Source organism: Puma concolor, chromosome D4 (assembly GCF_028749965.1).
Source record: "Puma concolor isolate L17-30 chromosome D4, mPumCon1.1.hap2, whole genome shotgun sequence".
Classification (NCBI taxonomy): domain Eukaryota; kingdom Metazoa; phylum Chordata; class Mammalia; order Carnivora; family Felidae; genus Puma; species Puma concolor.
This window is the reverse complement of record NC_141679.1, coordinates 42,372,857-42,444,945: the sequence shown is the minus strand read 5'-3', so window position 1 is coordinate 42,444,945 and position 72,089 is coordinate 42,372,857. Positions and strand designations below refer to the sequence as shown.

Here is a 72,089-nt window from a genome sequence, read left to right as displayed (position 1 = left end):
GTCATATACAAAAACCAACTCAAAATGGATTAAAGACTTGAACCGAAGACCTGAGAGTATAAAATTCCTAGAAGAAAACATAGAGGGAAACATAGAAGAAAATGTTTCTTTGACATTGATCTTAGCAATAGTGTTTTGGATTTGAAACCAAAGCAAAGGCCACAAAAGAAAAAAACAAACAAGTGGGACTATATTAAAACTAAAGAGCTTCTTCACAGCAAAAGAAACCATCAACGGGATGAAAAGGCAAACTACAGAATGTAAGAAAATACTTCTGATGAGTTAATGTTAAAAATGTATAAAGATCTTATACAACTCAATAGCAAAAAAAAAAAATATTTCCAATTAAAAAGTGGGCAGAGAAACTTAATAGACATTTTTAAAAATAAGATTATAAAATGGCCAGCAGGTACATGAAAATGTGCTCAACGTCACTAATAATCAGGGAAATGTGAATTAAAACCACAATGAAATATCACCTCATAGCTGTTAGAATGCCTACCATTAAAAACGCAACAAATAAGTGTTGGCAAGGATATGGAGAAAAGGGAATCCTCATGCACTGGTGGGAATGTAAACTGGTATTTTATGGAAAACAGAATAGATGTTCCTCAAAACATTGAAAATAGAACTATCATATGATCTAGAAATTCCACTTCTGGATATGTATCTGAAGGAAATGGAATCACTATATTGAAGAGATATTTGCACCCCATGTTCATTGCAGCATTATTTACAATAGCCAAGACATGGAAACAACCTAAGCATCCATCAATGGATAAAGAAACTGTGATAGACACACATGCAATGGAATAGTATTCAGCCATAAAAAAGAAAAAACCTTGCCATTTTTTGAAAACATAGATGGACCTTGAGGGCATTATGCTAAACAAAGTAAGTCAGGTTCAAGAAAGACAAATACTGTAATGTCACTTTTATGTGGAATCTAAAAAAAAACAAAAAAAACCCCAGGGCTGCCTGGATGGCTCAGTTGATTGAGCCTCTGACTCTTGATTTTGGCTCAGGTCATGATCTCATGGTTTATGAGATCAAGCCCTGCATTGGGCTCTGCACTGACAGCACAGTCTGCTTGGGATTCTCTCTCTCGATAAATAAACATTTTTTTAAAAACCCAAATTCATAGAAACAGAAAACAGATTGGTAGTTGCCACGGGTGGGAGTTGGAAGAATGTGTGAAGGTGGTCAGAAGTACAATCTTCCAGTTATAAGATAAATAATTTCTAAGGAGGTAATGTCCATCATGGTATCTATAGTTAACAATATGGTATTGGATATTGAAAAGTTGCTAAGACACTAGATCAAAAAGTTCTTACCAGAAGAAAAAAATTTATAACTATATAAGATGTTGTATTTTTCATTAATTTTTAAATTTTAATTCCAGTACAGTTAACATACAATGCTATATTAGTTTCAGGTGTACAATACAGTGATTCAACAGTTCTACACATTACCCAGTGCTTATCAAGTTTACTCTTTAATCCCTATAACCCATTTCACCCATCCCTCCACCCACCTCCCCTCTAGTAACCCTGTTTGTTCTCTATAGTTCAGAGTCTGTTTCTTGGCTTATCTCTTGCTTTTTCCTTTGCTCATTTGTTTCCTTTCTTAAATTCCACGTATGAGTGAAATCATATAGTATTTGGCTGTTTCTTTAAGTAAACTCTACCTTCAATGTGAGGCTCAAACTCATGACCCCAAGATCACGAGTCATATGCTCTACCAACTGAGCCAGCCAGGTGCCCCTCTAATTTCACTTAGCATTATACTCTCCAGCTACATACAAGCTATTTCAAATGGCAAGGTTTCATTCTTTTTTTAATGGCTGAAAACTCCATTGTGTGTGTGTGTGTGTATATGTATATATACATATATGTATGTATATATATGTATATATATGTATGTTTATATATGTACACATATATGTGTATATATGTATACACACACACACACACACACACACACACACACACACACACACCACATCTTCTTTATTTTGGTTTGTTTCAAGTTCTTAAATTCCAGTTAGTTAACATACAGTCTAATATTAGTTTCAACACTTTCATATATCACCCTGTTCTCATCACAGTTAGTGCACTCCTTAATCCTCATTACCTATTTCACCCATCCCACCACACGCCTCCCTTCTGGTAACCATCAGTTTGTTCTTTATTGGCTGGTTTCTTGGTTTGCCTCTTCCCTCTTGTTTCCCCATATGCTCATTTGTTTCTTAAATTCCACATATAAGTGAAATCATATAGTGTTTGTCTTTCTCTGACTTATTTCTCTTAGCAAAATACTCGTTGGTTCTGTTGTTGCAAATAGGAAGATTTCATTCTTTTTTGTGGTGGAATAATATTCCATTGTATGTATATACACCAGATCTTCTGTATCCATTCATTAATTGATGGACACTTGGACTATTTACAGAATTTGGCTATTGTAAAAAATGTTGTTGTAAATAATGTTGTTGTAAACATCAGAATGCATGTATCCCTTTGAATTAGTATTTTTGTATTCTTTGGGTAAATACCTAGTAGTGCCACTGCTGGATCATAAAGTAGTACTATTTTTAACTTTTTGAAGAACCTCCATGCTGTTTCCACAGTGGCTGCACTAGTTGAATTCACCAACAGTTCATGAGGGTTCCCCTTCTACCACATCCTTGCCAACATGAATTGTTTCTGGGGTTGCTGATTTTAGCCATTCTGACAGGTGTAAGGTGATATCTCGTGGTTTTGATTTGTATTTCCCTGATAAGTAATGGTGAGCATCTTTTCATGTGTCTATTAACACGTGTGTTAATAGGTGTTCTTTAGAGAAATGTCTATTCGTGTCTTCTGCACATTTTAAATTGGATTATTCATTTCTGAAGTGTTGAGTTTTATAAGTTCTTTATATATTTTGGATACTAACCTTTTATAGGATAGGTCATTTGCAAATATCTTCTCCCATTCCATAGGCTACCTTTAAGTTTAGTTGGTTGTTTCCTTTGCTGTGTAGAAGCTTTTTTATTTTTATATAGTCCCAATAGTTTATTTTTGCTTTTGTTTCCCTTGCCTCAGGAGACCTAAAACTAGAAAAGAGTTACTATGGCTAATGTCAGAGAAATTACTGCCTGTGCTTTCTACAAGGACTTTTATGGCTTAAGGTCTCACATTTACGTCTTTAATCTGCTTTCAACTTATTTTAGTTTATAGTGAAAGAGAATGGTCGTTTTCCCAAAACCATTTATTGAAGATATCATCTTTTTCCTATTAGATATTCTTTCTTACTTTATGGAAGATTAATTGACCATATAATTATGGGTTCATCTTTGGATTTTCAATTGTTCCATTGATCTATGTATCTATTTTCTATGCCAGTACCATACTATTTTGATTACTACGGCTCTGTAATATAACTTTAAGTCTAAAATTGTGAGGCCTCCAGCTTTGCTTTTTTAAATGTTTATTTATGAGAGTGCATGTGTGCGCGTGCACACACGCGCGCGCACACACGCACAGGGAAGGGGCAGAGAGAGAGAGAGAATCCCAAGCAGGCTCCGTGCTGTCAGCACAGAGCTCTACGTGGGGCTTGATCTCACAAACTGTGAGATCATGATCTGAGCCAAAATCAAGAGCCAGGATGCTTAACTGACTGAGCCACAAGGCACTGCTTGCTTTTCTTTTTCAAGACTGCTTTGGCTATTTAAGGTCTTTTGTGGTTCCATACAAATTTTAGGATTGTTTGTTCTAGTTCTGTGAAAAATGCTGTTAGAATTTTCACAGGGATTGTATTAATTCTGTAGATTTCTTTGAGTAGTATAGACATTTTAACTATATTTGTTCTTCCAATCCATGAGCATGGAATGTTTTTTCCATTTTTTTGCATCTTCTTGAATTTCTTTCATCAATATTCTATAGTTTTCAGAGTATGTGCTTTTCCATGAGGTGATTTTTTAAACTAATTTTGTTGTGGTAATCATTTTGAAATATATACATATATCAAATCATTACATTGCACATCTTAAGCTAATGCTATATGTCAAGTATATTTCAATGAAAGTGGACTGGAAAAAAAAGATAATAGTGCCAAAGATTCTATATCCATCTCAAGGATGCTCCTAAAAGAGTGAAATAAGAAAATGGGAGGGAAGAAATAATGCAGAAGAGTAGTAAACGATGATGGCAAATAATAAATGATCATTTCCCTGAATTGAAGGAAAGATGGAGAATTCCCACTGCCAATCCAGGCCTAGCTCCTAACATCCCTAGATACTAACTGCCAGACTTTCTGAACTCCAAGCATAAAGAGAAAACCAGGAGAGATTCCTACCTAAAATTTTAAACTATTCCCATTCAGAAACATAGTTCTAAGAAATCCTCTATGATTTTAAGGCTTCTCATCAATTAAACACTGAAGGAAATTTTTAGGAACTAAGAAACTTTGTTTTGAAGCAATACTTATGTGAAGTTGATAATTTATTGAGAAACAGAGAAGCCATAGATGAAGAATGGAACAAACAAACAGGGAAGAGAAGGGAAGACATAGCCTAATCTGCCTCTCTTGTATAATTTGAGGACTTCTTCTAAGATCCTTTAGGCGTCCCTCAGGAATATCCCTTCAGTGAATGAAACTCACTAATCATTATAAGTCATTTTGTGTTCAACATTGCCAATTCCCAATGTTTGCTTTTTGAAATATAAATACTTTACTGTATTCCTGGCAGGATTAGCTGATTAAAACCCTTACACCTTAGTTAAATGAGTGTCTTCACACCTCACTAAACATTTCAATCACCATGGGAGCTTTAAAAAGATACTCAAGTTCACAGGACCTCCAATAGACATAGAGGATGAACCATCGTAATAAAGCAGAAAAACACTAGAACCAAAGAACCTTGGTTAAAATTACCCTTCTGCACTAATTGGAGTAACTCACTTAAGCTTCTTGAGCCTTAATCTGCTTTCCTTCAAAAACAGAATAATATCCACTTACAGAAATCTGGAGGACCAAATGAAATGAGATGTACAATACTCGGTAGAGGTAAAATATTAGTAGTTCAACTGATGATAGTAAACTGCTTACTAATTTTATTTGGGGCCAAGGCCAAAGGCTTTAATATTTGTCTTCTAAATAACAGTATCCTAACTACTCAGCCAGGATTCCCAAAATACTGTCATCAATCCTCGTGCTAACCGCTCCTTAAATAACTGCTAAGTCTTATTCTGCTAAAAGTTGTAGCTGCTTAAAGTGGTAAGTCTCTCTGTGCCAAGGTGTCATGGTTACGAAGAGATTCAACCCCAGGCTCCTACTGCCTGCTACTTTTGAAGTTCTTCCAGAGAAAGAAAACCACACCCAAGTAAGAGTGCTCTAATATAGTTACACCCTGGGAATAAACCAGCTGAATCTGGGGTAAGGCACAGTAGGAAGAATAAATTAAAAAAAAAAATTGAGAATGCATTAGATGCAAAGCAACAAAATACTTCATGTATCTTTATTTGGCTGTGTTCTCCCAACTTCATCTTCCAAATCTGGCCATTGATTTTTTATTCTTCTAGGCTAGTATTATGACCAAACTGGATAAGCCAAATTAAACATTTCATAGGAATGATATTGAATAGGAGGTGTTTAAAATGAATTCAAGGTAGTCTTATATTTTCTACATTAGCACTTGGCTCTTCTGATTTTCCATTTCTCTTCATGGGCATTTCATTTTGTTCTAGAATGCAGATCTGATTTTTTAGTGCCCAAACATTATTCTTTTAAATAGCACTAATCCATTAACAGAGTTTCTTCTATTTTTTTAAAATGCTAATCATTTTGGATGGATAGCTTTTTGTTTTGCTTTATTTTGTTTTGTCTGTTTGTTTTTGAGAGAGAGGGGCAGAGAGAGGGGGACAGAGGATTCAAAACAGGCTCTGGGTTAAAAGCAGAGAGCCTGATGTGGCACAGATCATGATCTGAACCCAAGTCAGATGCTCAATCGACTGAGCTACCCAGGCGCCCTGAGGGGCAATGATTTTAAATGGCAATTTATTTTTTTCTGAGAAAAATCTTTGAAAATCTTCTAAACAGGGGGGCTTGGGTGGCTCAGTCAGCTGAGTGACTGACTTCGGCTCAGGTCATGATCTCACAGTTTGTGAGTTCAAACCCCACATCAGGCTTGCTGCTGTCAGCACAGAGTCTGCTTCGATCCTTGGTCCTCTTCTCCCTGTTCCCTCCCCCGACTTGTGCTCCCTCTCTCTCTCTCAAAAATAAATAAAAATATCAAAAAATTAAAATAAAATCTTCTAAACATACACTTTATTAAATGTATAAAAAACATGCTCTGTTTTTTTTATCTTTTCCTCTCCACAAATGCAACAGTGACTTAAAATTATATACTTAAAAAAACTATTCTGGGGCCACGTGGGTGGTACAGTGGGTTGAGCATCCAGTGTTTGTTTTTGGCTCAGGTCATGATCTCACAGTACCCGGGATCGGGCCCCACACTGTGCTCTGTGCTGACAGCATGGAGCCAGCTTGGGATTCTCTCTTTCTCTCTCTCTGCTCCTCCCCCACTCACTCGTGTGCTGCCTCTCTCAAAATGAATAAACAAACATTAAAAAAAACCATTCTGTAAATACTTCCCTGAAGTACAGCTTCTTATACAACATTAGTTATATAACCAGAAGATACTCTTCACAGAAAAGGAGATGTTTCAGTTTAGTGTAGAAGGACCATCTGTATCATCAGGTAGATAGATTGGGGAAAGTGTATTCCTGATGGAGGGAACAGTATCTGCAAAGAAACCATGAAACTATGAGTCATGTTTGGAGGACTGCCAGGAATAGAAAGTGTATGTTTGCATGTGCGTGGCAGGGGCGGGGGGGGGGGGGGTGCTATGGTGGGAGGTGAGGTCTTCGCCAGTGAAGTGTAGTAGGGTGAGAAGAGGGAACTAACAGTAGAGGCTATACAAATAACATATAGAGTTAGGTGGAAGAACAGGACCTGGTAAAACACACTGAGGGAAAAACAGTAGTTAAAGATGTAGCATTTGGGATTTTTATTTTGGTTTTTTATCTCTGTTAGTTCATCTTTACTGACTTTTGGACATTGTTATTTTGTGTTACTTTTTTAGAATACCCCATAAGGTCCTGCTGATTGAAATTTTTGTTTTTTCCTTAGTATTCTTGCCAGGGTCTCAACCTTTGTGGATGTGTACACTATGTTCAGCAACCTGAAGAAACTTGAAACCTGAAGATTCAATCCAAATGCCGTCAATTTACATTAGTGACCAAGTCTTTGGCTTTAGTGATGTTTGGTTTTCCTCCTAGAGCTCTGCCTACTCATTTTTTCTGCAAATGAAAAAAAAAACTTTTTTAGTTTATTTTTTGGAAGAGAGAGAGAGAGGGCAGGGAAAAGGCAGAGAGAGGGAAAAAGGGAGAGAGAGAACCCGAAGCAGGCTCTGTAGTCAGTGCAGAGCCTGATACAGGCCTTGAACCCACAAAAAGTCAGATTGTGACATGAGCAGAAACCAAGAGTTGGATGCTTAATGGACTGAGCCACCCAGGTACCTCATTTTTCTGCAATTTTTTAAGTTTAAATTTTATATTTTTATATTTTAACTTTTATTGTGGTAAAATATACATAACATAAAATTTACCATCTCAACTGATTTTTTTTTAATGTTTATTTAGAGAAAGAGAGAACATGCATGTGTGCATGAGCAGGGGAGGGGCGCAGAGAGAGAGAGAGAGAGAGAGAGAGAGAGAGAGAGGATCTCAAACAGGCTCTGTGCTGAATGTGCAGAAGATGGGGGGCTAGATCTCACAAACTGTGAGATCATGGCCTGAGCCCAAATCAAGAGCCAGATGCTTAACTGCCTGAACCACTCACCCAGGTACATCTTAGTTATTTTTTTTTAAAAAAAAAATTTTTTTTCAACGTTTATTTATTTTGGGGACAGAGAGAGACAGAGCATGAACGGGGGAGGGGCAGAGAGAGAGGGAGACACAGAATCGGAAACAGGCTCCAGGCTCCGAGCCATCAGCCCAGAGCCCGACGCGGGGCTCGAACTCACGGAGCGCGAGATCGTGACCTGGCTGAAGTCGGACGCTCAACCGACTGCGCCACCCAGGCGCCCCCATCTTAGTTATTTTTAAGTGTACAGTTCAGGAGTGTTAAATATATCACATTGTTATGTAACCGTCACCACCATCCATCTCTATAATACTTTTCATCTTGCAAAAGAGAAGCTCTATATACCCATTAAACAATTCCTCATTCCTCTGTCTTCCCGGACTCGGGCAACTACTATTCTACTTTGTGTCCCTGTGAATTTGACTACTCTAAGTACCTTATATAAGCGGAATCATAGAATATTTGTCTTTTTGTGACTGGCTTGTTCCCCTTAGCAGAATGTGCTCAAGAGTCATCCACATTGTCACATTTGTCAGAATTTCCTTCTTTTTTAAAAGCTGGATAATATTCCATTCCACTTTATGCCATATTTTGCTTATCCATTTAATCAATGATAGACACTTGGGTTGTTTCCACCTTTGGGCTATTGCAAATAATGCTGCTAATGAACATTAGCAAGTATTCTTTGATATCTTGCTTTCAGTTGTTTTTAATATATACCCAAAAGTGGCATTGCTGGATTATATGGTAATTCTATCCTTACTCTTTTGAGGAACTGCTAGCTACCGTAGAACTGGAATTCTAATATACCGCTGTTGGAAATGTAAAATGGTGCAACCAGTTTGGAAAAGATTTTGGCAGTTTCCCCAAAAGTTAACATATCCCTACCACAGGACACAGCCATTCTGCTCTCCCAAAAGATATGAAAGCATTGCTCCTATGAATTTCTTAACAGTCAAAATCTGGAAAAAACAAACAAACCAATATCCATCAACATCTGGATAAACAAGTGGACGAACAAACTGTGGTACGTTTACAGAATGGAATAGTACTCGGCATTATAAGGGAATAAAACATCAATGGGTAAATTACAAAATGTATGCTAAAAGAAACCAGAATTTTAAAAGAGTACATATGACTCTGCTTATAAAAAATATAATAAATTAAAACTAATGTATAATAATAGAAAGCTTATCAATAAGTGGTGAAGGGGGGATGGGGAAGAGTCAGAGGGAGGGATTATAATGATGCATGGGGAAACTTTTAGGGGCACTAGATATGGTTATTACCTTGATATAGACATGGTATCATGGCTGTCTACATATGCCAATGTCAACAATTTGTATACTTTAAGTATGTGCAGTTTACTGCATGTCAGTTATATCTCAATAAAGCTGCTAAACATTTTGTAGTCACAGTAAATAACAGTATAAAATAATTAAGCAATAAAATGTAATATAGACACACATGGAGTTCATATATTTTGGTAAATAGTGTAAATATGAATGTCGTTTAAGGTCTTCCTACTTATGAAATCATAACCTTAACATCTCCTTTTACTAGAGTTGGAATGAGTATTGGGGCTGTAGAGCAGGATATGTAAATAACTGTCTCCTCAGAGGGAGGGCTAAGATAAATTAAATAATCTGCCCAAGGTCAATAGCTAATCAGTTTGATTATGCGTTTGAATTCAGGCTGCACCACACTGGTTAGCACTCATCTGCCCCTCCAGATTCACCTTCCATCTTCTCTACCCTGCCCTAAGCCTTGGGAGGCTAACCTGTAAGGACTCCTGCATTTGTCTGGATTTACCACTGGCTTCCATTGGGTTTGGCCAGTGGGAACACCAGCAGAAGATGACTGGAGGGTGGGGGGTGGGGGGTGGGGGGGGAGAGTGAGGTCAATGTAGTCCTTCTCAACACTTCTTCCCTCTTCCCTGGGTGATTCCCTTGGCATCACCCGAAGCTCACTGTACCTGTCCACTGTATCTCCTGTCACCTGAGGTACTCTTCACACAATTACTTCCTTTCAGGTTCCAGCAGCCACTCCTTCCCCTTACCTGTTCAGGATAGAGGTACTTAACCAGTTATTAACAGCCCTGACATTCTGCACTATTTCTTGCGGTTTCCTTACAATCTGCAAACACTTTTATAAGCAGTCCCTATATTAAACTTTCCTCAAGTTTCCCAAATTGAGTATACTACCTGTTTCCTATTAGGACCCTGATCAGTACAATAATAACAAAGTTTGATGAAGAGGCATCATTTCTGCCCAGTAAGGGCAAGGTAAGTTTGTGCCAGAATGTCTATATAGAAAGGAGTAGAAAGCTGGTTGGAGAGATATAGTGGTTTAGGGGAACTTTTTGTTTATTTTTAATTTTGTGTTTAATTAAACTATATCCCCAACATGGGGCTTGAACTCACAACCCCAAGATCGAGACTGGCATGCTCTGCTGACTGAGCCAGCCAGGTGCCCCATGGGAGTTTTTTTGTTTAATTTTTGTTTTACAGGGGAACTATTTTGAAACTGCATTTGCAGAGCAAGCAGTATTTTTCCTCGAATTAAATGCTGATTTGATGGATGCTTGTAGGGCTTAACCCAACTATGAGCTAAGATTCTCTGATGGCAAAGCAGCCCACCAGCTTACACTCCTTGGTTCCATTTGATCCTCAAGAGTGACAGACAAAGCCTCAATGTTTGAGATCAGCATTATAGCACTATTAATTCCACTTACAAAGAACATATACAAGTACTTCTTATGACTACTTTGCCGTTGAGCCCACGAAAACTCACCTTTCCCTACTTATGTCTCCTGAAACAAGTGCACCTCTAGGAAGTTAGGATATGTTGCATAATGATTGGTGATAAACAGTCTATAAAGTCTCCCTGTTTTCTCGAGAGAGGTGCAAGATCAATCAAAAACTTTATTCATGAACATTTGGTTCTGCCAGAGGTCACCATGAAGTGAATTTCCCCCCTTTAATTCCACATTCCTTCCACTCATGGACTGTGCCCCAAAGGCACAGGAAATACTCAAGGGTTTTTGGCACAGTCTAGTTTTCATCAGTGCTTGAAAGAAATGTCCTGACACAATTCAAAAAAGCCAGGGATTTCTATACCTCATGCTTAGAATGTCATCAACAAGTATTTGCGGGTGCCAAAAAGTACACGTTGGAGGTGTGCTTACCTCTCCCACTGATCAGCTCACGTGATTATGTGAGTACAAATATCTCATTCCTCTTCCTACTACATATGGGTTCACACCTACAGCAAATACAGAAAAAGAGCCGGCCACAAGTTTTTATAACACAGGCCTCTCCTTCATATTCTTTCCCCACCTTCCACACTCGTGGAACTCATTCAGAGGGCATTGGTGCATCTGGAAATGTAGCTTATTCTCGTCTGCAAGATTCTTACCCTGAGGGAAATCATGGTCACCAGCAATGAACCGGCACCCATAGATTTTAAGTTCTGCCTACATTTAGCATATTCACGCCAGAAAGCCAAGGCAAAGTTACATTTAGGTAGCCTGAACTTCAGAAGAGGAGGGAAGATCAAATACCTTTTGTTCCCCAGAGGCTGACTACTCTAAACAGCGTGTTGAGGCAATCACAAGCCACAACTCTGTGTCTTCAACTGATGCCAGGAATGGAAAGGAAACTTACACACACACAAACATGCACACACACCTGGACTGTGTCCTAGCAGCTACAGGGGTAGTTGGCTCTAGAGAAGACATTTGATTCATGTTGTCTTCTATTCACTAGTTTTGCTTCTAGTATTTTCCTTATAGATACCACATTCTATATGCCTCTGTGCATGTCGTGTGCTCCAGTCAAATCCACTGGTGTCCATGACTATAGTAATCTGTTCCATAGTATTTGTCTACATCTCTCTTCTGGTTTTTGTAGAAATTACTCCATTGTTTCATTAACTGGACAATCTGGATCTTATCTTTGGAGGAAGAATTTGGAACTTAACGACTGCGCCTTTTAATGAAAAGATTAACAACGCTTCAGAGCTGAACAGCCCTGTATTTGTTTAAAATGGGTCTTGCATTTTGCTCTTCTGAGGAGTAACATACAATACCGAGTCTTGTCCCAGATTTATATACCATTCCAATCCCCTTGCCCATGTTCTAAATAAAGGCTGTGTGACTATATGTTTGAAATAGAAATAACTCCAGTGTGCTATGGCTTTGTTTATAAAAACGAGTTGCTAGACGTTTTCTTGGATCTTTGCGAGAAGTGACATCCTATACTGATGCCCTTTCTGTAATCACAACACTAACCACTTCCAGCCCCTGGTATTGTGTTGCAGGATTTTGATGATGTTTAGTTTTACACTTATTAAAGAACCACGTCCCGCTTGATTATCCTTTTTCCTGCACTGCTGGCAGAGCACATACCATCTTAAGTCTATACGGGATTACACACACTTCCACTGATTTTGCTGAGCGTCGGTGATGCAGCTTGGCCAGGAATCCTCAGTCAGTCCTCTTCCTAATTTGGTACGACTGGCAGGCAGTCTGTCCCTGACAACACCATGACACCCCAGTCACTCCCTCTGGTTGCTCACTGGGGGAGGGAACACCAGGGACCCAGTCTTGTTGCTGAGGAAATGAAGCACATTCATTTACCCTGCTGCTTCACACAGACAAGAAAGGCCAAAACAAACAGTGACCCAGCATGCTGAACGCTGCTGAAACATCCGAGACATTCTTCCAGTCTGGGACTCCTGCCCTGTGAGACCCAAATTTACAAGGATGGCTTTCTCCCTCCCTTTTTCCCCCATTCCTCTTTTGCTCTCAAATGCGCCGGTTATCAATATGAGCACTTCAGAAGGAAGACATTTTAAATCATGAGATTTCAAAAATTGAAGGTTACGTCAGAGGTCATTTAGTACTGGTTTTCAAATGGTTCTGAAGAACCCCATGATCTCCCAAATGCACTCAGGGTTACTGCCGACCTCCCCACCCCACAAGCACACACCTAAGGGAAGGACAGAAAGGAGTGGAGTTCCAGGACTCCACGCCCCCCATCCCCTTTAGCAGCAGCACCCCTTTGATCTGGTTTTGTATATCAAAGGTCCTCCTAAGATTTCCTTTACAAAAAAGGATTGCATATTTTTTAAAAAGCAGTTTGGGAACCACTGGGTTGGGGAAGGGACTGGTCCCAAAATCCCAGTCAACTGGATTAGGACCCAGAGTCCCAGCTTCTCAACCCCATAGTTTTCCCAGCCCCACCCTCACTCCCCTGGAGCAGTTAGAATAATCAAATACCACCTGAATCTGCCTCTAAAGTTTGAGAAGCCATTTTCCCTCATGGGTTTTATAATAACTCTTACCCGGCCAAGTAAAGACACCCAGTGAAGGGGTGTCCTCACTATGTTAGGGAGGGAGCATCGGGTCACGGTGGCCAATTCCTTACCTCTAGATATTTGGCCCTGGGTTACAAAAGATTAATTTAGAGCTAAGCAAGTTTGAAACTGGGCTGTATCAAGGGTCCGTGAGTGTGCTTTCGGATCCCTTCATCAAACTTCGCCCACAACACCAATACGAGGTGACAGAGAACACCTCTTCTGGTTCCAACTTCCTCTAAGGCAGAGTCTGAGGGCCAGGACTTCTGCCACCCCGCTTCCAGGGAGAGCCAGGCTAGTGGGAACTTGCTGCCACACTCTCTCTGCCCCCTTTGAACCCTTGCTTTCCTTCCTCCCAGACTGGGGTTACTTGGTTACCTACCTGTGGTGCAGCTTTCAGCTCCCCTTTCCACCACAGCAGGAAAGAAAAAGCTTTCTTGGCTCCCTCATAAATATTCATGACCTGCGGTGCTGCTTCCTCAAGTCCCTTCCCAGGTGAAAATGATACCTTTGAAAATGATTATGGCCATGATTTGCCTCACAAGCAGTCAGGCTTCCTCCCCCAGTTGGGATCTAGGAGATCTTCGTTCAGCAAAAGTGTCGGCTTACCTGTGAATTGGAAAGATCAGGATTCCTGCCAGGGTGCAGGCAAAGAGTCCTTCCCTCCTTGGGAGGGGATTAATTCTAGAGGGGAGCCCTGGAAACTCAAAATAATCCCATCAAGACTCACCTGTTCCCCCTTTCCTGAGGGAACCAGGAAGAACAGTGCTCTTAAAGAGAACACAGAACTTTTTTTCCTTGCTCTACTCTCTGCTTCCAACCTGAGGGAAGGGAAGTCAAATAAAAATGGGGATGGGGATCCCTCTGCAAAGTGATTCCCCAATTCCAGGCTGCCTGGCAGAAAGTCAAATCCTCTACAACTGGAGCCCCAGGGGAGCATTGTGGTCCCAAGTAGTAGAGAAAAGGCTGGACACTGATGAAGGGTGGAGGACCCGGTGAGCTGAAAGGTGGGGCCTTCAGATAGCCCCAGAGAAAATATCCTGCAGCCATCTGCTTGCATGGAACTTTAAGAGACATTTCGAGGCAATCATCTTTTTGAGGGGGATGAATACACTCCGCCTGAATTATCTGGGTGATGGAGTGAGGTTTTACATAAAGGACTCTTAAATACAGAGAACAAAACTGAGGGTTGCTGGAGGGGCTGTGGCTGGGGAGGATGGGCTAAATGGGTGATGGGTATTAAGGAGGACACTTGTTGGGATGAGCACTGTGTGTTATTATGTTAAGTGATGAATCACTGAATTCTATTCCTGAAACTAATACTACACTGTATGTTAACTAACTTGAATTTAAATGAATTTTTAAAAAGGGAGGTTTTGCCTTTGAAATCTGTGGCTCCCAGTTCCTGACTAAAATTGTTACCCTTCGTGTTTGAATGGTGTAGGGGATGATGCAGTCTGGGCCCGGATCCTCTTTGTCTTTCCATTTCTCACTTTGGAATTCTCTCTCCCTTCCCCTTTTGCCATAAATAACCTTCTTACCTTAATGCCCTATGTTCAAGCCGCCAAACTGGAGTTTAAGAGGTTTACTGCTCCCCTTACTTTCCATTTGGGGATCTTAAGATGATTCTTCAGATGAAAAATTATTTTCTTTGTGCTTTCATTTGGACAAAGATAGAGTTCAAGCCTCTGTTAATGGCCCAACAAAGTGGTTGGGCGATGATTGGTTTCCTGGCATCCAGGTGCAGGACATTCAGAGACTTGCCCTTAATTCTTCCACAATCATGGGGCCGGGTCAGGTGATAAGGCTGAAGGGCTGTCATTTTCAGCATCTATCTAGCCATTCATGGCTTCCAGACATCCATTCTTTTGTTACCTTTGTTACCTGTCCTGCCACTATGAGTCATCACACTTTTAGAGAAAAGCGTATTTCCTGAAGACATTAAATTGATTATAGCATTTTTGTCTGGTCCTTTGTTTCAGAGCTTTCTGTGTAGTTTCCATTCAAAATGCTCTTTAGCCTGTCATGCTGTCAAATGGTGGGTATGGATAAAGACATGTGTTTGCATTTGGGTGTCAGCTCCTGACATTTGTATTTATTTGTACATATGTATTTTGTTTGTTCAAATAAATGTTTCATCAGATGTAGAGTACAGTAGGGAGATTCAGGGAAGGAGCCAGTACAATGCAACAGCAAGTGAAATATTTCTCAATAAGACTTGGAATTCTGACTTCTGGTTAATTGTAAAGATGATCTGGAGGAAGAACTAGCACATCAGGGAGCTAAGGTTTGTATTTATCTTTTAATGTTATTGTTATATTATACAGTTTACTGCATGAATAATGGAAACGCTAGTAATAACAATTTAGGGACCGTTCAACTGTTGTGTGCACTGTATTTCATTGATACTTTTTGGAACTGTGCAGAACCACAATGATTCCCTATTTAATGAACATGCAGTGGTAAATTAAAAAATGAAGGTTTTTTTTCCAAATGGATAAAACTTGTTTTTAATTCATCCCACTTAAAAGCACTCCATCATCTGTTCACTAAAAATCACTCAATAGTCCTAAAAAGAAACTTTTTTTTCATATTGTCTTTCTACTATTTTTTTTAACACTGCAAATTTAATACGGCATTACTAGGAAGAAAAAAATACCTTGCAAACTGAAATGATACTAATTGAACCTGAATGGATATAGACTATTGTGTTTATCTGAATGTTTGGCTATATATTTAAGGTATATTTGAAAAGTAAAAAGCTAAGAATTCGACATAATAGTTTTCACAGGTACAAGGGATAATCGTGGTCAATGAAGGATTAATATTTTCATATTCTATAAAGAGAACTTTTCATGTTTGCCTATCTTATACTTGGTTTAATAAAGAAATCATTATACTGAAATTATTTCGTTGAGAGTATGCTCATTCATTTTTGCATTTCCAGTGTCTACAACATAGTAGTTGCTCAAGGAACATTTATTGAATGATTTCAGTGAATACCACTTTGCCCTTAAATACCCCTCTCTCTCCAATTTTGAGGCAAAACAGGAAGAGGAGAGAAATGACTTAAAATAGATAAAATGTACTAAAACCCTACTTTTCCCCAGGCACTTGATATCTGTGATATCACTAAATATTCCCCTAAACCTGTAAGATTGGTATCCCTATTTCAATTTTGCAGAATGTGAAACTGATGTTCAGCAAGGGGATGACAGACACATTATAATAGGACACATATATAATAAATGATACAGCTGGAATTGAATCCAGTTGTGATTCTAAAACATGTGGGTTGTTTTTGATTTTACCACTTTTTGACTCATAAATCCAACAATTATTTTTGAACACATAGGATGTGCCAGGCACTGTTCTAGACACCAGACACAAGAGTAAATTTTAAAAGATAGTTTCTGGCAAAAAAAAAAAGGATAAAGTTTCTATCCTTGTAGAGCTTATGTTGTAGAGACAAAGGATAAACAAATCTACAGCACAACACTGGTCCAAATAATACTGAAAAATAGTTATTTGGGTACATCACTAAAACAGATTTAGTCTGCTTTCTAAAACTCAGAAAACAGGAGATGTGAAAGCAGTGTGGGGAGAGCAGAGTAATTTCAGAGCATGATTTCCGAGAGGCACAGTCAGAAACGCAGGGCCTGGATATGCCATTGTAAACACTTTGTTTCTCATTAGGGAAGATGGGAAGCTGAAGAGTGATATGCCCCACTTCACATTTAAAGATTTTCAAAAAATTTTTTTAAGTTTATTTATTTATTTTGAGAGAGAGAGAGCAGGTGGAGTAGGGGCAGAGAGAGAGAGGAGAGAGAGCGAATCCCAAGCAGGCTCTGCACTGTCAGCGCAGAGGCCGAAGAAACAGGGCTCGAATTCACAAACCGTGAGATCATGACCTGAGCCGAAATCAAGAGTCCAGCACTTAACTGACTGCCACCAGGAGCCCCACATTTAAAGATTTTTAAAAGGGGGAAGGGAACAAGAAAGATGACCAAGTTGGAGGCCCTTCCCTTGTAAGAATCCAGGCAAGAGGTGGCGGTGCCAGAGACCCGGGTGATAGCAGGAGTTGTATAGCGAGATTGTTGGATTCTAGACAAAATTTGTGGAGGGACTGATTAGATAAGGGGTGCTTTTGGAGTTGCTGTGGTTACTCCCTATCCTGCTGGATCAGAATCATGTTATTTTGGTAGTTTCCTCATCTGTAAAATGGGAATGATTTTAGAGAACCCATCCTGACAAATGTCCTTGGCATCACACAGAGTACACAGTAAGCATTCAATAAACATTATTCCTAGAGATTAGCAAAGCTAATTGGACAGGGAGCATTGGCAGCTCTCTAAGCATGCAACCTGGAGCAGGTCACAAAGGCAGCCCAGGTTTGGGACTGGCTCAGAGACGGTGGGCTGAGAGGGCCCGTGAAGCTGGTGATGAGCACCCCTGCACCTGCTGTGGGGAATGTAAGAGTGAAGAGAGGAAAGGGAAAGTGTGTGAAAGACAGGATTCTCCAAAGAACAAGTGTATGATGTTAGTTCTTGACCTTGAGTGCTGTGCAGATACAGCTTACATATCAAAGATTACTGGGGAAACTCTACAACATACCTAATGATTCTGAGAGGGAGACATTTTCAAATGGTGAAGTTTTAGATGGCTAAGTTATGGGATGCAGGAAATGAAAGAGGATAGGAAAAAAAAGAGGGATATGGGTCCCCCTATAAATTTAACTGTGGTTATGGAACACTTTTTACAGATGATTGACCCCCATCCTCACAATTAGGGGAGTTTTTATTAAAACTCCAGGATTGTTTTGGTGAAATATCTGCTTTCCTATTCACCCTGCAGGAATTCTTATTCAATAATAAGGTAATCTTCAACAACGATTGAAAACCTCTGTTGATGGGCACCTGTGTGGCTCAATCCATTAAGCGTCCGACTTTGGCTCAGGTCATGATCTCACAGTTCGTGGGTTCGAGCCTTGCATCAGGTTCTACACTGACAGCACGAAGCCTGTTTTGGATCCTCTGCCTCTCTCTCTCTGCTTCTCCCCAGCATGCACCCTCTGTCTCTCAAAAATAAACAACTATTGAAAAAAAAATTTTTTTAAAGAAACTCCTGTTGATAGAATTAGTTCTGACTTTAATTTTGATTCTGTTTTAACTAATTTTTGTTAGCTAGACTTTTAAAAATTACAAAATTAATACATGTTCACACTAAACAATTCAAAAATTGTACAAAGAAATGACAGTAGAAGGTAAATGTGTTCTCCATCCTGCAATCCCCCATGTTTCTCACCCCAGAGGTACCGCTCTCACTGGTTTGTTGTGAATCATACCAGGAATGCTCTATGTATATACAAGCACACACATACACGTACATAATTTAAATGTTTTTATCCGAGCAGGAGGGAACAATTTGGCAATCAACTCTACTCACTTAACAACATACAGGAGGTTGTATTAGCATAAGCACAATTGAAAAATAGGCCTCTTAAAACTGAGGCCAAAATACAATAGTTAGTAGTGAGAAAATGATTTTATTGGGCCTTGATCTTTAAAGGAACACTAAAATTTATGAAAATACTTTTCACATTTTTAACAAAATTTAGATTATGATTGCAACCTTGTAGTATTTCTTAGAAGGAGAAAAAAATCAAGTGTGAGGGGTGAGAAGTTGGAGCCTTTCCTCCTTCCAAATTGTATGCTAGCTCAGTAGAATATCTTTCCACCCACATTTAATTTTCACAGCATTATCTTAAGGACAGTCATTTGTATGAAATTATTTCTGGGCTTTATCAGTTTTCCCAAGGATCTCAGGTACAAATCCTTTGACGTTCAAATTATGTTCTTCTGAAGTGTCTATCTTGTCATCATTGTTATTCTTTTGTCTTGTTGATGAGTCTGATTATCAGATCAACATTTGGCACTGGTATGATGTGAGCTGTTCTCATTATCTGAAGGCAGAGATAGCAAGGTAGGATATTTGAGTGGCCAGTTACTTAGTGAATATTTTCATGTTATCATGGCTTTTACTTTACAATCTTGTTACTACAAGGATATGCAGGTAATGATTAAAGATAATTCCCTCTAGTCTTGGGCACCCAGAGCTAACAATCTTTTTAATGGGCTACATACATTTCCTACTTGCCATTCTAGGGATATGCCATCATTTATTTAACCAATGCATTATTGACAGACAGGAAATATGTTAAGGTTTTTAAAGTACAAACAATGCTAAAATGAACATTCATACACACACATATATTTGTACACAGGAAAAACATTTTAGAAGTGGAATTGCCAAGTCAAAGGGTACTAGTACATGTCACATTTTGATAGACTCTAGCAAATTGCCCTTTAAATGGCTTCACCAGTTTATCCTCACACTATCAATGTATGAAATGGCCTATTGATCACACCCTTTTCAACACTGAGTATTACAACTTTCTAATTTTTGCCAATCTGATGTGAAAAAATAATCCTATTGTTTTTATTCTCATTTCTTTAACTGTAGTTGATGTTAAACCTGTCTTTTATTCTTTGCTCTTTTGCCATTGGTATTTCTTTTTCTATAAACTTCCTATTCATATCCTTTATCTGGCTTTATAATTGAGTTATTCATCTTTTTCATATTCACATATAACATCTTTTTCCATATTAAAAAATAGCCCTTTGCTATATGGGATGCATGTACTTTTCCTCAATCTGTCATTTGTCCTTGACTTTGTTTTCTGTGTTGTCATATAAACATTAAATTTTTATACAGTTCATGTTAGCAGCCTCTTCCCCACTGTAAAATTGTTTTTTAATTCTACTGTGTCTTCTTCTTGAACCTTTGTATTTCATCTGTAAGCATGTTAAATATACTTGAAATAAGAGATTTTTAAAAAATAACTTTTTATTTCATTTGCAGGTTTGGTCATCACTTTTTCCCTGTACGAGATAAGTGTAATAAATGGTGTAAACACCATTGATTCCCTCTCTTCTGCTAACATGGAGAACATATGTGCCCACTAAACTTGTCTGATTACAAATTATGACTGAAGGAATGAGGGAAGGGTTTTTGTATATACAAGTCACCAGATGTTTTATAATGATTCTGTTAATATGAGCCTCAGGATTAGACTAGAACCAGTGTTACAGGTCAAGACTGAAGCTCATTGACCAAGCTATGCGGGAAAGTTTGTGCAGCGCCTGCTGGCACAATACATAAATATCCAGATTTATTGCTCTCTGTCTCCAGCACCGAATTTGCCCACAGATTTATGAAAGGGAAAACATGAAATTGAGATTTGTAAATATTTGAAGTTTACTTCTGAGATCTAAAAAGGCAGTAAGAAGGCTAGTAATAAATTCAAAATAGAGGTTGGGGAATGCAGTAAGTTTGCAATTATAGGAATATAACTTAAGGAAGGAATCACAAACAATAAAATTTAATAATTTCACCCTTGGTTCATAAAACACTGAGCTCCAACTGACATAAATTATTAGCCTGAGGTAAAAAGGAGGTAAGTGAATATGGATTGTCACAGAGGAAATCGTTGGTAGATTTGGCAACCAGAGTTAGAATCTCTAATTCTTCTGGCAGTTTGATTCTCCTTGCAAGTCAGTAAAGGCCAAAAGCCTTTAAGAGGTTTCACCAATATGCATGATGCGCATTGTCTTTTGCCCTATTTGTAACTACTGACATCTTGGAAGTCTCTGCAGGAAGGCATTTCAGCAGCTTGATTAGTTTTCCATATTTTATTAATCAAGAGTCCAGTTCCTTCAGCAATCAAGTTCTGTGGCTTGTATGATTGTGAGCCTGTGTCAATTTTCAGGGCTAATATTAGGCTTGATTTAAGAAAAGCAGTTAAACCAGTGATGAGAATCTGTGCCAGTTTCCCCGTGCCTTGGTTTCCTCATCTTTAAAATGGGGTTATTGACCCAGTGAAGAAATGGGCAGAAAACATGAATAGACACTTCTCTAAAGAAGACATCCGGATGGCCAACAGGCACATGAAAAGATGTTCAACGTCGCTCCTTATCAGGGAAATACAAATCAAAACCACACTCAGATATCACCTCACGCCAGTCAGAGTGGCCAAAATGAACAAATCAGGAGACTATAGATGCTGGAGAGGATGTGGAGAAACGGGAACCCTCTTGCACTGTTGGTGAGAATGCAAATTGGTGCAGCCGCTCTGGAAAGCAGTGTGGAGGTTCCTCAGAAAATTAAAAATAGACCTACCCTATGACCCAGCAATAGCACTGCTAGGAATTTATCCAAGGGATACAGGAGTACTGATGCATAGGGGCACTTGTACCCCAATGTTTATAGCAGCACTCTAAACAATAGCCAAATTATGGAAAGAGCCTAAAGGTCCATCAACTGATGAATGGATGAAGAAATTGTGGTTTATATACACAATGGAATACTACATGGCAATGAGAAAAAATGAAATATGGCCTTTTGTAGCAACGTGGATGGAACTGGAGACTGTGATGCCAAGTGAAATAAGCCATACAGAGAAAGACAGATACCATATGGTTTCGCTCTTATGTGGATCCTGAGAAACTTAACAGAAACCCATGGGGGAGGGGAAGGAAAAAAAAAAAAAAAGAGGTTAGAGTGGGAGAGAGCCAAAGCATAAGAGACTGTTAAAAACTGAGAACAAACTGAGGGTTGATGGGGGGTGGGAGGGAGGGGAGGGTGGGTGATGGGTATTGAGGAGGGCACCTTTTGGGATGAGCACTGGGTGTTGTATGGAAACCAATTTGACAATAAATTTCATATATTAAAAAAAGTAAAAAATAAAAAATAAAATGGGGTTATTGATAAATTCCAGTGGCAGATTCCACTGTGTGTACTTAATGCTAAACCTTACTACAGTCTTATTAACATGCCAAGGTCACTCTTAGCTAGTATTGGGCCTTCCTAAGATTTATGAAAATGCAACCCAATGGGCAGATGACCTACCAAGTGGTACCCCTTCCTCTGGACGGATACGGTTGGGTCACATCTTGATGTGTGGGCTGTACAGAGTATGGGCTGGATTCCAGCCTCTGCTGGCTACCTTTACACAGGGAGGTCCTGAAAGGAACCCAGGGTTTTTGTTTAATTGGCAGAGATTCCTTGATCTCAAGGAAAGTAGACCAGAGTCTGGCCTAGAGATAAGCATGGTTAACCAATAAGATGAAAATGAAAGTCAGCTAGGGTCTTCCTTGATAAGGGAAAGACCCAGGAGGAGAAACCTTGTGTCCTGGTTCTACCTGTGAATTGTAATCATGTGATGGCACAATGCTCCAGTGGTCAGTGCTCTCGTGGTCATTATATAGTTATGAATGGAAGACCAAGAGACTTGACCTAAAGCCCTAACACCAATGAGTTACCAAAACAATACTAGAATTCTCCTACTTCTGGACTTCAATATGAGAAAAATCCCATTTGTTTAGGCCACTGTTAGTTGGGTTTTGTGTGGCTTGAAGCTGAAAGCTTTCCTAATGGATAAAGAACCACAAGGGCTGGTGTGAGGATAAAATGAGATGGTATAATTAACCCTGTTAGTCAGGAACATAGAAAGGACTCAGTAATTGATGACTGCGAATGGTGGTCATGATGGCAATAATTGTGGTCATATTAAGCAGGATAAAAGAAAGAGCTTGGGACTAAGCTAAACTACCTCAGTATGAGTTTCTTTGTGTCTTTGGCAAATTACATATCCTAGGGCTCAATTTACATCTATCTCTGTAAAAAAGAGTTAATAATAATACTTGTCTCACAAGGTAGTTGTAAAGACCCAAAGGGAAGGTATGTGAAAAGCATTTTATAAACTGTGAATATGATATAGAGGTTACTTGTTATTGTCATAGTATCTTAGGCCTCAGTTCAAAGACAGGATAAAAATTGCCCTCAAATTAGAGATAAAAGCAATAATAAATGGCTAAGTCTGATTTTAGTCAAGGGTATTGAGTAATAAGAATTAAAAATAACTTTCAATCTGTTTTAGCCATAAGCGGATCTCATTTTCATACCTGGAAATCTAAAAAAAAGGCAATAAAACCACCTTATCTAGAGTGGGAAGGATGAGTTATTTTCCCCCCACAGCTTCAGTGCACTATTAAAGAAATCTTGACAATGAAAAAGAATGAGGAAATTTTAAACTGGAAGGTGACACAGCAGAGAATAGAATACAGAAATGAAGGTCAGGTTTTGGGGGGAATAAGGTGTTTCATGGGGTGCTCAGCAGAGAAGGTGGCCTCAGAAAGGATCCAGAAATAGCAGTAAATTACAGTTATTTCCTTTTTGGTCTTCTCTGGCTCTAGCTTTGGTGGGCACTTCCAATGGAGATCTAATTAAGGAGTTATACATCCCAAGGATACAAGATGGGGGCTTGCTTAGGCCCAGTCAGGAAATAAGGGTGCTATTTAATGGGTCTGCCTCTGCTCCACAGTGTCCTTAAACATAAACACACACAACCTTCAAGGTCCTAATCATGATGTGTAATAATTAGAGTTTGCATCTGGTATTTCACCATTCAAACCTCTACACTAGGGCATTAATAAAACTTTGATTAATTTGATTAATTTGATTAAGAAAATATCTCCATGCTTGGGTTTGGTATGAGTCTTTCTTTTACCATCCTAATTCCAAATAATTCAGTAACTCTGTGTCTCAAATGCTCTAGATCCCACATAGACTTGCTTATTTCCTTGTAACACAGCGGAGCCATGTACTACTGAGAAGTTTCTAACATACTAAAAGTTTATACTTTAAAAAATAAACTTCATCAATGGAAAATATTCATTTTATTTCTGTTCTGACTTGCAAAGTTGGAGATTTACGTAAATCCAGGTGGTAGACTTTTCCTATAACGTGTGTTCTGCAGAAACAAGCCCCTGTAATGGTCTGAAAACCAAGTAGGGTTTGTTGATGATCCCAGCCTTTCGTAGGAAAGAAACACCTCTGGGTGAGTACTAATATCAGATCATCTTTGTCCATTAATCAAAAACAAATTATTCTCTGGTTAATTTCTGAGCTACATTTCTACCACTACAGGTTTGCTTTTTAATTATTTCATGCCGTTTCAATGTAGGCAACAAAAGCAGACAGTTTCAAGTGCTGTTCCTGGCACTATTAATGAGTTAAACATTTAATTCGGAAGAGACTGTCCCTTTGCTCATCAGGCTCTGTTAATATTAGTTTATTAGTTTGTGTACATGCTGAGCTGCTGAGCTAAAGATACCCTCATTTACAATGACTGAAATAAGCAAGATGTTTGTCTCTCTCACATTACAGTCCAGAGGTAGATGGGGAGCCCTGTGCTGGTAGGTGGCTCTGACATTATCAACTTGTGACTTCCACTTATGGGTCCAAAGTGATTGCCATAGTCCTTCCCACCTCACAGCCAGAGAAAAGACCTACTGATTTTAAAAGCAAGATTTGTAAGTGGCTCCCATCACTCTCCCAGTCACGCCACTGGCCAAACCATAGTTTCACTTAGCTAGAAGGGAGGTAAGTAAATGTGGAGCTGAGAACTCACCAACTTGCCTAGCTAAGATTCTGTTGTTATGGAAGAGGGAAAGAATGAATGTTGAGGAATAACAGAAGTCTGTTACACTGAAGCTTCTGAAATTTTGGTGTACATATAAATTACCTGGGAACCTTGTTGAAATGCTGACTCATTAAGTCTGGGGTGGAATTTGAGACATTATGTTATCAAACAAGCTTCTAATTCTTGCTTGATGTCAGTGCTGCTGGTCTGTAGACCACAGTGAGCAAGGAACTAGAAGACTTTCAATTACAGGAAACAGGGATTCCTTTAGGATCACTTGTTTCCAGGAAGGTTGTGAAAAATCAAGGCAGCTCTAGTTATCACAACCCTCTCTTAAGCAATGGAATATTTATCTTTGTGTGAATGTACCACTTTTCTCTCATACCGAACTGGATAATTCTCTACATATTCTCTAGCCCAAAATCTGACAAAAACATTTGTTGCTTCAGTTAGACTGAGGACCTTCCCCAATCAAGTGCCATGATTTCATGGGTCACTTGGCAGTCTGTAAATGGGATAAGCTTTGTTTTAATCAGTAGCCACATTAACATGAACAGCCTGACTTGGCTTCTCTGACCAAATGTGTAGGCAATACAGCTTAAATTATAGGGGAAGCCATATAGAAAACCATACATAGTTTCTTTGTTTGCATATTATAGTAAACCACAGAAACTTAACACTTTGTGTATGAAAAACTGAGAAATATCAAGGCAACACAGATTGGTGCTTGGATATGATGGCATATAGTTATTACAGTTGGTAAAGTCACTGTTTTTTACTTACAGAAAAAATAGATGCACATTCTTTATACTGAAAAGCACAAGAAAAACTCATAATTTTAATTTTAGTTTAATTCATATTTTTCCAAGTTAACTTTAAAATTAAGCAAGATAAGGAGTACCAAGTTATAGAAAGAACAAAAAAGAATAGTTTAAATAGAAAAATACACTGTCAGGGAGTCTGGGTGGCTCAGTCAGTTAAGGGTTGGAGTACAGTTCAGGTCATAATCTCACAATTCATGGGTTCAAGCCTCACATGGAGCTCTGCACTAAAAGCTTGGATTCTGATTCAGATTCTGTGTCTCTCTCACTCTCTGCCCCTCCCCATGATCTCACAGCTATGAGTTCAAGCCCCACATTGGGCTCTGTGCTGACAGCTCAAAGCCTGGAGCCTGCTTCGGATTCTGTGTCTCCCTCTCTCTCTACCACTCTCTCGCTCTTGCTCTCTCTCTCTAAAAGAAACATTAAACATTTTTTTAAAGAAAAGATACACTGTTTACACTTTATATAATTAACCATGTTTTGCTCTCCAATCTCAATGTGTTCTTAATGCCATATTGGGATGACTTTTATACTTCACTATAACCCACTTTAATTAGTAGATCTGATTCTTTTTTGATTCTCAGACCATCTGACACTCATCTTGGCTTTTAGAGATCTCCTCTCTCCACAGAAGTCCTCCTATTTTTTTTTTTTTTTTTTTTTGGTTCTGTCTTTCCTTTGCCCTCTAACTATACACAAGCATGATTAGATGCAGCTGTTTTTAATTAACCCCTTCAGCTGTCCTCCAGATGAATGACTCAATATGACTTGGCAAATTGATGGTTTCTAAGGAGTAACACATATTTATATCACACCAATATGTTTAATAATGTTAACCCATCTTACACCAGCAGAGCAACAACAACCCATCCTACTCATAAAATCCAGTTCAGGTGACTTACTAGGTTGGAATGACTTCTCAGTGAGCTGAAGTCTTGCAATAGGAATTTAGGGTTCTGATGGGTCTTTTTTTCTCTTTTGCGTGGGAATTAGGCAAGGACAGCAAGATCTGAATGGGCCCCTTCTGATGACTATAGGGCACAGGGAAAGGGTACTTCTTAGATTGGCCAGGTATTGTGAATGTGAAGGACGTAAAATGTTGAATGGTAGAAGGGTGAATCAAGGCATAAATCAGAAGACCAGGCAGAACAGAAGACAAGCTGTGGAAGCCAAAACTGGAAGGCAGGAAGCCAAAGATTGTGAAGCAGTAAAATGAACCAGAAGCAGCTGTAAGGAAGTCCTGGAATAAAGATGGAATTTGCCCATCCACCCCACCACCCTGGGAGAATTTTTAAGTCTTTCTCTTGCCAACTTGGACAAGTATGTATGGAGGCTTGTTGAAAAGAGTATAGAATAGGTGGGATCAAAATAAGTCTATTCCTTAAAGAGGCCAGGCCAACACCAGATAAACCCTAGAAATTATTAAGTTTGCATAATTTCCTTTAATCCTAGGGTCACCTGGTCTGGGTCTGGGAGTAGTCCTTTATTCATTCTGCAAAAACTTATTGAGTAGAAGTGAAATAGTACAAATAGGAATTAGACATACTTCTTGCCCTCAGAGACCTTATATTCTTGTTGGCTTGAGAGAAGCGTCTAAATATAATATGACACAAAACATACATCTCATACTTTGAAAAGGGCAGTCAGGCTCCACAGACGAGAAAGGAAAGGGACCTGCCCTCAAGGAGTTATAATATGGTAAAAGGAGAGAGGCATGAATATAAAAGGAGAAAATATGAAAAAAACCCCTCACATACATTCTGTGAAAGCAGTCTATACAGAGTCTAAGGGGGCAGAAGGGAAAGGGGCTAATTCTTTTGGATGGTGGAAGTGGGTGGTGAGATGTTCAGGAAATCCTTCAAAAGGAGGTAACATATACTGTAAGATATATAGGGGAATAAAAACTGACAACAGGAATAAGAAAAGCATTTAAGGCAAAGGTAGTAAAACCACAATGTCATGAAATATTATTGAAATTTGAGGGCAACTCTGTTTGTAGCTCTGTTAGGCTTGAGCTGAGGTAATGGGGATGGATGAAGATATAGGCAGGAGAGGTAGGTAGATAAGCACACATTTATGGAAATAATAATTGGCTAGGAAACTTGGGCAAAGCCAACACACACCAATCCCATAGCCAACTTGGTTTTCCACTGGATCTCTGAGAAAAAATGTTTATATTTAAACACCTATTTTATGCAAGGTCCTGATATACTATGGATGAGGGAGTAAAAATATGAATAAGACAATTTAGATCCTCACAGAGTTTACATTCTTGTATGAAACACTAATATGGATGCCAAAACTGGAAAACAATGTAGAACCTAAATATAATTTAGGTAAGAAGTAGGTGTCCTAGTACCTTAAGGGAATAAGAATTATTTTTTCCAACTTTATGGAGGTATAATTGAATATAAAAATATGCCTGAGGTGTACAATGTGATTATTTGATATATGCACTTATTGCAAAATGATTACCACAATAAGGTTAATTAACACATCTATCACCTCAGTTACCCCTTTTTATTGTGAGAACTAGTAAGATTTACTGTTAGCATCTTTCAAGTATACAATATACTATTGTTAACTATAATGATCATCCTGTGTATTAGATCCCCAGAATTTATTCATCTTATAACTGGAATTTATATTCTTTGATCATCTTGACTCATTTCCCCCCAAATTGCCCCTGCCCCTGGCAACTACCAATCTACTCTGTTTCTAGAAGTTATTCTTTTTTAGATTCCACACATAAGTGAGATAATATAGCAGTTGTCTTTGTCTCACTATTTCATTTAGTGTAACAACCCACAAGGTTCATTACTGCAAATAGAAGAATTTCCTCCTTTTTTACAGTAAAATAATATCTCACTATATGTGTGTTGGTGGGTATCACATTTTCTTTCTCTGTTCATCCATTGACAAATGCTTAGACTGTTTTCATGTCATGGATAATGTAAATAATGCTGCAATGAACATCGTGGTCCAGATATCTCTTCAAAATCATAATTTCATTTTCTTCAGATATATACCCAGAAATTGCTGGCATTGCTACATCATATGGTCATTCTCCCTTTTTTTTTTTTTTTGAGGAATCTCCCTACTGTTTTCCACAATGACTGCACCAACTTACTTTCTATCAACAGTGCATAAGAATTCCCTTTTCTATACATCTTTGCCAGCACTTGTTATCTCTTCTCTTTTTGGGATGATAGTGATTCTAACAAGTGTGAGGTGGTATGTTACTGTGGTGATATGTTACCTTGATTTGCATTTTCCTGATGATTAGTAATGCTAAGCTCCTTTTCACCTACCTGTTGGCCATCTGTATATTTTCTTCAGAAAAATGTCTGTTCAGGTTCTCTGCCCATTTTTCAGTTGAATTATATGGTTTTATTGCTACTGAGTTGTAGGAATTGTTGGATATTAACCCCCTACCAGATAGATAGTTGGCAAATATTTTCTTCCAATCACATAGGTTGCCGTTTCATTTTGTTGATTGTTTCTTTTGCTATACAGAAGCTTTTTAAGTTTGATGTAGTCCCATTTGTTTATTTTTGCTTTTGTTACCTTTGCTTTTGGTATCATATCCAAAAAGTCATTGCCAAAACCAATGTCAAGGAGTTTTCCCATGTTTTACTTTAGGAGTCTTAGGGAGGGTTTTTGGTCTTACATTTAAGTGTTTAATTCATTTCAAGTAAATTTTGCACATGATACAAGAGAGGGGTCCAGTTTCATTCTTTTGCATGTGACTATTCAATTTTTCATAACACCATTTATTGAAGAGACAATCTTTTTCCCTTTGAGTATTCTTGGATCCCATGTTAAATATAAGTTGACTAGATAATAATTCTTATTGTAAAGAGTTGAGGAAGACTTCATGAAGAAGGTGACATTTAAAGCTGGTGTTTGGGGCGTGGGGAAAGGTGGGATTGCAGAAAAAGAAGTCTAGGTAGGGGGAAGAAGAGTAGGAGAGACACAGAAACATATAAGCATTTGGCATGATGACTAATGGAAAGTACTCCAATGTAGCTTTGGGGTAGATTGTATACAGGGAAATGAGTGGGAGATATAACCAGAGAAGTAAGTTGTGGTGATGCTGACATACAAATAAATTAGAGTTTATTCTATGATAATGGAAAGGGGCAGACCCAGCAGACCTAACCACTTAGACAGACGTAGAGACAGGAACAGAGAAAGAGGCAGACACTGCCCAAGTGAGCTGACATATGGAGCAAAGGGAAACCCCAGAGAGGGCCCATGGCTCATAGACCCAGGATAAAAAATAAGGCAGGGTGAATTTAGGCATGTCACTTTGTCTATAAGCAAAACACGTTTCCACAGAATGTCCTCTGAATCATCAGAACAGTCACTCCTTCTCCAGTGGGGAAGAGCTAGGGAAGAGGGTTCTTACATGATTAGATACATCCTCCTTTCTTTGGGCTGAGGCAGAGTAGAGACAGGATGCTGAAAATTCTCCTCCTTTTTCAGAGCTAACTGAATTACAGAAAATGCATCCCAGAAGGAAGGACTAATTAGAGGAGATGGGTCCATGAGATGTTTGAATGGTAGAGTTTATAGGATATGACAACAACTGGTTGTGGAGAGAAAAGGTGGGAAATAGGTTAAGGTACTATCCAGGATAACCGGGCACAGAGATACCTATAAAAAAGGGGGAGAAACAGGTGGATAACTGTGGAGGAGAAAAGATGAGTTTCCAGTGGGATTTCCTCTGAGATGTAAAGAAGGTAATTAAAAATGAGTCAATCAGGACAACAAAGTGAATTTAAGAAATTGCATTAGGAATGTTTTTATGCAAGCAAAAGAAACTCAACTTGAATTAGAATATACGGCTATTTATAGGCTCACATAACTAGGAATTTCAAGGAATCAATAGAGTTTCAGTCATAGCTGCTCCAGGCTTCAAACATATTATCAGGAATTAGCCATCACTCTCCATCTCTTGGCTCTTCTTCCCTCTGCTGGTTTCATTCCCAGGCTGATTTCCCACATGGTAGGAGGGATGACTAGGGGCAGCTCTCGGCTTACTGTTCTTATAACTGGTATCCCAGTGAGAAGAGAACATGTCTCTTTCATGAGATTTCTAGCAAACGTTCTAGAGAAAAGTCTGATTTTCCCTCTTTGGCACCTGTAATTGGCTAGGCCTGGTCATGTGCCCAGAGCTACCAAGCCGTAGAGACTGGTAGGATGAATTTTTTAAATATACGTTTTCATGTTTATTTGTTTTTGAGAAAGAGAGAGAGTGCATGAACATGTGCACGAACAGAGGAGGGGCAGAGGGGGGGTGGGGAGAGAGGATCTGAAGCAGGCTCTGTGCCCACAGCAGAGAGCCTGATGTGGGGCTTGAACACACGAACTGTGAGATCATGATCTGAGCTGAAGTCAGATGCTTAACCAACTGAGCCACCCAGGCGCTCCTGGTAGGATGAATTTTGAACTCCTTCAACTTGCTTGGGGGTGTGGGATCTTAGAGCACAGTATAGTCTAAGGATTTTAGGCATGAGTGGTGGGGTGGGGACGGCAATTGTCAGGGGAAAGCAGATTGAGACATTGGGCATTTGAGGAGAAGGTCTATGAAAGAAAGGGTAGCAGAATGGGGTCAGTCCCAAAGATAACTTCACTGACTTCATCACAGTTTTATCTGGAGTTTCTGGCCTTTGTCTTTCCAAGAGGAAACCACTGCTGTAAACAGAAAAATGCAGTATGAATAACAAATATGCAGAAAATAGAGTCAATTCACCAAAAGGTTTTGTAAAGCTAACCTCTTAATCTTTACCCATTTCTTGAGCAGGTTCTAATGATAAAGTAAGTTACAGGGCTGTGTGTACATTCAGTTACACAGACTCATTCTTCAGTGCAGTCATCTCAAATTTCAAATAAAGAATCTTTCAAATCTTTTGAAATAGATAAGGTGATGTAGAGCAGAAGTCAAGATCTGCTGTGAAAATAAAGTATAGCATGTATATTGAGCCAAGAATGTTTTGCCATCAGTCACAGAACTAGAAGTAGGAAAGGGGAGACTTAGTTTGACTTACTTACATTTTTAGACAAGGAACCACATAATTTGACAAAGGCCACAGTCACAGAGCTGGTACTAAAATTCACATCTAGTGCCTCCTACCCTGATCACGTTTCATCATTATCATCCTCCATCAGCCAAATACTGAACTTAGGAGAAAATTATCCAACCAGAAGGTCATTCTAATATGGTCCTACATTTGTTAAAGTATCCACCTAGTGGAGATTAGGTGTGGTTAAGCTAGGGTTAATCCTGGTTGCCTATGATCTCTGCTAGAAACATTTGGAAAAAAAAATCAATCCAGATTCATTTAGTCAATTAAATCAAACCTGTGCTTGATTTTGTTGTTGTTGTTTTCTATTTCATGGAATTTCTTTCATTCATCCCAGGCTCCCAAAACTCAACCCATTTTTTGCAACTGATCCCATAGGTCAGGGACCACTAGGATTGAACATCAATAGATAGAGAAACAGTCACTGCCATTGAAAATCAAGAGCCCCTGTCGAAAGAACTAAATGTCTAAATAGGAAACTGTCACAGTGGTAAAAAAGAAAGCAGGGAGAAATCCCACTAGGGGATGCAGATCAAATAAAACAGAAGAGTATTTTATTCAGGCCTATTAAAATAGACAATTAAAAACAATACAGTTGTCCCTGCAGGGAAACAACTGAGCAGTGCCTCACTTATATATGCAGAGCACAGTGAGCTTATATGGCACCTTTCAGACAGGCTCTTGCAGCACGCTACCAGCATCACTAAGTATATCAGCCTAAATCAAAGTAAAGCTTGGACTATCGTTTCCATGTAGTGTGATGCCTAGAAAAGTCCAAGTCTGGCAAGAAAGCTTCACAGTTAAGATATGAAGCAGCCAAACTATTCATTTTTGCATCATAATATGATCAAGAGAATTCCTGGGAAAGTCATGTAACAACTGTTACTTTAAGAGGTGTAGTAAGAATCATGGCATCAAAAGACACTGCCGGCTGAATGGCTACCCCTGAGCTGTCAGTTAGTATTTGGAATGATCAAGCATTATTCACTACCAATGTACCAGTCATTCATTCAGCAGTGCATTCATACAACGAATGTTTCTTGGGTATCTAGGAGCCTGACACTATTCTAGGTTTGGCATACAGTAGAGCATAATAGGCAGAGAAACTGAGACCCTTACTGAGAACGTTCTAGTGGGACTTATCTAGGCCACCCTTACCTCCTGTTTTGGTGCTTCCCTTGTCAGGACTGCCCTTAGATTTGAGCCAGGGGAGGCCTGTGCTGGGTCTCGTATATCTCTAAGACATGCACACTAACAAATATATTCAAGAACCCAGGGATGTTTTTGTCACTGGAGATCTGGCTGTCAATACTGACTCTGCTTAACCTGAAAGTATAAACAGCTGCCACCCCATCCCTCGGGATTAACACCATTCAGGCCCCGAGATATGCCTCTCCACAACTCTTTCTCTAGATCTTTATGAAACAAAGGGTGACTATCTCCACATACCAGGAAGGCTTGAGGATTATGCCATTACCAACTACAGAGAGCAAATCTATTTCAGAACATGAGAGGATCTGAAAGGTGAAAATGTTTAAAAGAAAAAGCAAAGTAATTAAATTGTCAGACCCTTCTGAGATAGCATTAATTCAATAGACTGTTGCATAAGGAAGCATCCTTTCCCATCAGTACCAGCATCGAAACACTGGCTTCCCTTTGAATGAAATTTCAAGGTACCAGAGAGTTCTGGAGATAACCACGAATGTGGCACACATTATTTGCAACAGATGCACATGGCAGTTAAATAAAGTTTCATAGAATTAAGTAGTTCAATTATACTTATATATAGGAATTGGCTTAGACATTACATGTGTGAAGTGTGATACTGACTGCCTTATTGAGCTGGACATTGAAGGCTATAAAAGCTAAAATTGAGCATAGTTTTATTTTTATAAAAGTGCTAATAAGATTTAAATAAATTTTATCTGTAAAGTACATTTGAAATAAAAATGTTAACTTAAAATTTTTAAGTTTAATATATAATTTTAAATTAAAAATCAATAGACATATGATATATGGGTCTCCATTTGTACTCTTGCCCCAGGCCCCGCAAATAACAGGGGTGAGCTTATTTCTTCCCACTACTCCCATGAATGCATACTAATGAAATAATTGTGTAAATAATCAATGTCTCAAAAGTGTTAAAAATGAGAGTGTTAAATTGAGCAATAGCTAAAATAGAGGAAAAGTGGATAGCAAAAATACTTCTGTTGAAATAATTAAAAACTAACTATTCTAAGTGCACTCTGATAGGCTCACTTCAATTTTGACCTCCACAACGTAGTTTCTATCATGTCCTTTATCTTCCAAACTCTTATCTTAAAGTCTCCTCTTTTCTTGATTTGCAAGCAGCCTGTGGAAGAGTTTTCTATTTATTTTTAGCCCAAACAGGGATTTGTTCATTTTAAGATCATAATAAACAAAAGGTCAATGAATAAGTGAATATAAAGCATTGTTCTAGCAACATATCACATGGGGACACAGACCTTGCTATCACCAGATTCTAAATAGATACATCTTCAAAAACCTTATCTCAAAATTCAAACTCAGTTTCATGGCTATAGAAAATCTTCCATTGTCACACAGATGTACTGTAGCAAGCCAGAGAGTGCAATTCACTAAAGACCATGTTAGTAAGAAAATCACAACAGCTGGTATTATTGAGAACATTAAGAATGCTTATTGGAGAAATAATACCCATATCAACTTTGAGGAGCATGAAACTGAATCTCACTAGGGCAGTTCCATTCCTTCTACTTATCTCTATCTAGGAATGAATGAATCAGAAAATTCTGCAAATGATTTATGATTTCCCTTATATCTGGAAAGGGAATATAAATGAATAAAAGGATGAGCCCAAGAGGCTATGTGGGGTAAGTGTGCACATGGCAGATGAAATGCAATTAAGAGAAACAAACACCATTATATGGATGAAGCCTCGACCTTATACACATTTCTGAAGGAGACCAGCTATGGCTTATTGTTTACTAAATGACTGCTCTCTGTAATGCAAGAATTAGCACCTAAGTGGTACACCAAGCAAGCACTAAGAGTGTGTGTCTAGCTTATGCGATACTTTTTTTAGTGAGAACTACTCCATCTATCTCTACTCACAGGCTGCTATGAACTCCTGTCACAGATAAACCAGGATGAATACTTGATCCAAATGAGACCAATCTAATTATTTTCACAGAGATCTGGAAATAGAAATGAGATACAGCAAATTCAGGAGCTTTGGGATGAGCCTTTATATCATATACCCTGAAAGCCAGAGACAGCTGACCTAGAAATGGACAGAGAGAAGCAGAGCTAAGAAGTGTAGAGCAGTCATGCCTGTATGAATGAATGCTTGGTGGCTCTCCAGGTCCTGTTTTAGTCCCTGGGCAAGCCAGCTCTCTTTGGGTACTTTCAGACACTCCCACAACCTTCTAATTAATCCCCTTTACTACTTAAGCAGTTAGTTTCTCTTACTGCCAACCAAAACAACTTAGCTAAGAAAAGGGAAGTACACATACCCTAAGCACATCTGTAATGGTACATCACCTACATGTGATGTAAAGGTTTGGGTCCACATCGCCAATGAACTTTTCAGTGAATGTGAGAGAGAAACTATAGACTTCAGAAATAATTATATTTGAAAATAAATATGAAATAATTGCTTCTTTAGTACCTAAAATCAAAGAACAGTGAAGTTTAGAGAAGAAAACTGTGTATGTTTAGTAAGTTCTGTAACACCTAGGAGACTTTAAAATACACACACACACATACACACACACACACACACACACACACACGGAAATGGGATGGAAGAGGTAAGGAACCATTCACAAGAAAAGAAATAAAACTAGAATTTAACCTTTTATGCTACTTAGACTGGCAATGTTTTGTGTATAATTCATGCAGTATCTTGCTCTAAGTTGTATGTGAATTCACTCACAAGAGAGTTGGAGATAATGTCACTGTGAATATTAAATCAACCAGCAAGAGGTGGGAAGGTGGTGATACTAAAGATAAGATCAGATACAAACCCAGTGAACTCTTAAATAAACAAGTGAGCCCAGCAGGGCCATAAACAACCACTAAAGTAAAAGGCAATAAAAGAGAAGGAAAATAAGATACTCAAATGTAATAAAGCAAGACTTACAATGACTAGTACCTAGAAGGCCATTTAAGTAATATAAGCTTCTGCAACCAGAGTGATTAAAGAATATATTTAACTCATTGTCTAAACCTTTCCTGGGATCAACCTGAACGGAATATGTCTTACATTATTATGAGTTGTCTTTCCTAGTACTTTAAGAAACAAGCACCAGAGAAGGAAAACACTGACCTGGATCTGGCAGGTTTAAAATGTACTTAAGTGGACGGTGGGTGATGAGTTGCAAGACCTTTCACCAAGAGGAGGAGTCTCTCACAGTCAAGAGAATACATGAAGAATGAACTCAATGAATACAAGAATGAACTCTAAGGTTAATGGGCAAGACACATAGCTCAGATTTGCTACATTCCACAATTAACATCCACATTGTATATTTATTTCAAGTGTCTCAGTCAGAAAATTCTTCGTATACAATCAAGATTAAATTTAAATAGGCGTTAAATCACTACCTTGTATACCTTAAACCTTCAGAATGTTACATGTCAATTACATCTCAATAAAGCTGAGAAAAAAATGAATAGGAGTAGGTACATAAATTCATCCAAGTGGGAAATGAATCCAGAATACTCATGACAAATTGTGATGGAAATATGAAACTTCTTATATATGATAAGCATCAGGTAAATGTTTACACTTCAGCTCTATTGTATGTAAAAAGACCCTACAGTATAAAAGTATGAGGCAGATATAGGTATTTATTACTCATTTAACTCTAAAGTAAGCTGGCTGCCTGGCTGGCTCAGTTGCTATAGCATGCAACTCTTGATTTCAGGGTTGTGAGTTCAAACCCCAACTTGGGCATAGAGATTACTTAAAAAATAAAGTAAAAAATTAAAAAAAATAAAACAAAATAAAATAAGCTGGATCTAGAGAATATAAAGTTAATTGCAATTGAAATTGGCCTGAAATCAATATAGGAAACCCACAAAACTTTAATTATTATAAATAAGAGATATAATCTTTTAAAACAAGTACTGGTATTGAGAACAATTATTTGATTGAGATATTACTCTATATTGTTTTTCAGGGTTGAGAAGAACCAGTTATCAATAAAATTCAATTCAACATACATTTCATGAGAGTCTACTATGAGCAAAACAATGTACTAGCTTATGCAGTGCTAGTGGAAGTATGAATTGGCACTCCCAATCTTGCAATTTAGCTCAGTAAAAGGTTTGTATATGTCTGTATCTTTGACACAGTAATTCCACTTCCAGATCTCCTATCTAAAGAAATAATCAGATGGCTTCATGGGTAACTATTTATTTTTTTATTTTTTTTAACATGTATTTATTTTTGAGACAGAGAGAGACAGAGCATGAACAGGGGAGGGGCAGAGAGAGAGGGAGACACAGAATCTGAAACAGGCTCCAGGCTCTGAGCGGTCAGCAAAGAGCCCAACGTGGGGCTAGAACTCACGGACCGTGAGATCATGACCTAAGCCAAAGTCGGACGTTTAACGGACCGAGCCACCCAGGCGCCCCATGGGTAACTATTTAAAGAAGTAATACCAATTTTTTATGAACTCTTCTGAACATTAGAATAGGAGGGAATACTTTCCAACTCACTCTACAAGGCCAGTATTATCCTGATACCAAAACCAGACAAGAGACAAAAACCAACTTCTTTTATAAATATTGATACAAAAATCCTCCACAAAATACTAGCAAACCAAATCCAATAACATATAAAAAGAATTATACACCACAACCAAGTGGGATTTATTGCAGGAATACAATGTTGGTTTAACATTCAAAAATCAATGAATGTAACACACCATATCAACAGTCTAAAAAACAAACCCACATGATCATCTCATTAAACACAGAAAAAGCATTTGACAAATTCTAAATTCTTTCGTGATAAAGACACTCAATAAACTAGGAATAGAAGAGAACTTACTCAAGATGATAAAGAGCATCTATAAAAAATCCACAACTTACATCATACTTAATGTTGAAAGACTGGATACTTTCCCTCCAATACTGGGAATAAGACAAGGATATTCACTTTTGCCAGCTTTAGTCAACATTGTACTGATGGTTCTAGCCAAGACAATTGTGCAAGAAAATGAAAATAAAACATGTACAGACTGGAAAGGAAAAAGTAAAGCTATCTCTATTTGCAGATGGCATGATTTTATATATAGAAAATCCTAAAGAATACACTAAAAACTATTAGAACTAATAAAAGTGTTCAGCAAAGTTACAGGATACAAGATCAATATGCAAAACTCAATTGTATTTCTGTACAGTTACAATAACAGTTCAAAAATGAACTTAAGAAAACAATTCTATTTATATTAGCATCACAAAGAGTAAGACAGAGAATTACAAAATTTATACTCAAAAATTAAAAAAAAAACATTGTTGGAAGAAATGAAAGATGACCTAATAAGCAGAAAAACAGTCCATGTTCATATATTGGAAGACTTAATACTATTAAGTTGGTAATATTCCCCAAATTGACCTACAGATTGAACACAATACCTACCAGAATAACAGCTGACTTCTTTGTATAAATTGCCAAGCTAATCCCGAAATTCCTATGGAAAGGCAAGAGACCTAAAATAGTCAAAACAATCTTTAAAAAGAAGAACAGAGTTGAAGAATTCACACTTTCCAATTTTAGAACTTACTACAGAGCAAAGTAATCAAGATACAGTGGTACTGACATAAGGATAAACATATAGATCAATGCAATAGAATGAGGTTTCCAGAAATAAGTCTATGTATCTATGGTCAATTGATTTTAGACAGGATGCCAAGATGACTCAATAGGGGAAGAAGAATCCTTTCAAAAATCGTACTAGAATAACTGGCTAGCCCCGTATAAAAGAATGAGTTGCCTCATATCATATAGAAAATTAACTCAAAAGGTATCAAAGACCTAAAGTAAGACTCCAAACTCTTAGATGTTCTTAAAAAAAAAAAAAAAAACTATCAAGAAGGTGAAAGACAACCTGTAGGATGGGGAAAAAAATATTTGCAAACCATATATCCAATAAGGAATTTGCATCTAGATTAAAGAACTTCTACAACTCAATGACAAAAAGACAACCCAATTTAGAAATAGGCAAAGCATCCACATTGATGTTTCTCCATATGGGCAAGAGATAACCAGAAAAGTGAATAAATTAATATACAAATATGCTCACTACAGCGATATTTACTTAATAGCCAAAAAAACCCAACCTAGATACCCCAAAATAGGGGAATGACATACAAAACACTGAAATATGATATAGCCATTAAAAAAGGTTTATGGAAAGGCAGTGTAGGAGAATAAGTGAGTATGACAGCACTGGAGACAAACTGCTTGTGTTTCAATCCCAGTTGTACTACTTACCAGATCTGTGTTCTCGGACATATAACATATCTAAGCTTCCATTTCGTCATCTGTAGTTTTACCAGGATTAAAGGTGATTATCTTTGTGAAGTATTTAGCACACTGCGTAGCACATAATGAGTACTAAACAAATGTTTGGGGAAAAAATGATTCTGGTGTGCTTTTATTAGCATATTGACATCATTAAAATATAGTATCAAGAAGCACATTATAAAAATACACATGATATTTAACAAACTTTGAATGAATGGTTAGATAGATGGGTGGGTAAACAAATGTATAGGATAGATAAATGAATGAATACAGAAATATATAATGAAATATTAGAGTAGTCCATGTCATTCTGTTAGTAGGGCAGGTCATTCTGATTTATTATTGTTTCACAGTTCATATGTTTATCTTCTGAGGATACTTCCTAAATTTACATGTTCTTTATTGTGTGTCTTGCCTGGTTTTCCTATGGGTATCGACTAAGAGGAGGCGACATTAACCAGAAACATTCATGGATTGCAGAGAATATAGGCTGTTTTATTTCTACTCAGACACTATACTTACTACCACTGCATTCTTATTATTGCTTTCCTTACTAGAGGCAGCCTGTAGTTTGTATGTACTACAAGTATATCACTTATTGAACTTACTCATTTTTTTAAAAATCCCCCCTTGTCGGCAATTAGCAATCAAATTCTTAATGAGCTTAAATCCACCTGGCTATTTTGCACCTAATAAATCAATTAATTCAATTCACATGGAGGGGATTGTATTTAGTGCCATATTTTAGTCATTACTGACCATCATTGTGTGTGTGGCTGCTGTATGTACAGTGAAGACATGATATCCAAGCAGAATTTTTATTCTCCACTGTTTTGCAGTCTGTCAGGTAAGTAGAGAGTGTGGTTAGTGTTTTTAATGGAGAACGGGATTTAGCAACAGGCCTCAGAAGACCAAAAGAGAAATTAGGAGTCTAGTGTAGGTTTTAAATAGGTTCACTGTTCAGGTTATAGCCTTCCAGATATGCCTGATGATATGCAGTATCATTCATTTCTGACTCAAACTGTATTTTTCAAGTAGAAACATCATGATATTATAATCTCTGTTGAAATAAAGGCTGCTGAATAGTGAGATAGAGTCCAGGACATTTCAAGAATGAATTCCCCATGATTATACTTTACCCCCAAGTCTCCTGGTGGGTACACAGTTATGGGAAAGAGAACAAATTCAGTCTCATTTTAAAAGCCAACTTGAAGGACTTTCAAATAGAGACAAGTTACCTTCCTTCGTTTAATATTATGTTTAGTTTCTTGAAAGAGAAATTTCTTCAGGGCAATCAATCATAGTAAAGTAGCAGTGTGAGGCGAATTTTAATGATCAAAATAAAATCTTTAAAAAATAGGTTCACTTTTGGGGCGCCTGGGTGGTGCAGTCGGTTAAGCGTCCGACTTCAGCCAGGTCACGATCTCGCGGCCCGTGAGTTCGAGCCCCGCGTCAGGCTCTGGGCTGATGGCTCGGAGCCTGGAGCCTGTAGCCTGTTTCCGATTCTGTGTCTCCCTCTCTCTCTGCCCCTCCCCCGTTCATGCTCTGTCTCTCTCTGTCCCAAAAATAAATAAAAAACGTTGAAAAAAAATTAAAAAAAAAAATAGGTTCACTTTTTATGCAAACACTATTACATATCCATCTCTTAATTATTCCAGCTATCTGACCTAGTGACATTGATGGTCTCAAAAAAAATCCTTGTGTAATCAATATATTGAAATGTATAGATATGGATTTAAACATATTGCTGCAGCTTAATAGTGTGTATTTCTTTCAGGAGTCTGAAAATACTGTTGCTTATTGAAAAAATAATATTTCATTAAACTATTCTGATTCAGCATGCCAATAAAGTACATAGGGACCTCAGCATCAGGTCTGGAAAGTAGGGGAGTGGGGGAGTGAGGCAAAGTATAGTGAATGAACACAATTTCAGAACTAACTCTTATGGAAGTACAAATCTGAGTGCCCCAAAGAATAAAAGGAAATCTCAGCGTAATCTTTTTTCTCTTTGTTAGTAGCTTTATTGACATATAATTCTCATATAAAATTCAGCCTTTTATGTATGCAATTCAGTAGGTTTTAGTATATTCATAGAATTGTGTAAACATCACCAATATTTAATTCCAGAACATTTTCATCACCCTAAAAAGAAACCTCAGATCAATTAGCAGTCACACCCCATTTCCCTCTCCCACCAGCCCTTAGCAATCACTAATCTAATTTGTGTCTCTATCTACTTGCTTATTCTGGACAATTCATACAAATGGGATCATACAGTATGTTGTGTTTTGTGACTCGCTTCTTTCACTTAGCATAATGCTTTCAAGGTCCATTCATGTTGCAGCATGTATCAATACTTCATTCCTTTTTATTGCTGAATAATATTTCATTTCATGAATTTACAACATTTTGTTTATCCATTCTGTAGCTGGTGCACATTTGGGTTGTTTCCATTTTTGAGCTATTATTAATAATGATGCCATGAATATTCATGTACAAGTTTTTATGTAGACTTAGTTTTCAATTCTCTTGGGTATATATGTAGGCATACAAAGGCCATGTCTTATGGTAAATCTATGTTTAACATTTTGAGGAAGTGCCAAAATGTTTTCTAAAATGGCTGCCCCATTTTAGAAATGTACCAGAAATTTAATGATTGTTGCAAATTCTCCATATCCTCCCCAACATCTGCTGTTTCCTTTTTTATTATAGACATCCTAGTTGGTGTGAAATTGTATCTTATTGTGTTTTAATTTGCATTTCTCTGATGACAAATGATTTTGTGTATGATTTCATGTTTATTGGCCATTTGTATATCTTCTTTGAAGAAATGTCTATTCTTTTGCCCATTTCTTGTCTGGGTTATTTTTGTTTTAACTGTTGAGCTGTAAGAGTTCTTCATATATTCTAGACATAATTCCTTTAGTAGATATGTGATTTATAAATATTTTCCTCCCTTCTGTGACTTTTCTTTTCACTTTTTTTTTGGCCTTTTCACTTTTTTGATGGTGTCCTTTGAAACACAAAGGTTTTAATTTTGATGAAGTACAATTTGTAGAATTTTTTTCTCTTATCATTTGTACTTTTGGTGTCATATCTAAGAAACCATTGCCTAAATCTAAGATCACAAAGGTTTATGTCTATATTTTCTATTAATAATTTCATAGTTTGAGCTCTTACATTTATGTCTTTGATCCACTTTGAACCAATTTTTTGTAAGTGTGAGGTAAGGGTTCAACTTCATTCATTGGTATATGGATATCCTGCTGTCCCAATACTATTTGTTGAAAAGACTATTCTTTCTCCATTGAATTGTCTTGGCACTCTCACCAAAAATCAATTCCATAAATGTAAGTTTTTTCTAGACTCTCAATTCTATTTCATTCTATTTCATCGTTTATCCTTATGCCAATACCACACTGTCTTAGTAACTACAGCTTTATAGCAAATTTTGAAATCAAGAAGTGTGAGTCTGCCAGTTTTATTAGTTGCTTTTAAAATTGTTTTGGCTAATCTGGGTCCCTTGCAATTCCATATAAATTTTAGAATCGACTTGTCAATTTTTGCCAAAAAATCTTGGTTTAATCTTAATTTATACCAACATTCAACAGTTTCTGGTCCAGTAGCCAGGACATAAGTGAGGATGTCAGCACTGGAAAAGTCAGTTTCTATATGGTCAGTCCTGGGTAGAGCTTCACTTCAGCAGCATTTGGAAGAACAAAAGCAGGCTTCAGTCCTTGAAGGGGGAAGAGAGTTGACAAGATCTGGGCAGAATACGAAGATCAGAGCCAAGGAATACAACACTCAAGGCCCAGAGATTTGCTATAAGAGCAAGTGACTCTACACCTCAGGTAACCTTAGCCGAAAGCACTGTATACCAGGCATTGTGCTGTGGAAGCATTCAATGCATAAAAGGGATTACTGTTATAATTACTCTGTCACAGAATCACTGATATAAATGAAAAGTCATATTATTAGCTTAGCCCTTCCACCAAAGCTAATTTATAATAATAACCAATATCTGAGAAGCACTTTCCAGTTTATGATACCAGTCACATACACAATCCCACAGGATCCAAAAAACAACTTTCATAGCAGATATTATATATGGGTCAGTTTGTAAACATTCACTAAATTTCTGTTTTTTATAAGACTTTATTTTTAAGTAATCTCTATACCCAACATGGGGATCAAACTCACAACTTCAAGATCAAGAGTCGCACACTGTACTGCCTGAGCCAGCCAGGTATCCCCACTGAATTTCTTAATGACTATTTTAGATACTAGCGATAAAAAAAGACAAATAAGGGAAGTCTCTTTCCTTCAAAAATCAACTTAATAATGGAGATGCAAACATAGAGTATATAATTATATCTGTCAACTAGTATGAAATGTGACAGTAATGGACGCTCCACTCAAATGTTCATGGTAATATAGAGGAAGATGCTTCTGGTCTAACTGGAGATATGTGCTATGTCACAGGAGTAGATACAGAGATCAAAGTTAAACCTATATGTAATAATATATTGTATAGTTATATACAAGGTATATAATTGTATAGTCAGTCAGGGTTCTCCAGAGAAACAGAAAAATAGAACAAATTATCTATCTATCTATCTATCTATCTATCTATCTATCTATCTATAATGAGATTTATTATAAGGAACTGGCTCACTCAACTATAGAGATTGTCTTAATGATGAATTGTTTTATGTGTGGAAGTGTAGCAAAGTGTATTATTCTTCAATACATCTATAAACTCAAGAGTAAAAATGCCCCAGTGCAAAACTCAGTACCTCAGGAAATAATTTCAACAGAGAGGAGCCTTGTCCACACAAAGCTAATAGTTGGTGTGTGGAAAATTACACTGTTGCAGTGAGAGCCTAGAAGTACTTTATCAGGCAAAGTCTCATAGATGTTGAGGAACAGAGAAGCTCACAGATCAAATTAAAATGTTCAAACCTCATATTTTATTAAATCAATTTAAAAGATACAATGAGAATCAAGGGGAAAGAACTGGGGTAGGGTAACACCCTTAGGATATAATGAAAACTTCCACTCAGAATGTAGAGAGTTGGAAAGAGCCTCATTCCCACCTTTACAACAGAAAAAAATCTGCAAAATCTGCAAAATCATGTCTTGAATGCTTCAGATAGTTATGGCTGCAGGGTAACCATCTAACCCAAAATCTAACAAAAAACAGGTATGTCCAAGAAGAGATGGGTCACAAGCACTTGCTTCCCCGGGGCAGATGTGAGATTCCATCCATGCAATCTAGTAAGAAGAACTTATTTTAGCTAAAAATTTTTTTGGACTGCTAAAGGCTGAGTTGAACTAGTATAAAATTATATAATCCCAGCATACCTGGCTGGCTCAGCTGGTAGAGCATGCGACTCTTGAACTTGAGGTCATGAATTTGAGCCCCAAGTTGTGTGTGGAACCTAATGAATGAATGAATGAATGAATGAATGAATGAATGAATGAATAAAAATATTTAAAAAATTATACAACCCCTAGGAGCCACAGAGACCAGTGGCATTTGCATACACATGTGGGCTTTTAAGAATCTCACTCAGTACCCACAGGAAAGACTGGAGGTAGGAGAGACAGAGAAAGTACAGACCTGGGAGAGGGGAATAGCAGCCACTGCTGGAAAGACACAAAAGCCAACCTAGTCCCCTTTCCCTTGAGAAATAAAAGCCCTAAGCCAATGGAAGAAGGGTAACAAACCCTGTCACCTACAGGGCACCCCAAACAAGCAAACAAATTTCTGCTCTTAGGAGAGGGGCAGGAAAATGTTTTGGTCCTTTAGTGTTGCCCTACCACTGGGTTAGGGGCAAGAGCACTGAGAAATCCCAAACCTTGTGACCCAGAAACATAGCCCCTAAGACAGAGATTGAACCTGAGGACTCAACTCCCCAACCCCCACCATCAGGCTAGCAAGCTCTGAGTAACTGGTAACAGCAGTCTACTGCTAAGGGGAGGGCAATAGCATGGAGGGAATTCCGTCTCTAAGGTGTGGGCACAAGGGGAAGACCTAAAGCTGAGGGTGGGAAAGACTCCAGCAAACCAGCCCCCAGCCTAAGTATAAGATAAACTAGAAAAATTTGAAACCCGTACTGAAGGTGCACTAAAGGTAACCACAGCAACAATAAAACACAAACCCGGCTCAACTCCCAACTAACTGTTTCAGCACCCCCACACTAAAGGGCTAGCAAAATAAGAAGCACGTCTACTTTCAGGCATGAATACTATTTCCCACACAAGATGCTCAGCTTTCAATCAAAATTTACCACAAAGAAGCAAGCAAAAACAACACTCTTGTTAAAAAACAAAGCAGTTAATAAATGCAAATATGACCCAGATATTGGAACTGTCAGACAAAGAATTTAAAATAACTACAACTAATATGTTAAAAGCTCTAGCTTGATATAAAAAAACAATCAAATGAAATGCTAGAAATGAAAAACACAGTAACAGAGATGAAGAATTCCTTTGATAGGCTTCTGAGTAGATGTGAAACAGCCAAGAAAAGAATCAGTGAACTTGAGGATAAGAGAATAGAAATTACACAAACTGAAATACAAAGAAGAAAAAAATAGAATAGACCATCCAAGAACTGTGGGTCAATATCAAATTGTATAACACACTTGTAATTTGAATCCCAGGAGAACAAGATAGAATCAGACGAAAGAAATATTTAATGATATGATGGCAAAGAATTTTCCAAAATTAATAAAATACACCAAGCTACAGATCCAAGAAGCTCAGGGAACACCAAACAAGGTAAATACAATACTGCACACACATTATATTCAAACTCTGAAAGCCAGAGATAAAGAGAAAATCTTAAAGTCAGAGCAAAAAACAACATTACATAAGAATTATATATAGTACTGTTGACCTTTGGACAACATGGGAGTTTGGGGCGCTGACCCCTCTGCGTAGTCGAAAATCCATGTATAGCTTTTGGTTCTCCCAAAACTTAGCTATTAATAGCCTATTGTTGACTAGAACTTTTATCAACAACAGAAACACATATTTTGTACGTTATTTGTGTTAAATACCGTATTTTTACAATAAAGTAAGGTAGGAACATCTGGGTGGCTCAGTTGGTTGAACATCCAACTCTTGATTTTGGCTCAGGTTATGATCCCAGGATTGTGGGATCAAGCCCATGTCAGGCTCTCTGCTGAGTGTACAGCCTGCTTAAGATTCTCTCTCTCTCTCTGGCCCGCTCCTCTGCTTGCACATGTGCTCTCTCTCTCTCTCTCTCTCTCTCTCAAATAAAAAGAAATAATAATAGAAAGTAAACTAGAGAAAAGAAAATGTTATTTTAAAAAATTATAAGGGGGGGGTGCCTGGGTGGCTCAGTCTTTTAAGTGTCCCACTCTTGATCCCAGCTCAGTTTATGACCTCATGGTTCCTGGGATTGAGCCATGTGTTGGGCTCTGTGCTGACAGTGCAGAGCCTACTTGGGATTCTCTCTCTCCCTCTCTCTCTCTCCCCCTCCCCTGCTTGTACACATGCTCGCTCTCTCTCTCAAAAATAAACGTTTAAAAATTATAAAACATTAAAAATCATAATAGAGAATACACTTATGGTACTGTACAGTTATTTATTGAAAAAAAAATCTGCATAGAAGTGGAGCCATGCAGTTCAAACCCCTGTTGTTCAACGGTCAACTGTGCAGCACATTTTTAATCAGAGTCTATGTAAGCCAGGAAGAATGAAGGGACATATTTAAAGTTTTGAATGGATGGAAGGATCACATTATATGTATCCTGGGTTATGGTGTTCATATTTCTTGTCCTTCTGCCGTATCGGCCTTCTTCACTGATGGCATAGTTTGAGGATCAGTGTCAGGTTTAAGCAAAGGGGCTTAGAAGATGGAAGGTGACTAAGACAAACACATGCCTGAGTGATGTAAGAAAAAGAATATAGCGTACCAACTAGCCTGCTGAGCAAACTTTTTTGGGCAGAGGTGACGTAGAATCAGAATGATATCATCAATAACTGGCCCGTTTAATACTGAGTGCTTCAATATTGAGTGCTAAGTATTGAATATTGAGTGCTTCACATGCCTCATATTTATTTAGCATATCATGAATATTTTATGTTTCTTGGTCCTTTTTTTAACCTTTCATGTGTGTGTGTGTGTGTGTGTGTGTGTGTGTGTGTGTATAAAACTTTTTTTGTTCTATCCTTTTTATTGTATATTCCAACTATTCAATTTTTTTTTAAAGTTTAGTTTTGAGAGCGGGGGGTGGAGAGGGAGCGGAGGAGGGGCAGAGAGAGAATTCCAAGCAGGCTGTACACTGTCAGCATGGAGCCCAATGTGGGGCTTGAACTCACAAACCATGAGAGCATCACCTGATCTAAAACCAAGAGCCGGACACTTAACCAACTGAGCCACCGAGGTGCCCCTATGGTATCTATTTTTAATATGTCTTATAGATAACTTACTATCTATACTTAACCCGTCTAATTAATTTTATCTACATCTTGCAAGCCATTTGACACACTTTGAATTTCATCCATCCCATTTGTTTTTCTTATCCTCCATAACAGAATTAAATATTATTAAATAATACTGCAAACTCAAATTATGAAAATGCTTACTCTCAAGAAAAGCTGGAGAACCCTGAACCAACAGAGACACACTCTCTGTCTCGTTATGTACTGACCATGACATCCTTGTCTTGTGTCACCTTTGTATCCATTACCATCAAGTTCCAGGACCAAATTGCTGGGTCTGGAACAACATGACCCAAGTCACTGCATTCAAATAACTCTTTCACTGATAACTCACCCCTTTGGTATAATCTGACAGCATCTCCATCCCCAACCTGGCCGTTGCCTCCTTTATCTCATATTTTGGGTAATAAACCTTGGATTTAAAACCCTAAGTGCCCCTGTTTCCCTCTTGTCTGTGTACTCCTCCAATCTCACTTACCTCATCCTCTTCCCATGGTTATATAACTACTCCTGCCACAGGGCTCGACCTTTGTATATATAGGTTTCTATTTGTCAGTAATAAGCTTTGACCAAACCTTGCCCCCAGCCTACTGTTAGCAAATGTATTGTTACTCCACCATTGTTTTGCCCATAGAAGGCAAAAGTCAGTATTTTCCTCTTTTCCACTGAGCCCAGAATTTGGCTGAAAATACTTCTTAACACCACGTTCCAGGTGGCCCATCACAGTCAATCAAAGTAGACAGTTAAGAGAACACCTAATTGCTAACTCGAATCTCTTCTTTCACTATGGATTATTCAGACATAAATTAGCTTAGCCTAATTTAACATGGCATAGCCCTAGACTTCCCCAGGTTATGGTCCAGCTTAACAACTGGTACCTGGTAACTGATTAAAAGCTGTTAAATCACTCTTAATAAATATTCACCTTGATGAATGTTGCATTGACTATCAGAGATCTGCTACAGTTCCCTCAATTTGCTGGCACTTCAATGTCTCCATTATATCCATGCTGTTCTTTTTGCCTAGAATGCCCTTTCCATCTCAGCTACATGTATCTTTCTAAAAAGAAATCTGATCACATGCCCCAGTTGCTTACAAACTTCACTGGCTCCCTGTCGATTATAGGATAAAGGATACATCTGTCAGCATGGCATAGAGGACGTTCTGTGAGCTGCCTCTGGCTTACCTCTTCATCCATCTCACATTAGACCCCTTCTTCCCTTATGCCTTACAATGTATCCATGTCAAACCATCTTCAATTTTCCAAAGTCATCATTCCTCCACACTTTTGTTCAAATTGTTCCTGCTTCATGAAATGTCCTACTAATACCATCTGCCTTGTAAAGGTCTACTTAGACATTTCAAGTCTCAGCTTAAGTATCACCCCCTCTTTGAAGATTTTTGTGACCTGAAAAATAACTAGTATAGCTGATATCTCTTCTGAGTTTTTTGAGAGACAAAAAATCCATGGGCTTCTTACATTTCTGCTCATCCTGCCAGCACAACGATTCCCTTTGTTTCAGACTATCTGTTCAAGGATGTTTGAGCAGATAGCCTTGGAAGACATTGTCTCTTCCTCCACAGCAGAGGGCAGGTTTGTTTACTGTCTAGTATAATCAAGATAATGTCTCTCTCTGGGGCAAAGGTCAGGTAGGTTTACTGACCTTTATAAAAGATTCAGATTCCCTAGGCTCAGGGTTCCTCTCCTATAATGCAGTGTACTGCATGCTTAGGCATCACTTGGCCCTATGTGCATCACCTAGTAGGAACTGGCCCTTGGGGAATGGGCAGAAATGCTAACAATCTAGCTACCACTATTTTCATGAACAATATATTCTTCTGTCTTTGATCAAGAAGACTCATGTCTTTTGCCAATATCCATGAAATTGTGTCAGGCTAACTTATTAGATTATATGTAGGGTGAGAGAGAACAGAAAAAAAATGTATTGGTCATTACCCTCGTACTCTGACACAAAACTCCTAAAACCTTTGTAATTTCCTAAGTGATAAGAGCACGAGAAGCATCTTTTTTTTATTAGAATAAAATTAGGGTACTCTGGCTATCCTTGTGGCTTCTGGTCACCAGAAAGACCAAGCCATGATTAGAAGCCTGGAATTTTCAGTCTCACCCTCCATTCTGCTGATAGGGGAGAAGGGCTAGTAAGGAATTAATTGATCATGCCTACATGAGAAACCCTCCACAAAATCCCAATAGCATGGAGTTCAGGGAGCTTTCAGGTTGGTGAATATATGTATATACCAGGAGGTGACATACTCCAACTCCTTGGGGACAGAAGTTCCTGTGCCCAGGACCCTCCTAGATTTTTCCCCTATGTATCTCTTCATTGGCTATTTATCTGTGTCCACTTATCATATCTTTTAATAAACTGGTAAACTTAAGTATTTCCCTGAATTCTGTGAGCAATTCCAGCAAATGACCAAACCAAAGGGAGAAGAGGTCCTGGGAACCTCCAATCTATAGTGAAGTCAGATAGAAGTTGTGGGTGAGCTGGAGACCTACTACTTGCAACTGGCATCTCAAGTGGGCGGTGGTCTAATGGCATTGAGCCTTAACCTGTGGGATCTGATGCTATTTCCACTTCGTGTCAAAATTCAGTTAAATTCTAGGATACCCAACTTGGATATCCACAAGTTGGATATCCAACTTGTGTTGCAGAGAACTGCTAGCTGTGGAGAAAAATCCCTACACATTTGGTGTCAGAAATGTTGTGAGAGAAAAGCAGTGTGAGATTAAAGGAGAAACACAGGAGGGAAGAACTGGGTATTTATCCAACTCACAGGGTAAAATCTCAGACCCTTCACAGTGCTTCACTTGGCCTCTGAAACACTTCTAACAACAACAACAAAATCATTGTATTGCACTTATTAGACATCTACTATGTGGTAGGTATTGTAATCTGATCCCAAGGATAGAAAGCCAAAGAGACATACTCCTACCTTCAAGGAGTTTATACTCCAGTGCAGAAACAGGACACAAACAATTAAAATTCTTCAAGACAGTTTATAAGCTGGGGCTTATAAGAACACAGAAGACAGAACATACAAGCCTGTTGAGGAAGGCTTCAGAGAGGTGGTAGAGATGAGGATTTTCTCAGGCAACAAGAGAAAGGGTATTACTGCCACAGAGAGGCAAATTCTAACTACTAGAAGTCCAAAATCTGTTCTAATTATCTGCTGGTATGTAACAAAGGATCCCAAACGTAGTAGTATAAAATAACCACCATTTTATTATGTTCATTGGCCTGTGAAATAAGAATTCAGAGAGGACAGAGCAGGAAGAACAGCTTATCTCAGCTCCATAGGTCTTGGGCTTCATCTAGAAACACTGGAGAAGCCTATAAATGTCTGTGAGTGGCTCAAATGCCAGAGGACTGGAGTCATCTGAAGGTAGCTTCACTCATGCTCTGGTGCTTGGGTCAGGATGACTCTAAGCCTGGATTCACCGGGGACTATGCATAGGAGGATCTACACATGACCTCTCCATGTGGGTTTGGATTCTCACAGTATGGGAAGGAAGCCTCTAGAGAGTGAGTATTCCAGGAAAATCTGCAGTAAGCTGCACAACTCTTATGATCTGGTTTTGGAAGCCACTTAAGCATCATTCTGCTATAATCTCTTGGTCAACATAGTCATAAGGTCACTCAGATTCAAGGAAATGAGACATGTTTATCATATCAGAATTGGGGGAATTTCAAATAACGAGGGGCTATATAACACGTTTGGAGAATTATTAATAGTTCATTACTATCAGAGGATGATGTGCCACAGGGGAATGTAGCTGAACAAGTAGGCGATGCTCTATATTATGGAGGGCATGTTGACCTTGAAACTCCTTAAGAAGAAGCTTAGATTTTTGTCATGTGTGTGATTATACTAATTATCAACATCACTATAGACAAGGAGAATCGTTTAAGAGTTTTAAGTAGTAAAATGACCTCAAGACTCTAGCACAAATACTGGCACACAGCAAGCTTTGGAATAGATATTTCTGGTTGCAAGTCATATAAAATGCAATTCAAGCTGGTTTGAACAATAAAGGTTAACTTACTGGTTCACATAACAAAACTCCCCCCCAAAAAAGATTGTAGGCATAGCTTTAATAAGTTTCTTATCACGCTAGGGCTCTGGCTTCATTTATCTGTGATTCTCTTGGCTCTGCTCCTCCCTGTGCTCACTTTATCCTCGTATTGCATTTCCTCATGGAGCAAGTACAACTATAATAATTCTAGGTCTCATATCTGCATGCCACACCCCCAAGAGGCAGAGAGAACACCCTTGATCTAACATTACAAGTAGAACTTTAGATTCTTTCTAATTGTTAGGGTTAGGTCAAATATTGCATAGGAAGCAACCTCTGTGTCAAAGGAGATGGAATGGCTTAGGTCACATGCTTCATCTGTAGAATCACAGGGACCTCAATGTGGAAATAAGAGGCTTGTGGAAAGGAGAAAGAGGGAAATGAATGTCTATGAGTAAAGAACAAGTGTACAAGTTGGCTGCTATAAAAATTTGCTAGACAGAAAAAAATTTCCAGCAGTAATGATCCGTGTGATCTAACATGATCTCTCCAGTACAAGTGTAAAGGAGGTGGATAAGACAATAAGAGTAGTGGCAAGGATATTGGTAAAAAGGATACTGCAACAGAAGTGAGGTCCAGAAAAAGGGATAGAGAGTGAGGAAGTGAGTGAGAGAGTGAGTGTGTGAGTGATTATGACACTTCTGAACTTGTCCTTCCTTGAAGATCTGAGAAGCTTTGCTGTATGCTCTTCCTCCTTAATAATTTCTGAAATTTCCCATGACCTCAGCTCTCCCTGCAGCACAACATACAACTCATTCCTATCCATCCTCTGGCTACCATTTTTCTTATGAAAACAATTTCTTCCAAGGTCACCAGCAACCTTCCGTTTGCCAAATTCAGTGGGCATTTTACAGACCTGCTCTTACAGGACTGACTGCTGTATCTGGAAAACTACTAAAAACCCTGTATGACCTGGATGTCTACAGCATCATGCTCTTCTGATTCTTAAAACCTTTCCTTTTTCATTCAGGTTTCTTTGTCCTGCCCCAGAGCCTTAATTATGAGTGTGTTTCAGAGACCTTTCCTGGGGTTTTTTTTGTTTTGTTTTTCGTTTTTTGCTTTTCAGACTCTAGCCCAGCACTATACAGGAGCCACTGACACATGTGGCTCTTGAGCATTTGAAATGTGCTGTGAGAAGAAAATATATTCTAAATTTCAAACACATAGTACAAAAAAAAAAGTAAAGTATCTCATTAATTTTTTATATTGAATACATACTGAAATGCTAACATTTTGCATATGTTGGGTTAAGTAAACTATATTATCCAATTAATTTCAACTGTTTCTCTTTTGCTTTTTAAAAATGTCATTGGTCCTTCTTTTCTTCCTTTTACTTCAGAATTTAAAATTACGTATGTATTTAAAAATACATTTCTACTGGACAGTGCTACTCTAGGCACTCTCTCTAGGTGACCTCATTCAGTATTAGAACATCTCAAACCATCTGAATCTAATCTCCCTTTTCCCCTGACCTGCTGGCTTGGTATTTCCATTTGGGTAACAGGTAATAACAGCAGACATATATATTTATGGCTTTCTATGTGCCAGACACCATTCTAAATACTTTACCTGTATCAATTCTTATATAACCTACAGCATCTCTGTGGGATTGGTATTATTATTAACCTTTTACAGATGAGAAAACTAAAGCACAGAGAAGTTAAATATGTCCAAGCTCACACATCTAGTAAGTGGTGAATACCAGACACAAGTACAGTCCCTCCAAGTCCATTCTCTCCCTGCTCTATGCTATACAACTTCTAGATAGCCGTCACAAACCCAAAACCCCACTTGTCTACACAGATGGGCCTTCTTGCCCTCTGCTTACACTTCTAGTCAGGTTTGGCCAATGGGAGATCCCAACAGATCAGAGGGACAGCTCCAAATGACATCAATGTTTAGCTCTCTTCCTTTACCTCCCTGCAGGGCTGCAACTAACCAAGCGCTTCCCTTGTTTCTTGACTGTGGTCATAGTTGTCAGATAGCCCTGTATCCAGGTTCCACTGGCCTTTCCCTCCAGGTTTTGGGTTTGTCACAGCATTCCTTCTTCCACCCCACTATTATTAGTCCCAAGGGGATACTTTATTCTTTGTGGTCTTTACACTCTGCTCATATTTTTGTAAGTAACTTAATTACTAAACCATCCTCACATTGCTCAACCTGAGTATGATTCCTGTTTCCTGTGGGGACCCTGACCAAAACCTACATGTTCCTTTTTCTGTATTCGTTAACTTAGTTGGTGGGACCATAAATACCTAGTCACCTAACCTAAAACCTGGGGGTCATATTCTGTTTTATCCTCTTTTTCCCCACACCCAGCTCCTACATCTAACTTTTACTAGGTCTTGCTAGTTTTGCTTCCTACTGGCACTGTCTTCTTTTTTTCCTTTTAATTCATTTATGTTGAGGTGGGGGAGGGGCAGAGAGAGAGGAAGAGAGAGAATCCCAAGCAGGCCCCATGCCTTCAGCACAGAGCTGGATGCAGGGCTCAAACCCAGGAACTGTGAGATTACGACCTGAGTCAAATCAAGAGTCAGACCCTCAACCAACTGAGTCACCTAGGTGCCCCTGGCACTGTCTTCTTTAGGCCCTCACCATCTCTCCCTACATCTGGGTACCAGCCCCTAATGAGTCCTATACAAACCTATCCTCAGTAGCACAGCCAAAGTGAACTCTCTAGCATGAAAATCTCAGCAGGACCACCCCCACAACCCCATCCTTGTTTGAAACGCCTCCATATCTCCATGCCTCCAATCAACTCTGCTTCCCCTCTAAAGACCACATCCCATCAGGGTCTACCTGACAGTCCATCCTCCAAAAGCTGTAGACTGCTTGTGGTTCTAAGCTCATACTGCTAACACATTGTTTCTCACCTTTGTGCCTTTTCACTTGACTTCTGCTCACCACCTCCACTATCACCCACACCTACTGCCAGCCTGGCCGACCCCTACTCATCCCACACTGCTCTGCCTAGCATGACAACATGATAACATGATAACATGATAACATAATAACATCCCTTCACGCAGGCATCCACATAGCTTATTCTGGGTAAGGATTCTCTTTCAGTGCCGTGCTGACACTCTATAGCATTTTACCATCCTGTCTTTCCATTACAGCTTTGTATGTCATTGTCCCTTGAGGGGGCAGAATCTGCCGCCTCAAAATATGCCCTTGACCATAAGGATTACTTTGAGCTAAAGACACTTGAAAAATAGCGGTACAAGAGAGATATTGACTTACCCTTTCTTCCTGAAAGCCAAAGATAAAAATCTTATATGAAAGATGCCTTCCCTATACCAAGAGGAAAGACACATTCTCATCACCAGAAATGAAGAGCTAAGGTAGAGAGAATTCTGTACAAACAGACCTTATTAAAATACCCTTTTCTTTAGTCTTTCCATATATTTTAGTTACTTTTCCACAATTGCCTCTCTTGGTCCAACCTAATATATAGGCACTTAGGTTTTGCATTTCTTTGGGTCTTCATTTCTTTATGAGAACTCCTATGTCACATAAAACTTACATTAAATGAATGTATATGCTTTTCTCTTATTAATCTTTTTGTTACAGAGCCCCAGCTGAGAATCTAATATGGGTAGAGGAGCAAATTTCCTTCCCTACACTCCCATTCACCTTCATATCCCAAGCCCAGCCTAGTGCTCAGCACCTAGTACATGTCCAAGGAATGTTTTGTTGAATGAGTATATAGAGAGTAACTGTTACATTCAACCACAGAACATGAAGTCACTTACAAAGGCATATAATTTTAACGATGTAACTCAAGACTCAACTTTTACCTCATTGTTATGCAATTCCAGGAAACTGTCCTTCCAAATCACCTAACTCACTCTGTATTTAAAGACCCAATCTCAATTTGTGTTCAGTACTTCAAGCCAATGTTTCTACACTGGGTACCTGTAGAGACATGCACTCTACCCATTAGGATATTTAGTATTTTTCTTATAATCTTTCTCCCTAAATTGTGTTTTCTGTGGGTGATTTCTTAGCTTTTTCCTGAGCAGTATGCCCTTGTATACAGAAATCCATCACTCAGTCTTCTCTTCCTTATTTCTTTTTTTTTTTTTTTTTTCAACGTTTATTTATTTTTGGGACAGAGAGAGACAGAGCATGAACGGGGGAGGGGCAGAGAGAGAGGGAGACACAGAATCGGAAACAAGCTCCAGGCTCCGAGCCATCCGCCCAGAGCCCGACGCGGGGCTCGAACCCGCGGACCGCGAGATCGTGACCTGGCTGAAGTCGGACGCCTAACCGACTGCGCCACCCAGGCGCCCCTCTTCCTTATTTCTAAAAGTGCCTAACTCTTTCACTAAATTTGAAAACTTATAGTGCTTAACTCACTGCTAATTGACCGTATTCCACACTTTCAAAGGCACCTTATTCTGTTTTCCAAAATGGCATTTAACAAGCTGACTTGACCATGAGTCCTGGTATAAAAATCACTGCAAAGGAAGGGATCATTCTCTCGGTGACAGTTTTATAGTATTCTTTTTATTTTTTAAAATTATGTTTATTTATTTTTGAGAGGCAGAGAGAGACAGAACCTGAGTGGGGGAGGGGTAGAGAGAGAGGGAGACACAGAATCCGAAGCAGGCTCCAGGCTCTAAGCTGCCAGCACAGAGCCCGATGTGGGGCTCGAACTCACAAACCACAAGATCATGACCTGAGCTGAAGATGGACGCCCCTATATAGGTGCTCCTATAACATTCTTTCTCTCCACTTCTTCCACTCTAGACTCACCCAAAGAAAACTGATCACTTTCTTTAAAAGCTTTAAATCAGAGAGATTGATTATTTATTTTTCAGGGTTCCATGTATTTTCAAATTACGACTGTTTTTTTTTTCTCCCTTTGTCTATTTTAAGGGCTCTGAGTGAAAATCTACATGGAAGGTGAGAAGGGAGAAGATGTAGTTCAAGGTTACATTTTTTTATATTCTTTACTTGTCAGTAATTAAAATCTTAGCAGATAAGTTGGGGATCTTTTAGATTTTCTTATAAAATAAAATTATTCTAACTATTTAAGCTATTTTTTCAGAATAAATCTCCTTTAGAAAATTGCAAATGTTTAATATATTTTTTAAATAACTAGAATTCCACATAGAAGACATGTACTATTCTTGTGTTTTCACCTTACCCCATTTCCTTCCTTACTTTAGTATTGTCTGGGGGTAAATCAAGTGTACAGAAGAAGAGACAAACCCCAGAGTAAGTGCTATATATCATGTCCTACCCAGGCCCTTCAGTCTCCTTCTAGGTCAGATTCTAGCTAGTCCACTAAGAAATGGTAGCTACCAAGATGATAGGCCAAATATACTCTTTCTTTGGGAAAAAAAAATCAATATTGTTATTCTACCTTACTACATTTATGTTAGAAACTATCCCATATAATTATTGACTTAAATAAAACACTTGAATGGCTTTGTACAAGGAATAACTTATAACAATTATACTCTTATACAAACTCTTGTTCCAGATAAAAAATGACTAGAGTGAATCTGACAACAAAAGTTTCAGCTATCCTTCTTGGACTCCTTAGGCAGGCATAACTTAACAGTGCGAACTCTGTGCTCACCAAGGATATGTATTCTTTAGTTACACCAAGCTAAGTCTGTTACTGCTGCATTCCTGGAGTTACAAAGGTATGTAAACGCAGAGATGGCATCATGAGCTGGTGACCTGCCATTGCATAGGGATGCTCCACTTGCAAGAGCCTTGTGTGCCCATGTGTGATCTGCTGTTGCTATCTGGCAATCCTTAATTTTTGCATAACGCACCCTAGTTTTCCATTTGCACTAGGCCCTGCAATTATGTAGCTAGTCTCGTTGGGAGGTAGGAACCATGAAGCACAATTTGGGGAAAAAAAAGACTTAATCCTCTATACGTTCTTCAATGGAATCAGGTCAACCACACTCCAGAAAGCAAAAGGATTCCCTTTCCTCACATTGGTTATTTTCTTCACCTAGATCATTTCATATGAAGATGAATACAGTATCCTGAAGAGACTAAAAAAGGATCAGAAAAAGAAATAATCAGGTGAACTTATTTTTTATTTTTTTAATTTTGAAAAATATTTACTTTAAGGGAAAGTGCAAGAAGGGGAGGGGCAAAGAGAGAGGGAGACAGATGATCCGAAGCGGTGTGCTGACAGGTTGATACGGGGCTTGAACTCCAGAACCTCGAGATCATGACCTGAGCAGAAGTCAGATGCTCAACTGATTGAGCCACCCAAGTGCCCCATGAACTTATTTTTTATATTAGAGAAAATATTATTTTGGTGAGAAAATACAGTTAGTGATTTTTTTTTAAACTATAGATCTTGGGACATTTAGATTCCATTTAAATACAATATTAAGACTAAACCACTATAGAAACTTCTAGGGGAACAACTGTATAAGATCACTTTCTTTTCAGTACTTAAATTTTGATAAAGACTTAAACTTATTTAAATTTGAGGAAAAACTTTTTTCAGAAATTTGATACTGATGAATTCATTGATTTGGTTTTTATCCCTGCTCTACTCTGAGAGGCAATAGGGCACAGTATGAAAATCAAGGTCTTAAGGAGAGATGGATTTCAAACCCAGCTGAATTCATCCTTGGGCACATTCCTTAAAGACTCTGAACTTCAGTTTCCTCAACTTTAAAACTGAGTGACTAATACTCAGCCCATAGGGTTCTTAGGATCATTAAACAACACAATGCATGGAAAATATGTGACAAAGCGGCAAAATACCAGGAATTCAGTCAGGTGCTATTGTTGTTGGTATTATTATTGTGTTTGCACTGTTATTAATATTATTCCTCTCTCCTCTTCTAGTGGAAGCCCTGTCTAAAATGACCTCATCTTTCTGTGAGCTGGATAAAGTACTTAACATCTTGGTGCTACAATATCCTCATTTATGAAATGGTCATTAACCTACAGTAGCATCTAGCAGGTACAGGCACTCAGTAAGCAATACCATGAAAGCTGGGGTTCAGGACTTTGGGAATGTGTGGCACATAAACAGAAATATACATCAATTCCTCCAAATTACTCCATATCTTTATTTTAGCGTGAATTGCATTTGAGGGTTTTCTTTTTTAGTAGGTAACTTCCCTGATCATGTATAAGAAATACTTTCATGCATTATCTCATTTTATGAGGTCATGCAGCTGGAAAATGACAGAGTCTGGAATTCTGACTATAAATTCTGTCTATCTTATTTTGTCTACTTATTCTATCAAATATTTGGAGACTCATTATAGTGCTATCTGCAGGAAAATTACTTGCACATTACTTATAATAGACAGGTAAGAGCACTCCATAGTCAAGACTTGTTCAGCGCTTAGAAACTAAGCTCCCCTCTTCCCCCAGCTGATGATGTCTGTGTGTCACAAGGTTATCAAATTGAGAAGAACAGGATCTAGATTGTGAATACAGAAGGCCATACCCAGAGTCAATAGGGACTTAGTGAAGATAAATTTTCTTGTGTCTCAGTCCCATCTTAAATCAGCTCTGAATTTACGTAATGGTGTTAGTTTAAGTTCCTAATTTCAAAAAAGCCTTATTTTTTTATTTTTTTTTTCAAACGTTTATTTATTTTTGGGACAGAGAGAGACAGAGCATGAACGGGGGAGGGGCAGAGAGAGAGGGAGACACAGAATCGGAAACAGGCTCCAGGCTCTGAGCCATCAGCCCAGAGCCTGACGCGGGGCTCGAACTCACGGACCGCGAGATCGTGACCTGGCTGAAGTCGGACGCTTAACCGACTGTGCCACCCAGGCGCCCCCAAAAAAGCCTTATTATGTCCTTATTAGCAAGCAACAAAGAAAAGCAACCCATCCTACGGTAAAAACTCTTTTCTTGTAAAATGTTCCCCATGGTAGACAGTACATGGCGGGGGGGGGGGGGGGGGGACTTGTCTACCCTCTTAAATCCTCTGTCTCCCTGTTTCAGTCCCACTCCATTTGGCCCCAGACCTCTACTTGGTATGAAACCCTGTGCTCCAATCCAAACTCACCTTCTTCAGGTGACCTTGGGGCCAGTCAGACAGGCCGCAGATCGCTCACAGGACTGCTCTCCTTTAGATGTTTAGTCTTTCTTTTGGTAATGGATGAGTGCTTACTCATCTCACACCCTTCCTGTCTCCAACAAGGCCCACTGGGAATGGGCCACACTTCAAGACAACACTCTACATTATTTTCTTGGTGGCCCTCTGGGAAAAATTAACTCTTCCCTTCAAGCCACAAAACTGTGAGAAATGGTAGAGTGAGTTCTTGGCACAGGCTTAGTATAGCTCCTCTTTCTTGCGCACGAAGTATTGGCACAATTTATGTAAGGGTGGTAATAAACATAAACCAGTCATGCGAAAGCCGTTGCCACCTATATTATAAAACCTCTGGGTTTTACCTTTTAACTCTCTGAGTTAACCCTTCTAGAAGCTTCCATATGGGATTTTTTAAATTAAGTTATAGAAATAGAGTTTTGACATCCTCTGGTATAAATGAAACAAGAAAGACATTATACTTCCCTTTTTTTATCTTGCTGCCAGCAAGCTCTAGATACAATGAGAGAACAACAGCAACTCTTGTGGCTAGCATATTTGCCTCCTCCTCTTTTCCACCTTATTAACTTTTAAAGTTGGTTCAAGTAATTTTTGAAGAAGGTAAAAATAAACCATTACATATGAATGCAAGGAAGGCTTCAGTTTTCCAAAGGCTTTCAAATATACCATCAGAAAGAAAAACATTCCTAATATCTTGCAGTATACTTGGGAAACAAAGAGGCAGACCAAACCTTTCTCATCCTCAAATCCGTAACCTGGAGTTGTGGTTCTGCAGAATTTTGTCTCAGTAGGTCTGGGAAGAGGCCTGAATATTTGCATCTCTAACAAGTTCCTAGGTGATATTGATACTGCTGATCAGGGACCAAAATTTGAGAACTATTGACCTGAAGGAGTTTCTCATCTTGTTAGAGAGACACAGGTAAAGAAGATATTGACAGAAAGTGTATTTAAATAAAGAAACAAAATAGAGGTGTCTAGGTAGCTCAGTCTGTTAAGTATCTGACTCAGTTTCAGCTAAGGTCATGATCTCACAGTTTGTGAGTTTGAGCTCCACCTCGGGCTCTGCAATCCCAACAGCCTGCTCGGGATTCTCTTTTTCCCTCTCTCTCTGCTCCTACCCCCAACTTGCTTTCTCTGTTTTTCTCTCAAAAATAAATAAATAAACTTAAAAAAAAAAAGACAAAATGAACGAGAATAGAAAGTAGGTACCAAGAAGTAACACAAATATTGGAGAAAATAAAAGTCCAAGAGCACAGGGAAACCAGAGACCTGGAGCAGCCTGCAAGGCTTTGGAAAAGGAGATGAGGCTTGACCTCAGCCTGAGATGAAAACCAGATGGGGAAGGCAGGTCAGGCAGGGGGTAGATTTGAACAAACTCAGGAAGCAGAAATGTTTACAATGTGTCTAGTGAATGGAGCCCACAGAATGTAGTATCCAAAGAGCTTAGTCAACATTTGTTGAATAATGGAGAATGAAGAGATTTGATTGGTGGAAGCAACAATTCTCCTTCAAGTAACAGTGGGAGGATCATGGAGAATGTAGTATCCAAAGAGCTTAGTCAACATTTGTTGAATAATGGAGAATGAAGAGATTTGATTGGTGGAAGCAACAATTCTCCTTCAAGTAACAGTGGGAGGATCATGGAGATGTGATCAAGGAAGGAATGAATTATGATGAGTTTTGAATATGAAATCAAGGAAATCAAGAGGTTTGATTTTAGTTTTTTAAGCAATGAGAATTCATTGACATTGTTGGGTTGACTTGAGTAAGTAGAATTTTCACAACCTGGTATAATGATATTACATACAGCATGTAGGTAGGTATTATATATGTTAATACTAATAGTAGGGTGCGTGGCTGTCTGTTGGTACAGCATGTGACTCTTGCTTTCGGGGTTCTGGGTTCAAGCCCCACGTTGGGTGTAGAGATTACTTAAAAATAAAATCTTTTTAAAAATATTAATAATTGGTTAATATTAATATATAGTATTAATTATAATATTAATATGTAGTATTGATTATATTATTAATTATAATAATTATTATAATAACTATTGAATATTAGTATGATTGATTTTTGTGGCTTACTGCCCATAAATCAATGCAAAGGAAGAGAGACTTTTCAGATGAGGAATTTAAAGGAACAGGTCAGAGACTGGTATATAGGGAGGAGAAGAGAAAGCCAATGAGTCCAGGTTTTCAAGCCTGGGTGAGAAGAACAAAGATAAATTCACTTACATAAGGAAATGTGGAGTAGGGGAGAGGTTTTGGAGAAGAGATTATGAGTTTTGTTTTAAAGCAAGATGGCAGGGGGGCGCCTGGGTGGCGCAGTCGGTTAAGCATCCGACTTCAGCCAGGTCACGATCTCGCGGTCCGGGAGTTCGAGCCCCGCGTCAGGCTCTGGGCTGATGGCTCGGAGCCTGGAGCCTGTTTCCGATTCTGTGTCTCCCTCTCTCTCTGACCCTCCCCCGTTCATGCTCTGTCTCTCTCTGTCCCAAAAAAAATAAATAAACATTGAAAAAAAAAAAAATTTAAAAAAAAAAAAAAAAAAAAAAGCAAGATGGCAGGAATGGGGGAGGGGGGTTGGAGGTGAGGTCCAGTAAGCAGTAGAGATGTCAGCTTTGGTTTAATTAGAAGATAGGGCTAGAATCATGGGAGACATTCTCACAGAGGTGACAATCTAGTCATAAGAAATGAGACAGTAACCCCCATGCCAGCCTTTCCTCCTTGGCCCCCTTTATTCCCATACATCTCCCTCCAGCACTCCTAGCTCTGGCAAGTCACAGCTTCAAGCCTTTTCCAGCCTTGCATGCTATCAAGGAGTTGCACATCAGTTGCACAGAACCACACTTGCAGGCAGGCTGGCTCCAGCCAGACTTTAACAGACTTTAACAGTCCAGAGGCCAGACTTTAACAGACTTTGCAGGGCCTGGAACTTAGCAGCCAGATCCTACAGCAACCCTGGCAGGCCTTAGCTATCAGCAGTGGACAAGACAGCAGCAAAGCCCTCTGTAACCACATCCTGGGGGCAAGTCCTGACAAGAGAGGGAAAGATCAGTCCAGGGCTGGGGCTCAGGTAGGCAACCAGCTCCTGCTAGGTTTTGAATGCAGTTGGAGGCAAATCAGGAGAAGATGTTATGGTAGCAACCCAGGCCAACAGGAATGTAAAGGCAGAGGGGAAGGTGACAGCACTGAGGATAGTTCGGGGATAAAAATCCCCAGGGGCCTTCTGGTGAGGAGGGAAGACTGAAGGGAGAATCCAGGGGAGGTGAGAATGAAGAGTTCCTTCAAGTTTAGAGAGCCGGTAGAAAAGAGAGGAACATGAGAGCTAGAAACAGTATGATTTGGCAAACTGGAAGCTCTAGGGAAAAGCTGAGGGGGTTAGTTCATCACCAGAACAAGAGGACTAAGATTATAAACAGTGACTTAGAGTAAAGTGGAAGAAAATGGGGTCCTTAGAAGAATTACAAAGTGAAACAAAAAAAAAAATGAGTATTTCTTAGATCTCGGAGTTCAAGATGATTTAGTGCATCTAAATGTGTGACAGATCACCATGCACAATTCCAGTGTGCTACTGAATCTGAATCAGCACATACCTATTGTACAAATAGCATCCCAGGTGTTCCCGATATTCAGCCAGTTTAGAGAACTGGTACAGTGGATACAGAGCAGGTAACCTGATTCAGGGAGCTGTTTGGTCTTCCTGTTCCAACAGCAGAGAAGCCTGGGAAGAAAACAGGAAAGTAGAACCATGGGGCCTTGTGGGACCAAGGTCATGAGTTGCATGATAAAAAAGGGAATGCAGAATTTTGGAAATTTATCATGTATAAAGACTGGGGATCTGGAAAGTAGCAAGGAAGCCCTGATCATTAATTCCCAAGGTAATTAGTGGTAAGATCAGGAGGAGGAAATTTGACAAAACAAAATTTGCACTTTGAAATTGCACTTTGAAAATGGCCTGAGAATGATTAGAACCGATTTGCTAATTAAACCCATGTACCTGTGGAAAGTTTCCGAGTACTAACTATGTGCCAAGTACAATGTGAGTAGTTTTATAACCTTATTTTATTTAATCATAATGAAGACAGCCTAAGGCAGATGTTATCACCATTTTCCTGGAAGCAACTTAAGCTCTAAAGAGTTAAATATCTTGTCCAGGTTCCTAATCCAAGACTGTGTTCTTTCTGTGGCATGGTCCTGCCATCACAGAATATTCTGTGTTCCTATCACTGCTCCTGAAAACCAGGCTAAAGGAGACAGACTGCCTAATAACCTTAACTCCACTTCTATAGCTTGAGGGGCTGGAGGAACCCCAAGATTGACCATAAGGGAAGGAACGATGTGATTTATCACACTTTCTTTTATGACAAAAGGATACAGTGCTTATTCCATTGAAATAAAGGGAGGAATTAAATACATGGGTTACAGTCTTGCTTTTCTTCTATACTAAGAAATATGGGGGAAAAAAAAGCAGACTTTGAACTCTTACCATGTTCTGTAAAGACATATTACTTTAAAGTCACAGTGAGTCAGCCAGAGAGAGGTCATTCTCAGCTTTTCCTGAAGCTCTGTTTTCTCAAGCATACTCCCAAATACTAGATCTTGAAAAAAAAAAGGGGGGGGTTATGATGTCCAAAGTAAACCAGCCAGAGGCAAGAGTAGCACTCAAATGTCTTCTTAATCATTACTTCTTTTCCTCCTACTTCTCAGCATGTAAACATAACTGTCAACCCACCAGGTGGGTTGTGACAAGCAATTCAATAACTTCAATAAATGTAAGGACATCAATGTCCTCATGTATTAAAATATCTAATTGTTGCCCAAAGGAACACAGCATCACAATGAAATTCTAAAAATAATACTTTTAATTTTTAAAGTTTATTTTTTGCAATATCCATATATGTGTATAAATGGATATGTATGTGCAGATATCCAAACACACACACACACACACACACACACACACACTTTTCTTCAGGTCTAACACAGAACTAGTGCTCTAAAAATGTGCTACAAACATAAGGTCACCTTTCCAACTTCAGAGGTAGTAGAGGTAGCCAGAAGGAAAAGAGAGGATCTCTTTCAAGTTTGGGTGTGACCTTGGGTCTCTATGATCTTTAAGGACCAGAACAAAGATGTGTGGAGGGCCAGGCAGCCTTGGTTGTGTTGGCAGTCGAAGTTTAGCGTGCCCTGTTTTCATCCTCCTTGGACAGGCCCAGAGTGCCAGGTGTGATTTTTTGGTTCTCTGCCCAGGTTTGCAGGAATGGTAAATGGTGCCAGTCACATTCAGTCATGGCCAGAAAGAGCATCCGGATCGTGAGCATATTGTACAGAGTCAGAGGAGGCCCCAGCCAGGCACAGAGCTTTGGAAGACAGAGAGTTCCAGGCACTCTTTTTGGGATAAGGTAGAATATCTTTAGGATTCAAAGGAAAAAACTCTTCCTTATGATTTACCCAGGCAAAGAATAAAACCATAATTTTGCACCTGAATTGCACGTGTCTTTTTCATAATGCTAAACCCCAAGAACATTCTTTGCCCTTCAGTTTTTGCACTGGTCGCCTTTAACATGGAAACATGGAAACTGGACTATTTAACTGATCTTAGTACTTCTTGAAATACTATCGTTTTGTGAAAGAAACAAATGAAAGGGAACCATTGTTCTGTAGACCATCTCATCACTAGCAATGTTGCTGTTGAAAAAATGGACTGATCCTTCCTAAAATGGGTCTTGTTCATTCAAAAACGTTTCTCCTCTTTCAAGTCTTTGGGCAATTTAAGGGGGAAAAAAGCAATAACCCATATTAAAATGATTAAGTATGAGGATGTTTGCTATTATAGAGACAATGCTTCAGAAGTAAATAAATGTAAAAGTGAAACCTTTACTCATTGTGAAAGAATAATTGTGATGTTTTGATTTTGAAAATATAGTCTGCAAATGAACTTCTCAAAATATATTCTTTAAGTCCTCAAGAATGTATGACTATGGAAAAAAAATAATTACCTTTTCAACTCGAGAGGAGAAAAACTTTTGGAACAGTTTAGGCAATGCCTATCCAATAATAAAAAAAAATGTTTCTTGGACCACAGTTCATTCTCTAAACCTTCAAAAGCCTATCATTTATCATTAATTTTGAAATAAAACAGGAAATACCTGTACTGAGAGAACCTTTGAAAACAAGCAGAATAATTGGCAAGGAATATTTTGGGAGGCACTGACAATAATGTAATGCCTGGATTAGTTTTGCAAAAAAAACTTGAAATTGTAGCTGGGAGGCATATGTAGCTAAAGATTCAGCATTCCAGTGCTGAGCATTATAACTCAGTTCTCTTGATATTCTGACATATTCTTTAACAAAAAGCACATGGAAGATGTTCCCAGAACCCAACTGCAGAGGTCCTGTGTGAATCAAACCTCCACTGCAGGGGCCAGGCTCATAGATAGAACTGGCATAAAGCAATTCAAGTATGTGGTGCCCGGCGGTTTTTGACAATGAGGGAAAACACTTCTAAAATATGTCATGTATGGCTGTGTGAGTGAGTGTATATGGGTACACATGTATGTAATCCTAGCCTGCTTCATTTAGAAAAGAACTCTGGGATGGCCAAATTTGTCTTTTAATCTGGCTTCATTCTCAAATTGCTAACATCAGTCTTTGAAAGGAAATAAAAGTTTATAGGATTATCATTGTGATATCCATCTAAAATGTCCACACTTTTCCCCAAAAAGGCCTTGGATTTTCCTACCCTGTGTGTGTGTGTGTGTGTGTGTGTGTGTGTGTGTGTGTGTGTTTAAGTAAGCACCACACCCACTGTGGGGCTCAAATTCACTACCTCAAGATCAACTGTCACATGCTCTGCTGACTGAGACAGCCAGGTTCCGCCCCTGCATTCCCTGTGTGTCTTAGAATACCTTCTCTTTGGACTCCACTCAAAATTCATTCAAATGGTATATCCTCTCTTGATATTTGCAACTAAACATGATCTCCTTCATTCTGTATCCCCCCCCCCTTTTCTTTTTTTATTTAAAAAAAAATTTTTTTTTTAACGTTTATTTATTTTTGAGACAGAGAGAGACAAAGCATGAACGGCAGAGGGTCAGAGAGAGGGAGACACAGAATCTGAAACAGGCTCCAGGCTCTGAGCTGTCAGCACAGAGCCCGACGCGGGGCTCGAACTCACGGACCGCGAGATCGTGACCTGGGCTGAAGTCGGCCGCTTAACCAACTGAGCCACCCAGGCGCCCCACCCCCTCCTTTTCTAAAGTTTATTTATTTATTTTGAGAGAGAGTGTGCGTGTGCGTGTGGGAGGTGCAGAGAGAGAGGGAGAGAGAGAATCTCAAGCAGGCTCTGTGCTGTCAGCACAGAGCCCAACTCCAGGTTCTATCTCACAAACCATGAGATCGAGACCTGAGCCAAAATCAAGAGTCAGATGCTTAACCAACTGAGACACCCAGACATCCCATTTTTTTCCCTTTATTATGACACATTTTTCTTGACCTTGAATTACGTTTATGAACTGCTACATCACTCTCCTCTTTTCCCCTTTCCTCACCCCTACAAACACTAGGTAGTAAATGTTTTTGGAAGAAAATGCATTGCTTTCACCTATATAACACTGCTTAGTACAGAGACTTTGTAAATAGCTGATACTCAAAAAATGTTTGATGTGAATTTTCATGAACTGAATTTCTGAACTTTTCAATGTTAATTGGAATGAGACAATTCACTGTTGTTGGTTCTTTGGATCTATTCAGAAAACTTTTTCTTCAAAAGCATTTAATATAAAGTACTTACTTTTTCTTTTTTTTGTTTCCATATTCATCTCCTTCTTTCCTCCCTACCTTCCTCCTTTCCTTCTTACTTCCAACAGTAATTGGCATCTGGAAATTAAATAACACAAAGAAAAGTAAGAAAATATGGATCAAAATTTAGAATTTAATATTTCTGACAAAGCTATAAAGCATATTCTAGATTAAGACAAAGACTTGTCTGATATATTTATCTTAACAAAAAAGATACTTAAAATATCCCCCCCGCAAAAATCCTATGTAGTAAGACTTTAAATTAATTCCAAGTTTTTCTTTTTTTTTTTTTTTTTAATTTTTTTTTAACGTTTATTTATTTTTGAGACAGAGAGAGACAGAGCATGAATAGGGGAGGGTCAGAGAGAGGGAGACACAGATTCTGAAACAGGCTCCAGGCTCTGAGCTGTCAGCACAGAGCCTGATGCGGGGCTCGAACTCACGGGCTATGAGATCATGACCTGAGCCGAAGTTGGCCACTTAACTGACTGAGCCACCCAGGCACCCCCCAAGTTTTTCTTTAAACTATAGAGGCCTTCTCCATACCAATGACTTTTTCATCAGGAAATAAATCATTCAAAATAGGACAGTGGCTTAACCTTAAACTACATTTTAGAAAACAGATTGGGAAAAAGGTAGTTCTGGTTTTTTTTGTTTTTTTTTTTCTTTTTAAAATTTTTCAACATTTATTTATTTTTGGGACAGAGAGAGACAGAGCATGAACGGGGGAGGGGCAGAGAGAGAGGGAGACACAGAATCGGAAACAGGCTCCAGGCTCTGAGCCATCAGCCCAGAGCCTGACGCGGGGCTCGAACTCACAGACCGCGAGATCGTGACCTGGCTGAAGTCGGACGCTTAACCGACTGCGCCACCCAGGCGCCCCAAAGGTAGTTCTGTTTTAACCCCCATCCCATCTCCACTGCCCCAGTGCTTAGCACTAAAAAGACAAGTTGCTCAACCATTCTAACCTGCCTCCAAGATTAAAAGGGAATTATTCAGTCATTTGTTCACAAATATTTACTGAACACTTACTGCATGCCAGACGGTCTAAGTGTTAAATTTAATAAAAGGGGGAAAAAAAGCATTTCAACCCCAAATGAGTATAACGTGTTCTATTTATGAAGGAAGCTGGCTTAATTTATGGCAGTGGGGAAATAGGGTTGCCAGATAAAAATGCAAGATACCTAGTGAAATCTGAATTCTGGATAAACAACGAATACATTTTTGTGTAATACATGTTCATGTGGTACCTGGGATGTACTTCGACTAAAAATTGTTTATTGTTTAACTGGAATTCAGATTTCACTGGGTATCCTGTATTTTCATTTGCTAAATCTGGCGACCTTAGAGGGAGAGGACGAGCTACGCTGCTGCCTTGTCTCTGCAGAAGCTAGCTGGTGCTGGGAGAATGAAATCCAGGACAGACCTTCAGTGAAGCACGTAGCACGTGGATGGTGAGGCTTAAAGCATGCATAAATACACAGCGAGGGCAGAGAACTGAGTGAGATGTAGGAGCTGATTATTTTGCATAATAAAATTATATGTTATTATGGGGCTGATACTGCGTAAGAAAAGGGAAAAGAATTGGGGTAAGGTAGTAGGAAGCTGGAGCCCAGGCAATAAAGCCTAGTTTTGGTTGTTCACACTTCTATGATAACTGTTCTTCATCTTCCCAAATCTATGGCAGAGTGTGCTGCAAATACACATTTATGTGTATGTAAACAGAGGAATAGGAATGTTTTAATTTTTGAGAGAGAGAGAAAGAAAGTGAGCACACTCCTTTATTGAGAGAGAGAGAGGCAGAGGCAGAGGGAGAGAGAATATTAAGTGGCCTCCATGAGTGCAGCACGGGCGTAGAATCTGACATGCACTCGATCTCATGACCTGAGCTGAAATCAAGTCAGACACTTAACCGACTGAGCCACCTAGGTGCCCAGGAATGTTTTAAACAGTAATGCTCACTTCAGTCTTCAGGGCTTTCGTTCTTTGAGGTTCCAGCCATATAGCTTTACTGCAGAAATAAATGAAGTAAACTGGGCCAATGCTTTTTGGTTCAGTTATACTTTGTTCTTGGTACCCAGCTGCAGCTACAGGATCCTTGGTCTTCTGGAGCTGGCAGGGAATCTGCGTCAGCTGTTGCCTGGGGTCCTAGGGCCAACCTAGATATTTGTAATAAGTACCCAGAAGAAAGTTACCCTTCATTTCCTAGAAGCCAATAAAGTTCTTCCGTTTAAACTTTGTGTCTGTGGATCTCACTCCAGGGGCATGTAGAAATCATTTTCTGCTGACTGCTCCCAAAGGTTGAAGCCAGCAGCCAGTGTTTTCATGCATTATCAGAGGATAGATTCCTAAAGAACCCTCACAAAAAGTTGGCCATATCTGCCTGGCATTTTTTGCTCAGGGCCCATAGTCACTAGGAAGGCTCACACTCTCCCAGCCTGCCATTCTGAAGCCTTGCTTTTACTGTGTCCCTTTCACTTTGGAATCTTCCCCCTAAGAACTGGAATCTAAAATATATTGGCTTAATCACGGTGCGACCGTTCAGCTTCTCTCTCAGACTTCTGCTCCCTTTTTGTCCCACACTCCAGCAATCTCCTTCCCTTGAGGCTCATGGCTCCCTCCCTCAGCCTTAGCTGCCAGGATATCTTGTCACCATTGAGGATTGTCCTCTCACTTGTCTCCTGGGACCTGAACACAGACCATCTAATTCCATATTTCTTTTCTGTCTTAGAACTAAGAATGGTATGCCTTAGATAAGGTGTGAGAATTGCTACCTTGCACTTTCACGAGAGAGTGGGTAGAAGAAAAAGACCATACATGATTCATGCTCACTGCTATGGCAGACAGACTCAGTGATAAACTCCATGGCTGCAGACAATCAAAATATATACCTTGCTCACATAACAGAATGGGTTGAAAGCTGGCTTTTTCTCTACATGGTAACCCTGGGACAAGGGTCCTTCCATACTGTGGCTCTACTATCTAATAGGGCTTCAGATTTATGTGCATTGAGTCTCTGATGCATTGACGGGAAAAGAAAGGATGGAGAACACAACACAACTCACACCCACGTCTTAAACATCTTGGGTGGAATCACGCTTTCATCTAGATGCAAGGAGCTGGGAAATTTATGTGGTCCCTAATCTGGCAGCCACTATCCAGGGACAACTCTGTCATGGAAGTAGACGTTGCGCTTCTCTGCCACAGATGGTAATCTTTAATTGCCCCACACTAAAAGCTTCCACACTAAGAAAAAATGAATATGTAACATTGTTAAGACAGCTTTCATCAAACAGACCAAATAAATAGTGAATAAAAAATTTATGTGCAGAAGGAATGGAAAACAAAGTGGTTTAAGCATCCTTTGAGTATTTTACCTATAGTATCCTCTTCCTCTTACATATAACGGTATACATAACTGTATGTATCTTATTTGTCAATCTCCTATAGTTAAACATAGATAATTGAGATATAACAGCGTGTAACTGGTTTCTTAACTGCCTGTAGCTAAACACACCTACTTGAATAAAGTAGACCTAAGGGATATCAGGGCTTTCTCATTTTTTGTTATTGCATACAGAGTAAAAAAAGCACAAAGGTATAAAGGTCTGAGAATTCTTGCTAAGCAGATTCATTCAACATACAGTAAGTGTCTACTATTCTCTCAGTCATTATCCTGGGCATAAAAACATCAGAACAATAAGCAGGGTCCCTACTCTCAATAATGGATAATGGAGTAAAAGGGAATGTCAAAGTGGTTCCACTCTTGAAATTACACAATGCTGAGTTTATCCTTTCAGAAGAGAGGACTAGATGTCAGAATCTGCTATAACTGGTGGGGGAAAAATACCTTCACAAATGCACAAATGTTGTATAGATTAACTGTGTTGCTGGGGGGAGATGTGTGTAGAATCTGTCTTATTATCAGGGCTGGTCATATTATTACAGGGCATATAGCTGCCTACATGATATACTTTAAGAAGGTATGTATTATGTATGGTCCATTTTTTTAAAGTAGGCTTCATACCCAGTGCAGAGCCAAACACAGAGCTTGAACTCATGACCCTGATATCCAGGCCTGAACTGAGATCACAAGTCAAATGTTTAACCAACTGAGCCACCCAGGCACCCCAAATAGTGGGGGATTTTTAGAAGAAATGAGGATGAACTTAGAATGTTTTGGTATGTGTGGTTCTTGATGGCAAATCATTTTCCATTACTTCCTTGACCTGGAAGGCCACAACTTACTGATAAGTTAATATCTGGAGCCAATATTGCACGTTATCACTCTTAGCAATGAAGCAAATGGATCAGAGGACCAAAAGTTGAAAGGGAATCAGGGAGGCTTTGTTGGGCTGGCCATGTAAGTAGGAGTCAACCTAGAGTAATC

The 72,089-nt window shown here is 38.9% G+C and overlaps 1 protein-coding gene and 1 long non-coding RNA gene across 2 annotated transcripts in view; both read right to left on the bottom strand.

The window, feature by feature from the left end:
- Window positions 1-41,154: 41,154 nt before the first annotated feature.
- Window positions 41,155-64,500, bottom strand: LOC147574827 (uncharacterized). Its single transcript, XR_015243316.1, has 3 exons — window positions 64,386-64,500; window positions 63,493-63,620; window positions 41,155-42,991 (listed from the first exon to the last, which is right to left on the bottom strand). It is a non-coding gene; the product is annotated as an uncharacterized LOC147574827 (long non-coding RNA).
- A 3,190-nt stretch (window positions 64,501-67,690) lies between these two features.
- LOC147574826 (uncharacterized) overlaps window positions 67,691-72,089 on the bottom strand; it is a 29,962-nt gene continuing 25,563 nt past the window's right edge. The window contains exon 3 of the mRNA XM_086684683.1: window positions 67,691-67,777. The gene's annotated coding sequence lies outside the window, so the exon portion shown is untranslated. The remainder of the gene's footprint in view (window positions 67,778-72,089) is intronic.